This window comes from Garra rufa, chromosome 3 (genome assembly GCF_049309525.1).
Source record: "Garra rufa chromosome 3, GarRuf1.0, whole genome shotgun sequence".
Taxonomy (NCBI): domain Eukaryota; kingdom Metazoa; phylum Chordata; class Actinopteri; order Cypriniformes; family Cyprinidae; genus Garra; species Garra rufa.
This window is the reverse complement of record NC_133363.1, coordinates 57048495-57120583: the sequence shown is the minus strand read 5'-3', so window position 1 is coordinate 57120583 and position 72089 is coordinate 57048495. Positions and strand designations below refer to the sequence as shown.

At 35.0% G+C, this 72089-nt stretch overlaps 3 protein-coding genes across 4 annotated transcripts in view; 1 reads left to right on the top strand and 2 right to left on the bottom strand.

The window, feature by feature from the left end:
- Positions 1–8050, bottom strand: part of rlbp1a (retinaldehyde binding protein 1a) — an 11629-nt gene extending 3579 nt beyond the window's left edge. Inside the window, exons 1-5 of one of the 2 annotated variants that reach the window (XM_073836428.1) lie at positions 7961–8050; positions 5954–5994; positions 5572–5700; positions 5275–5479; positions 2078–2256 (exon numbers count right to left, since the gene is read on the bottom strand). In XM_073836428.1, the coding sequence (XP_073692529.1) occupies positions 2078–2256; positions 5275–5479; positions 5572–5700; positions 5954–5962 (522 nt within the window). In that variant the 5' untranslated portion in view covers positions 5963–5994; positions 7961–8050. Of the gene's footprint in view, positions 1–2077; positions 2257–5274; positions 5480–5571; positions 5701–5953; positions 6021–7960 lie in introns of both variants that reach the window. The other variant, XM_073836427.1, reaches the window with a different exon arrangement.
- Positions 8051–14676: 6626 nt separating this feature from the next.
- LOC141332248 (zinc transporter ZIP1) lies at positions 14677–19155 on the bottom strand. Its single transcript, XM_073837376.1, has 4 exons — positions 18817–19155; positions 17979–18109; positions 17596–17901; positions 14677–15613 (listed from the first exon to the last, which is right to left on the bottom strand). The coding sequence occupies exons 1-4, from the start codon at positions 18938–18940 to the stop codon at positions 15260–15262; spliced, it is 915 nt and encodes a 304-aa protein (XP_073693477.1). The 5' UTR covers positions 18941–19155; the 3' UTR covers positions 14677–15259.
- A 9108-nt stretch (positions 19156–28263) lies between these two features.
- On the top strand, positions 28264–51040 carry LOC141331673 (stereocilin-like). The gene is made up of 29 exons (XM_073836711.1): positions 28264–28327; positions 28418–29551; positions 32082–32106; positions 32206–32689; positions 34722–35600; positions 35711–35773; positions 37616–37741; positions 37815–37981; positions 38061–38247; positions 38326–38441; positions 38519–38651; positions 38727–38909; positions 40879–40917; positions 40998–41168; positions 41255–41404; positions 41844–41902; positions 42077–42200; positions 43264–43346; positions 43426–43561; positions 44842–45038; positions 45172–45262; positions 45340–45499; positions 45590–45759; positions 46959–47114; positions 47188–47330; positions 47416–47564; positions 47671–47768; positions 50659–50806; positions 50938–51040. The coding sequence occupies exons 1-29, from the start codon at positions 28264–28266 to the stop codon at positions 51024–51026; spliced, it is 5724 nt and encodes a 1907-aa protein (XP_073692812.1). The 3' UTR covers positions 51027–51040.
- The last annotated feature ends 21049 nt before the right edge of the window (positions 51041–72089 follow it).

Sequence of the window (72089 nt, the reverse complement as noted above, 5' to 3'; positions counted from 1 at the left end):
AGTTAGCCATATAGACTTTTTTTTTTTTTTTAAAAGCGAAGTAATAAAAATTACAAAACGCACAATAAAATGATTCAAACTTAAAGGGGTCATTGGATGCAAAACTCACTTTTCCAAGTTGTTTGAACATTAATGTGTGTTGGCAGTTTGTGTACACAACCACCCTACAATGATAAAAAAACACCCAGTGGTATTTTTTTATCTTTAAAAGTAATATCCCCTTTTTAAAATCAGGTCATTCTCAGCTTGTTGTTAGTGTGATGACACACAGACAGAGGCCACTCCCACGATAGTTGATTGACATGAGCGCCTTACCTTAGACCCGCCCTCACTGAGCTGACTCCGATCACCATTGTATGACTCAGACAGGAATGTCTCAGATTGAGCGATTGATGTGTTCTGTTGTTGGATGTAATAATGAACAAAGCAGTCATTTACTCCTGAAATCTGAGCCTCTGAAGATGCAAAGGATAAATGTTACTTTCGTTTTTGAAAGGAAAGTGCCGATCCCGATCTACATATGCATCTATGTTCTTGTGAATCGTTCCTGATGCAGCTTCACCCACAGCAGAAGTGAGTATAAGGGTTTTTTAATGCATCTTTGCAAATTTCCTTTCTTAATAATGTGCTTGTTGGCAAGTTTTGCCGCTAAATGCAGCTAAAGTAAACATTACGGCTCATAATCCCACAGCAGAGAAGGGTGGGGCGAGCAGAGCTCATTAGCATTTAAAGGACCATGCAATAAAATGAGTTGCTTTTTTGCAGAGCTGATTTTGACAAGGTAAAAGGGTGGTTTTTACACTACTATTGAGAAGTTTTAACTAAAGTATATTATAGACTTTTCATTAAGACCCTAAAGAATCATATGAACTTGTGGAAAATGGCCATCCGATGACCCCTTTAAATGAAAACTAAAAAGAAAACAAAAAAATAAATGACAACTAATTCAAAATATTAATAAAACTGTAATAGTAAATCAATGATCCTAAGCTAACACTGGTTTGAGGGAAAGCCAGTGTAAAGAAACACATTTCGAATTATTTTTGATCTCTACACAATGCATTCTTTTTAGAAAATGACATTTCATTTTCAGTGATTAATCTGTCACATCATTTAAATTGACATCTGCATAAGGCTTTTAGAAAGTGTCGTTCCTTAAAAGGAAGACTTCTCTTTATTAACTCCGTATTTCTAGATATGCTAAAGAGCCATTACAAACTGACAAGAATGCTCTTTTTTCCCCTATGTATTAAATACAATAATGCACTTTGCAATGGCCCCCAAATATTCTTTTGCTTGTATTTTCATCTTATAAAGAAGTACTCAGGGTGAATTTAAGTAAACTGGGTCACTTTTTGTCACTCATCTCACTTGTAAAATGTGGCCCAGTTTACCTGGATTCACTCTATGCATTTATTAATAATATGGACATTAAACATTAATTTTTAAACATAAAATCCTGTGCAAATGATTCAAATCTGTGACCCTGGACCACAAAGCCAGTCATAAAGGTCAATGTATTTGAAATAAATAAGCTTTCCACTGAAGTATGGTTTGTTAGGATAGGACAACATTTGGTCTAGATACAACTAAAAACAGATCTGGAATCTGAGAGTGCAAAATATAAATAAATATCTAAATATTGAGAAAATCGTCCTTAATGATGTCCAAATGAAGTTCCTAGCAATTCATATTACTAATCAGAAATTAAGTTTTGATTTATGGTAAGAAATTTACAAAATATCTTCATGAAACATGATTTTAATGATAGCTACCTAATTAACTAATGATTTTTGGCATAAAAAAAATTCATCCGTTTTTACCCATACAATTATTGTTGGCTATTGCTACAAATATACCTGTGCTACTTAAGACAGGTGTTGTGGTCCAGGGGCACATATGTTTACTGATTAGTAAATTTACAAAAATATTTCTATTATTTAGTCATGTTCTTTAAAGTAAAGTAGATACGCAGATTATCATAATGCCAGTATAAAAAAAATGTTAGCTATAATTATAAACACCTGTATTTTTGTACAGTGGATGTAACCTAGGCTATAATAAATAGCACACATACTTCATCAAAAGTGACCTCCTCTAGATCCCAGTTGTCGATGTTGAAGAGCAACACTACTCGGCCAAACTTGTCTCTAGTGGAAAGTATTCGTGGGTAACCGGCTTCAATGGTACTGCGCACAGCCTCTGGAGTTAAATTCTCAAACAACTCTGGATAGTCTCGTCTAAAACGCACGTAACCTGTCAAAGGGGGAGAAAAACAAATAGACTATTCAGGATTTGGTCATTTATGGCATTGTAAGTGAATCCCTATTAAGGCCTCAAGAGTATCAGAAAAGATCTCAACAGTGTCTTAAACCTATCTTACATTTGCCAAGATATCAATGTCTTGTCATATTATTCAAAAACCAGATGATATGCTGTTTATTTTATTATGACAATAATTGTCTATGTATATGTAGTGTTTAATCTTGTAAAGCTTTAGAAACTTTAGACAACATTTAAAACTTAAAAAAAAGAATCATAATTGGTAAATCAGACTTCTATGGCTCATATAGTGTGATTATAAAAATGCAATTTGGTGCCGTTTCTGATATTTATATGGCCACAAAGATTCTTATAGCTTGTAATGTAAATCAGTGACTGTTTTATAACACTGTAGAAGACTTCTTGCACAAAATGCAAAAAAATTTAGATGTCACTCTATATCTACCAAAAATACAGTTGAGGTCAAAATTTTACATATACCTTGCAAAATCTGCAAAATGTTTATTATTATACCAAATAAAGGCAATACAAAATGCATGCTATTTTTTTAGTACTGACTTGAATAAGATATTTCACAAGAGAAAATAATAGTTCAATTTATAAAAATGACCCTGTTCAAAAGTTTACATACACTTGATTCCTAATACTGTGTTGTTACCTGAATGACCCACGGCTGTCTTTTTTTTAATTTAGTGATAGTTGTTCATGAGTCCCTTGTTGGTCCTGAACCTGCTGTTCTTCAGAAAAATCCTTCAGGTCCCACAAATTCTTTGGTTTTTCAGCATTTTTGTGTATTTGAACCCTTTCCAGCAATGACTGTATGATTTTGAGATCCATCTTTTCATGCTGAGGACAACTGAGGGACTCATATGCAACTATTACAGAAGGTTCAAACACTCACTGATGCTCCAGAAGGAAACAATAGCTGTGTCTCATTTAGAAGGCTGCGTCCTCCGGAGGTCGAATCCTCTGGAGTTTGCATCCTTTGTAGGATGTGTATACGAAGTGTCCTTAACTTAGAACTAAAACGAGACGGCCTTCGTAGGACGGGTGAAAAAAAAAGTGGAAAAGGAAACAGGATTTATCACGTCGCTATGCCAACAAATTTAGAGCATCGTTGCACTCTCACACTACTTAAATGAAGAAAAATTATTTTTAAATTTGGAAAGTAATTTAAAAAAAAATTGCTTTTACTTGTTTTATTTTATTCAGTGTTTGAAGAGCTGCAGCATATCTGTTAGAGAAAAAAATAGGAGGATATTAAGAACAAAGTTTATCCGTTTTTACCTATTTAAATGGTAAACACCACATCTTCGCTTTCGGCATTTTTTCAAATTAACGATAGTTGTTTACGGCGACGCAAAGAATTGTGGGTTATATGTAGTAGCAAAGGATACACCTCATGCATCCTTCGAATTCCTGTGAAAGAAGGTCGCATTTGAAGTGTCCTGCTTGCTTTTCTGAAATGAGACAGATGATGACGTATGCAGCCTTTGAATGCGACCTCCTGAGGGCACAGCCTTCTAAATGAGACACAGCTTATGTATTAAGAGCTGGGAGTGAAAACTTTTTAGATTTAAAGATCAGTGTAAATGTAATTTTTTTTTTGACTCCTGGGAAACAATCTCGATTCTGTTTAAAAGTTTACACCCCTGTCTCTTAATGGATCATTTTTCCTTCTGGAGCATCAGTGAGCGTTTGAACCTTCTGTAATAGTTGCATATGAGTCTCTCAAAAATGCTGAAAAACCAAAGAATTTGTGGGACCTGAAAGATTTTTCTAAAGAACAGCAGGCAGTTTAACTGTTCAGAACAAACAAAGGACTCATGAACAACTATCACTTAAAAAATCACAGCTGTGGATCATTCAGGTAATATCACAGTATTAAGAATAAAGTGTATGTAAAGATTTGAACAGGGTCATTTAAAAAAAATATTTTCTCTTGTGGATTATATGCAAACATCTTTGATGTGAAATTTCTTATTCACATCAGTACTAAATATAAAAGAACATGCATTTTGTATGATCTCTTTTATTTTGGTAAAATAATTAACATTTTGAAGATGCTGCATGGTGCATATAAGCTTTTTACCTCAGCTGTATTTAATGCTTAGTTGTATACTCGAAAGTTAGTTTTGTAGGACAAAACATATAATGCAAAGCAATAGTGATGATTTGAGAGATTTACAAATAAACGCTCCTTAAAAGCCTGATTATCATATTTGATACTTAAATTTGAACCTGTGTATAGATAATAAAGTAATTGCTTCAGTCCAGAATGTGTTCATTTAAAATATACTTACTTAACAATATAAGACTTAGTTTTTGTTTACTATATAAAACGATTTCTCAAGACGTGAACCATGTTTTTTTTTTTTTTAGAATGATACTAAAATGCCTTTTACTTGCTAAAAAGGCATATAGTAGATTGTGTACAACAGGCTTTTCAGCAAAAAATAATTCAAATATATTTGAAATCTGTGTCAATTATAATTAAGGTAGGTTTATATAGTTAATGTATGTCTCTCTGTTTATGAAACGGCAATCCAAAAAGCATTGGCATTTAAAATGTGACTAATATCAATGTTTCTTGTCATTGTATCTTAGTGTGTTTTGCTCATTTAATGCAGCATCGCTCTTTTGCAGTATTTCGTCCTGGTTCTCATGCATTGAAAGGTTTAGTCATGTGTGCGAGTGCGCTTGCCATGTTTCTGTGGGCCGCGCATGAGTATTAGAAATGTCAGTTTGTGTGAAACACACAGAACATCAAAGCCCAGCCTGTCTGCCTGTTCTCAGAGAACAAGAACCTGCCCTATTTCTGCACAAAGGCTCTCTTTGAACGTTTTGAGAAAGCCCCAATTAAAACAGAATTTCTCCCTGTCCCAGAGCCTGAGGATGCATAGATGGAGACAAAAGCATATTTAGATGGCCACAATGACACAACTTAGATGTAAAACAATAGAGTGTAAATGCATTTAATAAAAGCTTTACCTTTCATAAGCTCATGTGCTCTCGTCACGTCAAACTTTCGGGCACGTATGAATCTCAGAAGAAGGGAATCTGGTTCGTTCTCGAACTTTTCTTCCACAGCCTTGGCTAGATTTTCCCCTTCACTTGCCTTTTCTTTTATCATGGCCCTCAATTCCTTTATAGAAGATACTTTCCTCTCTTCTGTTTCATTCAGTTCATCTTTAGCCTTTAAGAGAGGAAGATGAATTTATGTGCATTTATGTGCAAATAAAATATGATTATAAGCATTATAGCAGGGTATAATATAGTCAGTGATACCTTCTGTTTTGTGTGATCGGGTAGTTTCTTACAAGGTCCGTACACCGGCCCGTGGTCCTTAACGCTCAAATGTTCAAGTTTAGCACGTAACGCCTGCTCCTCCTCAGACACCATGCGAAATGTTCCAGTCTAATGGGATGAAAATGAAAAGAAAGCATTATATTATGTGCCATGCTTGACAGAATCACAGACAAGAGGCTTTAAAGAAAGCTAATCCCATGTGTCTGCTGTGGAGACCCCCAACTCTCAGTAAACCAGTGACTGTTTAATAATCCCCATCACATGACCTCAAGAACACCTTGAAAAACAAGAGATTAGTTCATCCCACAGACTGCATTTAACAATAGAGGTTATTATGGAAGATGAAAGAGAAGTTACTTACAGCAGCCATGATGCTGAGATCCTCCAGTGGCTGAACGGAAACTGAAAAATGTATCATATTTGTGACCCTGGAACAAAAAACCTTAAAAGCCTTAAGTAGCACGGGTATATTTTTTGTAGCAATAGTCAAAAATACATTGTATGGGTCAATGATACATTTTCTTTTATGCCAAAAATCATTAGGATATTAAGTAAAGATCATGTTCCATGAAGATATTTTGTAAATTTTCTACCATAAATGTATCAAAACTTAATTTCTGATTAGTGATATGCATTGGTAAGCACTAAATTTAGACAATTTTAAAGGCCATTTTTTTTACACCCTCAGATTCCTGATTTTCAAATAATGTCCTTAACACACCACACATCAATCAAAAGTGTATTATATATTTATTCAGCTTTTAAATGATGTATAAATCTCAATGTAAGGCGAGACACTGCAGGTCAATAGGGTAAAACAAATAACTAATAATTATCGCTTTACTTCCTCAGTCGATTGATTACATTGATAATTGCTAACAATTTTGGTATTACAAGTTCTCTAAAATGCTATGTTTAAATATGCAAATGAGGCATTATTTCATTAAATATTTGCTTATCTGCATACATTTCTAATACAAAAATCTAAACAGTGGATGAGGACAGTTTTAAAATTCTTAATTTTTTGACATTAGAGTCAAACATTTGTACAGATGGAATTTTGGAATTTCTCATTTTGTCACTCCATAATTCAGATAAAACTTAGAACAGATAGAAAACAATTTTTTTTTTAAAAATTGGGGGAATAAATTGTTGTATAAAATCAAGCTAATTATATATGAACAAATCCCTTCAGGATAAAGTCAGGAATAAAAATGTAAAGTTTTAAGTGCTATTGAAGTGGAGATTTATGGCTCAGTGTAGGAGCAAAAAACTGCCTTTAAAAATATGTATTGCAATTGAATCTATAAACAGATAAAGTGCTATAAAAGAAACACTTAACAGTGTCTTTTGGATGTTTTCTTTCCACTAGTCTGAAAAAACACTTTATGAAAAACCAAAAAGCACAAAATCTCAAACTTGACAGGTGCATAAAAAACTGCATTTTTGCCTGCAGTGTCTGCCCTTAAAAAAAAACACCCTTATGACTGGTTTTGTGGTCCAGGGTCACATTTCACTGTGCATCTTTAGATTTATCATAATATTGGTTGAAATGTAATATTTGAGAGTTGAATACAGTATAAGACAATACGTTTACAACGTTTGCATTTAGATTCTTTTCCTTAAAACTAAATGTTAATGTGAGAAAGGTCACAGGAAAGGTCGTTCTGAGGATTAATTCTCTAAAATAATCTTGTTTCTTAAGGATTTTCTAATCTTTGCTGCAACAATCTTCACTTTATTTGTACAGATTAATTTTTGTATGATTTGTTCAATTTGCATCATGTAGCTACTTTAAAAAAAAAATTAAATTATTTTATTACAATTTTGCAGTTTTAGTCTGTTAAACTTGAACATAAACATAAAAAAGATAATTTCATATATACAGTATGCATATAATTAATTCAGATAAGTTATTATTTAAAAAGATTTACCCACATAAATTAGTCATTAATTAAAACATTTTAATATTTGACATAGGCTTGACGATACCTTAATAGCTTAAAATAGCTTAAAATAGCTTAAAAATCTTTAAAGTTTGAATATTTTTGCCTATAGATAGATAGATAGACACATTACATTTGATGCATTCAGATTATTATTAATATCATCAAGCATTTTGCCTGATTAGAGAGCAACAGTATAAAAACTGTATTTTTTCTGTTAGACAATCATGATCAGCAATACTATTTGATAAAGCTAAAGATCTGTATTCATTCAGCCAATTAATAAATAAATGGTGCAACTAAAAGCTTGTTTTAAGTATCAGCCAGTGCACCCTGAATCCAGTCCCGGCATCCTCTTAACCTGTCAGCTTTAAAACAGAACATGCATGGAGCATTAATAAGCCTCAGAGACTGTGACTTACCTCAGCCGAGGGAGATTGAGAAGTGCAAGCTTGGAGACTGGAGATGAGGGGTGCAGGCGGACACTGCTTACTGTGAGATTAACCTGTCACACCCCATAACTCACAACACATTCATCTCATCTACATGATAAACACTCACGAGGGGAGGGACCGAATGAGCCCAACCACGAAACATCACCAGGTGGATAAAACCATAAAAATAAAAACTTTAGTACATAGTTGTTTATGATTGTGTTGAGGTCAGAAAAATAGTATGCCATAAGTATAATAATAAATGAGAATAGTAAATAAGAAACATTGTGTAATGCAGAACACATCACTAATTCATGTACACAAATAAAATGTTTTTGAACAGTAAGATTTTTTATTTTTATTTTTTAAAGAAGTTTCTTCTGCTCCTAACGCCTGCATTTATTTTATCCAAAGTACAGCAAAAACTGTAAAATGTTTAAATATTTTTACTATTTAAAATAACGGCTTTCTATTTGAACATATTTTAAAATGTAATTTATTCCTTTGATTTTTTTTCAGGATTCTTTGATTATAATTATAAAAACGAAATACTTTTATTTAGCAAGGATGCTTTAAATTGATCAAAAGGGATGAAAATTCTGCTCAGCTGTTTTCAACATAATAATAATAGTTTTGAGCAGCAAATCAGAATATTAGAATGATTTGGATCATGTGACAAGACAAATGATACTCAAAATTCAGCTTTGAAATCACAGGAAATTATTTTTAATTACCTTTTAAATATATTCAAATATAAAGCACTATTTTAAACAGTAAAAATATTTCACAATTTTACTGTTTTTGCTGTACTTGGGGTCAAATAAATGCAGGCTTGGTGATCAGAAGAGACTTCTTTAAAAGAAATAAGTTTTGACTGGTAGTGTAGTCATGTGCATGATTAAAAAAAGTCAATTGAGGTTTTATTTCTAGCTATTTGAATGTATATTTACTAATGAGCTGCTAAGCATTGAATAATTCATTTTCCTAAATTAGTATTTTATCTAGAATATCTAAGCATTCCTAAATCAACATACTGTATTTGAGATGCAAAATGATTAAAGATATTAAGGTTTGTTTACTGAAAAATTTAGTTTATTGAAGAATATTGGAAGTAAAAGAAACAAGACAAGCAGCAGCAGCATTGCTAGGGTGTTATACCTGGTTCTTAGCATGTTCCTATGTGGTTGCTGTCAGTCACATAGGCCTATATTGTGTAGGCCTACCAGTGTTGTGCAAGTTACTTCCAAAATGTAATACATTATATATTATTAGCTACTGTCTTTTAAAAGTAATTAGTTACATTACAATATTACTGTCTAAATTGTAATGCGTTACTCCCAACACTGAGGCCTACAGACCCATCCATCCTTGCCTTCCAGCAATAATAAGAAGATGAAGTCATTTGTTGTGACCTCTAGAATTACATAAGCTCTTTATACAGAGGCGTCTTTCCGCTGAATAAAGATGCACAGAACTACAGAGAACAGCCATGCTGTGCTTGATGAGAAATGAACATACACATTCTGTCACGCTTCATTTGTGATGCCTATACCAATAGCGATGATCATAAAGAATACGTGAATAGATTACATTAGCAGTATAACAAATATTCTACATGCAGTGTGATTAGAGAATGAGATATTTTTGATAAAGATTAAAGCTTTTTTGATATTTGATCATTTCATATGACAGTTTGGAAAATTTAGATTTTTTTGTTTGCTTTTTTTTTTTGTTGAGGTCATAGACCATTAGTGCCTATGGAAAATAGCAGAATATGATAAATAATTGATTAATTATTTTAACAATCTGATATATATATATATATATATATATATACACTAGTATATAAAAATACAGGCTCCTGCATCAGCAGCACCACAGGCAGACTTTGTGGTGCTCTCATGAACCTGCATCAAAGACTGACAAGAAATTGGTGAATAAAGTTGTTGTTTTTTTGCACACAAAGTTATTCTTGTAGCTTCAAAGAATTATGGTTGAATCACTCATGTCACATGGACTATTTTATTCTTATTGTACTTACTACCTTTCTGGGCCTTGAACATGGTAGTACCCTTGCTGTCTATAAAGGGTTGGAGAGCTCTCGGATTTCATCAAAAATATCTTAATTTGTGTTCTGAAGATGAACAAAATGTGTTACAGGTTGGAACGACATGAGGGTGAGTAATTAATGACAGAACTATACCTTTAAGCAGTCAGACTTTTTATTTGGCAGATCATGAAATGGGCAAAAATGCATATTACTAATAAAAAAAATAAGTTTTGATATATTTGCGGTAGTAAATTTACAAAATATCTTCATGGAACATGATCTTTACCTAATACACATGATTTTTGGCATAAAAGAAAAATTGATCATTTTGACCCATGCAATGTATTTTTGGCTATTGCTACAAATATACCCGTGCTACTTAAAGGAGTAGTTCACTTTCAGAACAAAAAAGTACAGATAATGGACTCACCCTCTTGTCATCCAAGATGTTCATGTCTTTCTTTCTTCAGTCGTAAAGGAATGGTGTATTTTGAGGAAAACATTTCAGGATTTCTCTCGAGATAATGGACTTCTAAGGTGCCTCCGAGTTTGAACTTCCAAAATGCAGTTTAAATGAGGCTAAAAAAGGGCTCTAAATGATCACAGCCTATAAGAAGGGCCTTATCTAGCAAAATGATCGGTTATTTTCTAAAAACATTTACAATTTATATACTTTAATCTGAAATGCTCATACTTCTCATATAGAGCTCTTTGAAGCTGCATTTTGGAAGTTCAAACTTTGGGGCACCATAGAAGTCCACTATATGAAAAGAAATCCTGAAATGTTTTCCTCAAAAAACATTCATTTCCTTACGACTGAAGAAAGAAAGACATAGACGTCTTGGATGACAAGGGGGTGAGTACATTATCTGTAAATGTTTGTTGGCAATGTTGCAAAGTTGTTGGCAATGCATATTACTAATCAAGAAATAAGTTTTGATATATTTATGGTAGATATTTACAAAATATCTTCATGGAACATGATTTTTACCTAATACACAAATGATTTTTGGCATAAAAGAAAAATTGATAATTTTGACCCATGCAATGTATTTTTGGCCATTGCTACAAATATACCCGTGCTACTTAAAGGAGTAGTTCACTTTCAGAACAAAAATGTACAGAAAATGTACTCACCTTCTTGTCATCCAAGATGCTCATGTCTTTCTTTCTTCAGTCGTAAAGAAATGGTGTTTTTTTTTTTTTTGGAGGAAAACATTTCAGAATTTCTCTCTTTTAAGGTGCCTCCGAGTTTGAACTTCCAAAATGCAGTTTAAATAAGGCTTCAAAGGGCTCTAAATGATCAAGCCTAAGAAATGATCGGTTATTTTCTAAAAACATTTACAATTTATATAATTTGTAATCTCAAACGCTCGTACTTCTTGTTTAGAGCCCTTTGAAGCTGCATTTTGGAAGTTCAAACTCGGGAGCACCATATGAGTCCATTATATGGAGAGAAATCCTGAAATGTTTTCCTCAAAAAACATAATTTCCTTACGACTGTAGAAAGAAAGACATGAACATCTTGGATGACAAGGGGGTGAGTACATTATCTGTAAATGTTTGTTCTAAAACTGAACTACTCCTTTAAGACCAGTAATACAACTTTGCAATATCAAGCAGCAAAATCGACTGTTTTTGTAGATCGAAAATAACAGTTCTAATGAAACCGGAAATCTCGCACATTCAAGTTTAAAATGGCGTCTGCTCTTACCTGAAAAATAAGGCGGATAAGCAAAAACGAGAGTGTTTTGGGCTACTAGAAGTCGTGAACAGATGCATCCAGTGCTTAAAATGTCAATTTAAAGAGCAAGATGGAAGCCAAATCCTCCCATCCTCACCTCCTCTAGGTAAAGACTTTATTTTGGTGATCTGGATTAAAAAGCCTCAACTCTCCGCTTTGTCATAGACTAGAATACAGCAACAGATGCGAGTTGCAAATACAACAAAATAACAGCTCATTCTTGACAGCCTCAAAGCATCGGCATCAAATCAAGCACACAGACGAACTGCGATCTGAAAAACTAATCCTGCGATTGACTTTGTTTCACAGTTACATTATTAAACGCTTTGTGAACTGCATTGGTTTTACACTTTAATCCTCGTTGAGCAATCCTAATTCCCTCTTTAAACCCTCCGCGGCAAGCACTTTTTGTAATTAAAGTTTTGGGTCTTGCAACCAATAATACATTATAATAAAAAAATAAATGTAATCAACGATTTAGCTGTCATTTGCGAAATGCGCACCTATTCGCACTGGTTTCATTCATAATTACATTGCATGCTAAAGATTCAGGCTGCGGGGTGAATTTAGGACAGGCGACAGACAGGTCTGCAAAGATGCCATCCATTCAGGCATGTGAGCGTAAACCCGATAATGAGCAGTGGAGGAACAGTTCTTGTGCGAGTCCGTCACAAAACCCTGCTGCTCTGCTGCACAGGCACAAATGAACGACCCTCACTGCATAGCATTTCACTCATTAGTGCTGGACTTTGTTACCGTTTTATTTTGTGATTCTTTTCAAAAATACAGTGGCCCCAAAAATGTGTTTGGACACGTACGCCACACTTAATGCAGTTCATTCGAGAAAAAAAAAGTATGTCTGGGTTAAGTGTCCAGATACTTTTTGCTTTTATTTAGTACTGACCTGAATATTCCACATAAAACATTTACATATAGTCCACAAGAGAAAATACAAGAGTTGAATTTATAAAAATGACCCTGTTCAAAAGTTTACATACACTTGATACTTAATACTGTGTTGTTACCTGAATGATCCACAACTGTTTAGTGATGGTTGTTCATGAATCCTTCAAATTCTTTGGTTTTTCAGCATTTTTGTGTATTTGAACCCTTTTCAACAATGACTGTACGATTTTGAGATCCATCTTTTCACACTGAGGATGACTGAGAGTCTCATATGCAACTATTACAGAAGGTTCAAACCTCACTGATGCTTCAGAAGGAAACAATGCATTGAGACTTGTCTTCTGGGAAACATGCAAGTATCTTCTGTAGTTTGTGAAGGGCTGTGCTAAATGAAAATTTAAGATATTTAGGCAAAATAAGAAAAATGTACACATCCTCATTCTGTTCAAATGAGATACTGAAATCTGTGCATATTAACAATTCACTTACTGCAAAAACAGTACTAGTAGTATGCAGTTCTGAACATAGGCAATACTTTACTGACACTCTGTATTGAAGTCTGGCATCTTGAGGCTACACGTGGTATTGCTAGTTCAAGCCAAGTTTAAACCATGTTTCAGATCATACTGTGCTATTTTATCACAAACAGAGCATGTTGAAACAGAAAGCAAACTAAACAAACGCCAGAGATGTCACTTAAACATGAACTTTAAGAGAATTTAGTGCTAGTGTTTAGTAAAGGCATTTACACACTTAAATCAGTAACATGCCATTTGTTAGTTTTCTTACAAATAAAGGCACAAAACACATACGTGACTCTGGACCACAAAACCAGTCATAAGGTTAAATTTGACAAAACTGAGATGTATACATATGAAAGCTCAATAAATAAGCTTTCTATTGATGTATAGTTTGTTTGGATAGGACAATATTTGGCTGAGATACAACTATTTGAAAATCTGGAAGCTAAGGGTGCAAAAAAATCAAAATACTGAGAAAATCACCTTTAAAGTTGTCCAAATTAACAATGCATATTACTATGCATTGTTAAATCTTAACAATGCATATTACTAATCAAAAATTACATTTTGATAGGTTTACAGTAGGAATTTTACAAAAAAAAAACTTTATGGAACATGATCTTTACTTAATTTCCTAATGATTTTTGACATATAAAAGAAAAATCAATAATTTTGACTCATACAATGTATTTTTGGCTATTGCTACAAATATACCCCAGCGACTTAAGACTGGTTTTGTGGTCCAGGGTCACATATACATTTGCTGTACATACACTACCAGTCAAGTTTTTGAACAGTTAGATTTTTTATGTTTTTAAAGAAGTCTCTTCGTTTGATCCAAAGTACAATTTAGAATATTTTTACTATTTAAAACAACTGTTTTCTATTTTAAAATGTTATTTATTCCTGTGCTCAAAGCTACATTTTCAGCATCATTATTCCAGTCCTCAGTATTACATAATCCCTCAGAAATCATTCTAATATGCTGATTTGCTGTTTAAGAAACATTTTTTTTTATTGATAATACGCTTAAAGATGGTTTAAATTGATCAAAAGTGATGATAAAGACATTTATAATGATACAAAAGATTTCTATTTCAGATAAATGCTGTTTTTCTGAACTTTCTGTTCATCAGAGAAGCCTGATTCTACTTAGCTGTGCTGTTTTTGAGCAGCAAATCAGAATATTAGAATGATTTCTGAAGGATCGTGTGATACTGAGGACTGGAATAATGATGCTGAAAATGAAGCTTCGATCACAGGAATAAATAACATTTCAAAATAGAAAACAGTTATTTTAAATAGTAAAAATATTTTAAAATTGTACTGTTTTTACTGTCCTTTGGATCAAATAAATGCAGGTTTGGTGAGCAGAAGAGATTTCTTAAAAAAAAAAAAAACATTAAAAATCTAATTGTTCAAAAACTTTTGACTGGAAGTGTATGTATTCTTAAAAAAAAAAAAAAACACAATACTAGTTACACCATTTTGTCTCAGTTTACTGTGAAATCTCATCAAATGATTTATGATCACGAGTCCAAACTTTTTAGTCAAAACATTTGGCTGAACATTGAATTTACAGGAAATGTGGCATGTAAAGGACAACAAATGTGTATATACTGAATAACTGTATGAAACATACAGAAATACTGCAGTCAGTGTTCATAGTGTATAAAAATGATTTAAAAATTAATTAAAACATTTAAATCAGTCAGTTGGTGGTTTGTGGATAGTGTTATGCAAGTCAGAGGAAACAAGAATGGCATGAAAACAATTTCACTGATAAAATATGTTAAGTTAAACAAAAGGTAAAACAAGTTCAAGTAAAAAAAAAAAAAAATACTTGTAATAGTCTCCATTTGCATGTCAGCAAAATCATTGTCATATTTAAAACTGATAAATGATCTGGTAAAAGTTTTTAAAAACATCAGCAGTTCCTCAAAAAACAAGCAAACTGTGCCTTTCGCTTTCTTAAAATCACATGCAGTTTGTGAAATCTCACTGAGCGTGATTTCCTCGAGGCTCCAGTATTCTGGCTGTAGGGCACAAAAAATGAAAAATATTTTTCAGCCCAGAAAACACAGACCAGCCATTACAGAGAAACCACACAGGAGGAAGAACACTTTGAGTAGAGGCCGCTCAGGGGAGTTGAGTTCATGGGGAAGGATCTCTAGGAAGGTGATGTAGACAAACGTCCCGGCTGCCAGCCCCTCCAGCACCGCCTGGATGAAAGCGCCGGCCTCCAGCTGAGCCTCGATCACCGTGATGCCGATGCCAATGCCGAGAGGAGACATCACAGCGAAGACGGTCACGTAGAGCGCCACCCACAAGGGTCTGACCGCGCTCTGAACAAGCTTCACCGACAGACTGAAGACGATGATGCTCTTGTGGACCAGGATAGCGATGCAGATCTCCAGCACCTGAACAGAAAGAGTGGAGCAAGTCAAACTCACTGCATCTTTAGGTATATTCATCAGAGTACATTATTCCCCCCCAAAAAACCTTCATAATCTTTCATCTTACACCAGTGACCAAAATGTCACCAAGCCCCCTGTTTTTTCCATCACCTGTTATCTAGGTCAGTTCCTGGTTGATAAAATCAGTTGCCAACTAGCTGTTTGTTTTAATTGACTTTAAAGGTCAAGCGTAATTTCTAAACACAAATTACTAGTAACAAAAATTATCATTTTGATATTTATATCTAAACAGATTTAAAAAAAAAAAAGATTTTGACATGTGCTCACTCTGCTCATGGCTTACTTAAAGCCATTTTAGCACATTACACTGAGAAAAAAAAAAGTATTTGAACACTTCCTATTTAAAATGGAACTATTTTGTAGTGACGTTGATAAAATCTTTTCAAATTCTTTGTTTCGTGACCAAAAAAACCCCATTGTGGCAAAAGGAAATAAGCAAATTAAACTATGAGGAACTTAAGCACTCTACATAACTCTGCATCACTTAGTATTGTAAATTTACTGTTTATTATTTTTTATTTCTCTTAGTCTATAATATTTTTTTTTTTACAGTGAACTATTATTTAGTTTAAATTTTGGTATTAATAATTATATCATTCTCAAATGCTTGATTTTTAATTTTACAGTAAATTATTACAATAGTAACATTTCTTATTTTGTTTAAAATTGTTTAGTCATAATATATTATTTTCTTAATCACTTGACTTTTTATTTTGAAGTAAAATATTACAATAGTAAAATTTCTAATTTTTTTAGTAATAAGTATTAATTATTTTATAGCCATGTAGGTATACACTACCAGTCAAAAGTTTTTGAAAAGTAAGATTTTAATTCTTTTTTAAAAAAAAGTCTCTTTTGCTCACCAAGCCTGCATTTATTTGATCCAAAGTACAGCAAAAGCAGTAACATTTTGAAATATTTTTACTATTTAAAATAAATGTATATGTTGTAAAATGTAATTTATTCCTGTGATTTCAAAGCTGAATTTTTAGTATCATTACTCCAGTCACATGATCCTTCAGAAATCAATCAAATATTCAGATTTTCTGCTCAAAAAACATTTATTACTGTGTTGAAAACAACTGAGTAGATTTTATTTTTCAGGTTTCATTGATGAATAGAAAGTTCAGAAGAACAGCATTTATCAAAATAGAAATCTTTTGTAACATTATGTCTTTATCATCACTTTTGATCAATTTAAAGCATTCTTGCTAAATAAAAGTATTAATTTCTCAAATTTCTCCCAGCTTTAGAATGTTGTAATGTATAATGTGAAAAAAACCTTTTATTTCATATAAATACTGATCTTTGTAGAACTTAACCGTTTTAAATATTGATAATAATAATAATAAATGTTTCTTGAGCAGCAAATCAGCATATTAAAATGACTTCTGAAGGATCATGTGACACTGAAAACTGGAGTAATGATGCTGAAAATGTAGCTTTGACCACAGTAATAAATTATATTTTAAAATATATTCAAATAGAAAACAGCTATTTTAAACAGTTAAATTTGACTGTTTTTGCTGTACTTTGACTGGTATTTGGCCAAATACAAACAAGCATAGATTTTTTGTAACTACACTTTAAAATCACATCAAAGATAGAGAATATCAGTAAAATCACAATTTGATGTTTTTGCAAATAGCACAATTCTGTCTTCAGTAATTAAAACTAACTTTACATTTATAAGGTCATTTTAATCGTGTATCTTCAGTTGTGTTTTTGGGTGAACTATCCCTTTAACATTGTTAAAGTGTTTAGTGAATTTAAAGTGTTTTGGCATCACACAAACAGCATGATTTGAAGTCACGATGCTAAACTGCCTGTAAACCTTTGAACCCAAAACATTATCAGGTTTCTGACAAGGTCAGCAAAGTGATTCAACAGAGAGTTGTCAAACAAAGCAAAACTCAATAAAATACCTTAGTGTCTGTGGTCTGCAAGCCAATGGCCAAACCCTCAAACACAGAGTGAAGAGATAGAGACAGGAAGAGCATGAAGGAGCGGAAGGACGAGTGCGCGTGAAAATCTACATGGACGTGATGACCGCTACCCTCCAGATCATTCAGCGACTGACGTCCTTGGGCATGCCCGTGACCGGCGGGAGCTAAAAGAGGAGCTGTCTCCTCATTTCTGTGGCCCTCGGTGCAGCTCAAAACCATTTTTTCCAGGATCAAGACTGTGAAGAAGCCACAAGCAATGATGAACTCCGCAAGCGGGAAGCCCTCCTGGATGATAAGGAGAATTGGTATTAGAAACAAAAAATTGCATTTAACAGAGCAATTTTAATTTCTGGTGAGCTCACATCAAGGCCTTGCTTTTGTAGCTGTTCTTGTATGTCGGAAAGGTAGTCCGGGATGATGTCTAACAAACAGGCCGACAGGAAAACGCCACCCGCGAAGCAGCTCACGAAACTCAGCACGGCCTTGTGAGTTGCTACAGACACAGAAAACCAAATCAAAGTCATGTTGCATTGATTAATGGTGTCATTGATTGATGTCAATAGTATAATCTTCCTCTAATCACTCCTTTTAGCTTATCAGCCAAAGTAAAACAAGTTTCGCCATAGGGGAAATTAATCAGATGCAGAAAAAATGACTAAAAGCACATCATAACTGAGTAATGCATTGGAAGTTTAAGTCACTTGATTAAGGCTTGAAAACGAACAAAAGCTCTGGTGACGTTTAACTGCAAATCTGATGTGAACCGTGTGAAAACCACTTCCTATTCTGGTTTCACAGGCAATTTTTCGTAACTTCGGTGTCTAAGGTAAAGACTGCAATCAAAAGCAAACGTATATTTAATTTTTGTGCATAAAATCCTCAGGCTATTTTTGATCATTATGGACATAATTGATGTTTAGCAAAAGTTTTGCTTGTTTAAGCATTTTCAGACATCAGTTTCACTTCCACCCTGATGTCCATCTGTGATTTCTGTGAAATGTAAGTTATGTTTTAGTAAAAAACCTATCCTTGTCATTTTCACATAAATGCACATACATGAACAGATGCACAACACACATAATGTGTATATATATATATACAGTACATAAGTATGTTTATGCTTGGAGGAGACTAATGTATAGTACAATAAAATGTATGTCAACAACACCACTAACATAAAAGACGTAAATGACAACTTACCTGTTCCACTAGAATCTCGAAACCATTTCATCCGCGCTGGGATAAAACCAAAAAACAGAGTTAGGAACAGCAGTCCAACCAGGGCTCCAACTTTTACCTGTAGCAGGTAATCCATCGCGACCATAAATTATTAAAAAAAATGAAACTAGATGTAAACAAACAAGAGAGAGAGAGGACATACGCCTCTATTAAACACTGTTAATAAAATATACATAAATGTTTTCATATAGAGCGCTGTCGTTGAATAATAAACCCCATGATTTGAAGTTTATGACAGTTTAGCGTTTCATTCTGATTAGGTTTAACATCTGACGACTCGCTACTACATGTTTGTCAGTCGTTCGCTCCGCCCCTTGCGCTATGACGTCTACTTCCGGTTTGATTTACTCGCTGGACGCCCAAAGTTGTGGAATATCACAATTTCCTTAGTTATATCTACTATTTTTGAATCAAAGTGTGATTATTAATAAATATAGATTACTATTGTCTATAATATAATATCTGAAGGTATTTAAACAGTCTATTTTGTATTTTTGAGCCACCAAGCGCCCCCTGTAGGAATCATATGTTACTTCAACGACGGAGTGTTTATTAGTTCTTCTTCATCCAGGTCTGTGGTTGAACTGCATGGCATAGAGCTGTGGTTCCCGGTATGACTAAACCGCACATGACTGCCTTGTGACTGAAAAAAAAAGTCATATCAGCATTGATGTAAAGCAGGGCCGGAGTGGGACTCCTTTTCAGCCCTGGAGTTTCAAGCCTTAGACCGGCCCACTTTAGTTCACGACTGACTATATTAAAATGACGTCATTTCCAATTCAGTGCAAATACAGTAGCCTAAGTGTTGCTTCACAGTGAAGATTTATTTGAACAGTTAACACAATATAATGTTTAACAGTATCAGTATCTATTTTCTGTTAGAATTAGTGCTCATAAATATCCAAACCTTGAAATGAAAAAATATCAAATAAATACAAATGTATATTAAGCTATATGTATAAAATAAAGATTAAAATAAAATGTATTAAACTTTCTAATGACACTATCATGTCTTTTTCAAGTAAACAGCTGCTTTATAAGTTCAAATATTTTTCATAAATGAGAACATTAAAGGGTAAATGTCTAACACTATTCTTTTAAACATCACAATGTCCTTTTCCGCAATATCTGAATATATATTCTGTGCAAAATTGTTCAGTCCTTAAACACAAATAAAGAATAGAACAAGTATTGCACTGTCCTACCTGCCCATTCTAGTGTGTTGGGCTCATGACTGGTGCTTGTTAATGTTACGGGGCCTGGCTTTTCACTCTTAGCAGCAAACTGGACTAGAGGCTGCTGCTGCTGAAGAGCAACAGTACAAGAAAAGGTTTGATACATAAACATGAACGGTGATTTGCAGACATCGTTGTTTTGCACTGCTCCTAGCTTGACGTTAACCAGGGGCGGACTGAGACAAAATTTCAGGCCGGGAAATCTCACACTTATCCAGGCCATCCCACACCAAAATTTGAAACCCTGGACAACAATATTTTTCATCATCACATAAAGAAAAGTTGAAATCAACTGGGTAAAATAATTAAATGCTATCTCATGAACTTCCAATTTGCCTTTTAATCTCTTTTAATCTCTCTGTCTCTCATGTGTGTTTACTTTTTAAACAAATTTTCTTGTATCTTGTGTCACTTTTTTCATAAACACATCTCGACCTTTACAACCACCTATACAGTACAGATCTAAGGTTGGTCTTTTTTAAAGAAGACAATCAGCAGATTATTGCAGAAATACTGAGACCTTTTTAAAGACATGTTTTTGTCAAGATTGTAAAAAGTTGTGATTTTGTAAAATGACACTTGACATTGCTGCTAAGGGGGAGGAGACAGCCACCAGGATGGTTCTTGAGCTTCTAAGCTTTCAAAATTATATATAATTTATGATTAGTACTAAAACATTTGATAGAAAAAAGGGCAACAGAAAAAAGAGGGCCACTACATTAGGACCATGTGTTATTGTCGTAATGTTAAAATTAAAACAACAAAAATTAGCTACATCTTGAATATATCTTTATTAAAAAATCTTAAAACTAAACATGTTTTGCATTATCATGGGTCATGTTTGGCCCTAAGGAAAATTAACCATGATATTATTGAGCCTATGGTAAACATAGTAACCATGTTTTTTTGGGTTTTTTTTAGGATTGATTCCCATTAGTATAATCATAATTTTATACCATGGACGAAACGCGTGCCAGTCAAGACTAACCGATTTATGATTTATTAGAGTTTTACTATTGAATGGCTAATTCTGAAATAACCACTTTAGTACATTAGGCCGGCAACAAAAACAACAACAACAATATTAAATAGCCTAATAATAATAAAAATTGGAGGGTAGCGGGCCAAAAATTCTCCCGATGGACAGTCCGCCCCTGGCGACTGCTGTGAGTGCAGGCAGCTAGGGACACCGGCCCTCGCGGCCAAAAAAACGGACCGGCCCACCGGGAATTCTCCCGGTCCTCCCGATTAGCCAATCCGGGCCTGATGTAAAGTGTAGCAAGATAGCTTGGTTTCTGTTTTATCTGTATTTGTTTTAGAGAGGGAACTATAGAGTTTCTATGAAGCCTGATTGAGTTGCAGTGATCTTTTAGAAGTAGACATCTTTTAATATTTTATTCCTTATTCTTACTTTTACTCCTGACAAATGGGACTTACTAGTTTGTTTTCCCACCCAGCACTAGACGTCATTTGGACGTCGTTTTTGGGCTAAATCAAGTCGGCTTGTCATCTTTTAGCCCAAAAATCGAAGTTGAAAATGAATCGTTGTTTGGTCCGTCGGATTTTGTCCAAATTTTGCCTAAACATCGACGTTGAAAATTGCCTTTGTTTGCTCCGTCTGATTTGGTCCAAATTTACTTCAAAAATCAACTTTTAAAATTGGGTTTTGTTTGGTCCATCCAATTCACATGGCAATAATATAAATCTGTTTATTTTTTATAGCGTTTCAACAGAGACTTATCACCAATCAGACGGTAAGGTGTACAATGGTTAAAACAAGTAGTAAATGACCTTTTTACAACATCAACTCACCAGTAGGTGGCGACAGGAGACTGTTTTCTCAGCCGATTTTACCGATTTGTTCAGACACCCCTGCAAAAAAAAAAAACAGCTAATACCGGCCTAGGCTGGTTGGCTGGTCTTAGCTGGTTTAAGCTGGTCTCCCAGCCTGGCCAGGCTGGTTTTAGCTGGTGGTCTCGCAGCCTGGCCAAAACCCCTCTAAAACCAGCCTGCTGACCAGCTATGGCCAGCGAAAACTAGCCTGGTTGACCAGGTTGACCAGTTGCAGTGATCTTTTAGAAGTAGACAACTTTTAATATTTTATTCGTTATTCTTTTTCTTTTACTCCTGACAAATGGGACAGACTAGTTTGTTTTCCCACCCAGCACTAGACGTCATTTGGACGTCGGTTTTTTTGGGCGGGGGGCCTTTTAGCCTTCTTTTAGCCTAAAAATCGAAGTTGAAAATTAATTGTTGTTTGGGCCATCGGATTTAGTCCAAATTTTGCCTAAATATAGACGTTGAAAATTGGCCTTTGTTTGCTCCGTCTGATTTGGTCCAAATTTAACCCAAAAATCAACGTTTAAAATTGGGTTTTGTTTGGTCCATCCAACTCACATGGCAATAATATAAATCTGTTTATTTTTTATAGCGTTTCAACAGCTGTGAGACTTATCACCAATCAGACTGTAAGGTGTACAATGGTTAAAAAAACAAGTAGTAAATGACCTTTTTACAACATCAACACACCAGTAGGTGGCGACAGGAGACTGTTTTCTCAACCGATTTTACCGATTTGTTCAGACACCCCTGCAAAAAAAACAGCTAATACCGGCCTAGGCTGGTTGGCTGATCTTAGCTGGTTTAAGCTGGTCTCCCAGCCTGGCCAGGCTGGTTTTAGCTGGTGGTCTCGCAGCCTGGCCAAAACTCCTCTAAAACCAGCCTGCTGACCAGCTATGGCCAGCGAAAACTAGCCTGGTTGACCAGCTAAGTCCAGCCAACCAGCCTCGGCTGGTTTTAGCTGTTTTTTCATCAGTGATGCTGATTGATTCATTTAGGAATGAAACTTTATGAGTGAGTCATTGAATAATTATTTAAACGGTTCATTAATGTTATTGTTTTAGATTAAATCAATGAATCATTCCTTCAATCGAATTGTTCAAAGATAATGAATCATTTAGAAACGAAATATCACTATTATTGTTGTAATGATTCTCTGTGGCTTTGTTTGCAACTATCACCTTTTTCTTTTCGTAAGAGTGGCTGCGGCCATTTGTAAATTATATGGGTCTGACTTCTGGTGTCATCTGCATCCAGCTATTTTTAGCTGTACAAAACAGTTCGTTTTGCTGTTTAATATTGCAAATTGGTGTGTCCTATCATTTTCATGTATAATCTTAATTATGAGCACACTGGTTTGTAGTCCCAACTGTTTTACCATATACTGCATGTTGTTATTCTTGAACCGGAAGTCTCACCATAGGCTTACTTCCGCATTTAGGGTTTTCGACAGAAAACAGATAAAGAAACTGGCTATATTGTGTTTAAAATGTAAGTTGCTTTACATTAACTTGTTGTTTATGGAGCTGTTGGATAAAAGCAATAGAGTGTTTTCATTCATCGGCCATATTGGCAGCACTGAATGTAAACATGCCACTGAACCAAACATAACTCGCATATTTTGCTAATGATTGCTGCTGAAAATGGTCAATTTTGTCATGATTTGAGATTTAGCAGCTTCCACATGTTGTTTCTGTGGTTTTCACAGCATAAATAAGCAGAACAACATTATCAGTAGTACATTAACCGTCCGTGCAATCCATGCTATTGCTTACATCCAAGAAGTTATTTGTGATATTTTAGGAATTTGAATTCTTAAGTTTTGCATTAACAGTCTTAAAAAACATAAACTATTCTTGAGGCCTAATACACTCTTGCTTTTTTTTTCATTTCTTGTATTATTTATGTATTTTCTGGAATTATTTTTTGATTGCTCTCTGGGTGTCTCTGATTTGACCGTACAAGTGCATGAAACCACACAAACAAAACGTATGGAACTTAAATACTATATATAGGCTACTATAGACATGTGAATTGCAAGTCTTTTTCCCACTGGAACAAATGGTTCTTAAAATAGGCTTTTTCATAGCATTTTTTTTTTTTTGGGTACGCAGGAATTAATTGTCCCAACCAGACAGAGAAGAATGATTCAGAGGTTTGAATATAATGGCCTGACATGTTTGGTGAGTCTAAAGTAGCAGTTATATTTGTAGCAATAGCCAAAAATACATTGTATTGGTCAATATAATTTCTTTTTCATTTATGCCACAAATCATTAAGTAAAGATCATGTTCTATAAAGATATTTTGTAAATAGCTGACTTAAAGTTACTTTTATTTAACCATAAAGTTTTTTTTGACCGGAAATGGCACAGGCTTCTCCCAAAAGATAAGATGATGTACAAAAGGCATCATTGTGGAAAAAAAATATTTCTCAGCTTTTATTTACATTTGAACAAAAAGTGGCATATCTAAAATTATTCATACCCTTTGCAAACTGTCACAGTCTATGGGGAAATCTAAAGTTCTATACCATTCCAAATAGTCCAAGCTGTTAGAGCATCCTAATTACCCTGATTCATTGGGAACAGCTGTTTTAATCAACTCAACAGGAGAAAAACAGAAGCTCTCTGCTGTTGGTTTGTGGACAGTCATGTCTAAGACAAAGGAGCTCCCTGGACCTGCAGCTGCACATTGTGGCTGCTCACAAGTCAGGAAAGGGCTATAGGACCATATCTAAATGTTTTGAAGTTCCAGTGGCTACAGTGCAAAGTATTATTAGAAAATACAAGACATTCCGCACTCTGTGAAAAATTTCAGAATTTCAGGCCATATCTGGAGTTTGTCTGCATTGGATATGAGCTTCTTTGACTGTTTACAGTGCACAGTCATCCAGTCAAACAGCTCCTAAGATGTTTTTCCTTAGCTATATTTTTGAGCATAGTTTAGTCATATGCACGTCAGAGCAAACAAACAAGCTCACCGCTGTGTGCGATCTGAGCAAAGTTAGTCAGAGGCATGAGGAGTAAAGTTTCTCATTTAATATTCCCGCAGCCAACTGAGCTCCATGCCGCCGAGTGACCGCCGCTCCCTCAGGCATCAATAATACAAGAGGAAGTTATTGTTCCGCTGCAGGCAACAGCAACACAGAATTAAAAGGCTTGTGGGGAGGCTGTGCTGGGCCTTTCACTCAATCCACTCGGGTTTCAGCTGCTGTAGACAGGCCTCAGACAAGAGCGAGATGATTTTGAACATCAGTGAAGGGCCTGATTGTGTGCTGACGGTGGCTAAGGGACACTTTTGTTTTATGACAGCTGTAGGCGACCTGCTGGCTGCCACATGAGTAAAACAATACCCACCAGGACAAGGGTAGTGTTTTATGTCAGTGTTGGCACAGGTGAAAATTACCTCTTGAGATGTCAGATTGAAGAATAAAATAGGACTCAAAGTGATTAAATTCTGATTAAGTGTTTTATGTAAGATTTTGAGGGAAAACAATGCTGACTTTTTTTGTTTAACTGAAATATAATACAAAAATAGATGAAAAAGGAAAAGGAAAAAGGAAAGGTAAAGGAGTTTTCCCCAAAAGCGTCTTTCAGACACAGTACGAGTAAAGTATCGAAAGGGAGCTTAAAAGTTAGAAATGTTGCTTTGGCACGAAATGAATTAAGTTTAAGCTAAAGTACTAAAATGACTTAAACTGAAATAAAAATTACAAAAATGCAACAAATGTACACAAATTAAGTTAAAAAAAAAGGTTAATCAAAATTAAAATAAAATAAGAAACTAATTCAGAACTAATAAATAAGTAATAAATTAAAACTAATAAAGAATGAATAAAGTAAAGTAAAATAACTAATAATTTTCAAAATTAAAGCTTCAAAATTCAAAGCAATAAAACATACTACAATACTATATAAATAATACTGAAATAACACTGGTCAGTTAGTGCCGTTAAATAAAAATATTAAATGAATAAATATTCTAATTAACTAAAGTAAATATAAAAATTACAAAGAAGCAGATAACAAACCAATTAAAAGTTAAAATAAAATGAAAACTAATAATTAAAAAAATAAAAGCTAATACAAAACATTAATAAAAGCACATAACAAATGTACAAAAACCTGTACTAAAATCAAAATAACGATTAAAATTAAAGAATTAATAAATTAAAATAAGAACTAATAATTAAAAAATTAAAGCATCAAAATTCAAAGCTAAAAATTCAAAACAATAATACGTACTACAATACTAAATAAATAATACTAAAATAACACTGGTCAGTTAGTGCCATTAAATAAAAATAATAAATAAATAAATATTAATTAAAACGCATAACAAATGTACAAAAACCTGTGCTAAAATTAAAATAAGGTAATTAAAATAAAGTAATTAATAACTAAAAAATTACTAATAAGTTATTAATAAATTAAAACGACTAAAAGAATTAGTAAATTAAAATGAGAACTAATAATTTAAAAATGAAAGCTAATTCAAAATAATAATATGTACTACAATACTATATAAATAATACTAAACACTGGTCAGTAAGTACTGTTAAATAAAAATATAAAATGAATAAATATTAAGTAAAAAAACCTGAAATTAGAAATGTTGCCTTGGCCACTATGTGAATTAAAATATATTTAAATTGATATAATTTTACAAATTTAAATAAATAAAAAGCTAAGTAGAAATATTTTTTAAAAACGAATAAAATATTGAAAGCAGATAACAAAACAAATAAACGCACATAACAAATAACTGTTTTAAAATAAAATAAAAATCTATTAAAATTCTATTAAAATAAACTAATTAAGAATTAATAAATTAAAACTAATAAAGAACTAATAAACTAAAATAAGAACTAATAATTTAAAAATTAAAGCTAATTCAAAACAGTAATAAGTACAACAATACTGTATAAATAATACTAAAAAACACTGGTCAGTAAAAAATATTAAATTAATAAATCTTAAATAAAAATATAAATGAAACTAGAAATGTTGCCTTGGCAACTATGTGAATTAACATAAGTTTAAGTTTAAACACGTTTATAAATTAAATGAATAAAAAATTTAATAATAATAAAGTTACTTTATAAAAAAAACTAATAAAAACTATTAAAAGTTAAAATAAAATAAAATATTTTACATATATTAAAATATATTACAAAACATTAAATACTGTAATATTATATTCAATAAATACTAAAATAACACTGGTGGTGTTATTATAAAGCGGAAAAATATTTGATTAAAAAAGTTCTAACATTACTACCACTGAAACCTGAAAAGCATTTAAAGTTAAATAGAAACACTAAACAACAAACATAAATGACAAAAGCACATAACAATGACTAAAATTTAACCTAAAAAAACTAATATAAAAATGAAAGCTTGTTCAAAATGTTATTATATATTTTCATGCATAGTAAATAAATAAAACATTATCACCACAAATATTGGATTTTATAAATTTTTTTGGAACTTTCCATCAGAAGACTTTGAAAGAACCGTAATTCAGTTGACTATTTATTATGCAGCACATGTACATTATCTATTGCATATCTACAGTGGCCTGTTTTAGCCTCAGTCGAAAGTAGTGACCTACCTGTGCAACTCCTTTAATCTTAATTACTATGAAATTGCCTTGTGATACAAGAGTATACCCTCTTAAAGTTCCTTGGACATTTCTCTTTTCTCATATTACATCCCTGAGCCTCTGGCCTCTCACTCCAGCACACAGTCAGCTGGCACATGACGGGACGATGTCGCTGAAACATGAAGCTGTGGCTTTCGAGGATCCAGTTGAATCTCAAAGTCTGGGAGGGGGAGCGGATCAAAAAGTGACAAATGCTGAGAGAGGAGGATGTAGAGAGTAGGACGGAGAAATAATTGGCTCACACTTGGCTCAGTCCTATTCACACGGATACAACTGCTTGTAAGTACTAAAAATTCTTTAGTTTCAAGTAGTGTGTTAATGTCTGGATTTTGTTTTATTTTTTAAGACGATGCATATAGGCAAGTTTTTTTTACAGATGTTGTTTTTTTAATGAATGCATGAAATATTCTAATTTAGTTGCTATTGCTATTTTTAATGTATTTCAGTAACTCAAAAAACCCTATTGTTTAGTTTAGAAAGCACCAAACTTTTCTTTGTGAAAGTTTAGCCAAGTGACAGTGGATAGTCATTAAGATTTCATGTGCACGCCACAGTGTGACACTTTACGCTCTGAATGTCTCCGTCAGCTCCTAAAGGAGGACAAATGCAGTCTTACAAAGACAACAAAATGACTTTGACCATTCTACCTTGAGGCAATGGAACTAAGGATGGCCAAGTTGGGAATTGTAGTGATTTTGCTTATTCTGGAACAAGTGTCAGCCACTGCTGGAGGTAAGACAATACTGGCTGTTCCTGTTGTTTGTTTGTGCAACGACTCAATTTGTTTCACACTCTAACTTCTACCAATGTTTCTGATGTTAGCAAGCAAAAAGGAGGACCAGAAGGAGGCGATTTTAAAAGAGCTTGTTGAGATATGGAGGAAAGGTGGAGGATGGAATCCAAACAGAGTACAACCACCAGACGAAAGACAGAAAGATCAACCAATTCATTCCATAGTGAGAAGCATCGTGGGAGGCCTCAAATCTCTAGGTGTCCTGCCAAAGAAAAACAAGAGTTTCCCATCTTTAAGCAAAGCCTTTGATCGAAACCGTCTCTCAGGATTCCTGTATAACATCTCCATGTATCTGCAAGAGATGAGTGCTGAGTTAGATGATCATGAGCAACCTTTTGGTGAAGAGCAGTTTTGGGAGAACCTGCTTTACTCTCTTCTTCAGACCGGAAGGGAAACGTCGCTCGGATTATGGGATGGGAAAAGCCCTCCGCGACCCACTTTCAGGCTTCAGGATTTGTTTCTGTCTCTTCGGGGGAGCCCACATTGGAATGGACTTCTGGGCTTGGTGCAGAGCATTTTAACCCTCAGTGAACGGCAGCCCCAAAAGCCCATCTTGACTTTCATTTCCCAGAACTGGAAGACCATCAGTGCTTTGCTCGAAACTGTTTTTCAAGCTCTAGTCAGCGGGACGTACGGCCAGGCCATCGCAGGTCTTCAGGGTTTCATCTGCGTCCTGAAAGGACGAAATGATTGTGCCGTCAACCTGAGCTGGCTTGAGCAGCTCATCAGCTTCATGGAGACCAGGAACTGGAAACCCGTTGTCAGTCTGCACCCTGTGAGTGTGGAAAGCAATCAGAGAGAGGCAGCAGTCTCTACGGGACGTTTTAAACCATTTCTCGTGCCACCTGAGGTGCTTCATGAGGAGCAGCTCTTGTTGAACCAGTCAGGCGCTGATTCGGATAGTTTGGCTTCCATGCAGGCTCTGCTTCTTCAGGCTTTGTCAAGGTCAAGCGCAGGAGAAAGGGCAGTACAGTTCGCGGAGCGCAATCCTGGCCTCCTGCAGGGCTTGGATAACCTCAGACATGGGTTTCTGCACAATGTCGGACGCAGCGTGTATGGTAATCTGAGAAGAAAAGTGTCGCATATGACCAAGGCACTGCTGGATGATGTCAGCAGCGTGGTGGGGGAACCGCAGTATAGTCACCATGGACGATGTTCTGTAGGCAAGTATAGTACTGCTACTTTAACAGACTCCATCATGCATATTATGGGAAAAAATTACTTAATTGCAATTAAAATAATACATAATTTTTTTCTTCATTTTATAGTTCTAGTATCTATCTATCTATCTATCTATCTATCTATCTATCTATCTATCTATCTATCTATCTATCTATCTATCTATCTATCTATCTATCTATCTATCTATCTATCTATCTATCTATCTATCTATCATTTTTAATCCTTTTTATATTGTTCTAATTATTGTTCTATCGTTCTGTCATTCTATCTATCTATCTATCTATCTATCTATCTATCTATCTATCTATCTATCTATCTATCTATCTATCTATCTATCTATCTATCTATCTATCTATCTATCTATCTATCTATCGTTTGTTTTACTGTTCTATCTATCTATCGCTCTATCGTTTGTTTTACTGTTCTATCTATCTATCTATCTATCTATCTATCTATCTATCTATCTATCTATCTATCTATCTATCTATCTATCTATCTATCTATCTATCTATCTATCTATCTATCTATCTATCTATCTATCTATCTATCTATTTATCTATCTATCATTTTTAATCCTTTTTATATTGTTCTAATTATCGTTCTATCGTTCTATCTATCTATCTATCTATCTATCTATCTATCTATCTATCTATCTATCTATCTATCTATCTATCTATCTATCTATCTATCTATCTATCTATCTATCTATCTATCTATCTATCTATCTATCTATCTATCGTTTGTTTTACTGTTCTATCTATCTATCGCTCTATCGTTTGTTTTACTGTTCTATCTATCTATCTATCTATCTATCTATCTATCTATCTATCTATCTATCTATCTATCTATCTATCTATCTATCTATCTATCTATCTATCTATCTATCTATCTATTTATCTATCTATCATTTTTAATCCTTTTTATATTGTTCTAATTATCGTTCTATCGTTCTGTCATTCTATCTATCTATCTATCTATCTATCTATCTATCTATCTATCTATCTATCTATCTATCTATCTATCTATCTATCTATCTATCTATCTATCTATCTATCTATCTATCTATCTATCGCTCTATCGTTTGTTTTACTGTTCTATCTATCGCTCTATCGTTTGTTTTACTGTTCTATCTATCTATCTATCTATCTATCTATCTATCTATCTATCTATCTATCTATCTATCTATCTATCTATCTATCTATCTATCTATCGTTCTATCTATCTATCTATCGTTCTATCTATCATTCTATTGAATTTATCGTTCTATCGTTTTACTGTTCTATCTATCCTTCTATCTATCTATCTATCTATCTATCTATCTATCTATCTATCTATCTATCTATCTATCTATCTATCTATCTATCTATCTATCTATCTATCTATCTATCTATCTATCTATCTATCGTTTTATTGTTCTATCGTTCTATCTATCATTCTATCTTTCTGTAGTTCTATCATTCTATCTATTGTTCTATCTATCCTTCTATCTATCATTCTATCTATTGTTCTATCTATACTTCTATCTATTGTTCTATCATTGTATTTATTGTTCTATTGCTCTATCATTTACTGTTCTATCTATTGTTCTATCGTTCTATCTATCTGTTATTCTGTTGTTCCATTTATGTATCGTTCTATCGTTCTATCGTTCTATCGTTCTATCATTCTATCTATCTTTCTGTCTATCGTTCTATCTCATTCTATTGTATTTATCGTTCTATCGCTCTATCATTTACTGTTCTATCTATTGTTCTATCATTCTATCGATCTGTCATTCTGTTGTTGTATCTATCTATCTATCTATCTATCTATCTATCTATCTATCTATCTATCTATCTATCTATCGTTCTATCTATCGTTCTATCATTCTATCTGTCTGTCTGTCTGTCTGTCTGTCTATCTGTCTGTCTGTTATTCAGTTATTTTGTTATTTGTTATTCAGTTATTATAAGTCTGCTATCTGTTATTTTGGTGTTCTATCCATCTATCCATCCATCTTGTTCTGTCTGTAAGGCACATAAGCCTTCAAAATGTAAAACCTCAGAGACTTTAATAAATCAACATTTAAACCTCTTGACAAACTTTGCTTATCCATAGTTAAAAATGTACAGCCGCCTTTTAATTCCCTTTTAATTTTTCCATTCACATTTGAATCCTGTTCTGCAAATTGTTTTCTACTTCAGTTCAAATGAAAAAAAATACTTTTGATTTTAAAAGGCATCTACTTGCGCAAACCCTGACTGAAATCACAATGCCATTGCTAGTCATTAACCAGATCTTTGTTACTCTAAATCCTATAGCCTGGATAATCTCCTGTTTCTTTTATGTGTTGGTAACCATATACCACTGGTATTATGTGCACAGCTATGCTGTTACATCAAGGCCAATTGTATAATACAGGACCCGGCTCTCCACTTTCCTCAATTAATCAACAGTGCTTTGCTATCATCTGTGATTTGTATATAACTATTCACCCAGAACTTTTCCATTCACTCTTGTTTCTTTGTAAAGGTGACCTCAGGCAGTTAATATTGTGGTAAGTGTCATGAGAATTAGCAAGACTTTAAATTATTAAACTATAAGTGTATATTAAAGATTATCGTAAATTAACACATTTGTTGTCCTCTGTGTACAGGGGAATTAAACATAACTTGACATGGAACGCTCAAGCGATGGGTTTCAGGTCAGATGGTTTACCCAGCAGGCCCTCTTTAATGACCTGCCCCTCTACAGAGGAGGAAACAAGGACTTTCTCATCTAGAAGAGCTAAACTTTACCAATCCCAGCCAAAAGTCCATGAGCAGAGTGATTCAGACCCCTCACCCTCAGCAGATATTCTAGAAGCTGCCTGTAATGCCTCTATCCCTGGTCTCACTGGTGTCTCGAATTTTACTGTATTCCTCTACTGTAATCTTTTTGATGGAGAGGGTGGCTCACCGGACCCTGAAGTCAACCAGTTTGGGGTAGACTTACACGCAACTTGCTCTGATGCTGCTTGGTATCTCTCAGCAGCTGAGGAAGATTTTCTTTGGGTTCACGTTTGCAGCGAATTCTTCGCCCACGAGTTTAACAGAACAGTGTGTGCCAACTCTACATTCTGGCTGCAACATGCACATCAGGTACATTGGGTTACTTTTAGTTTGTTTCTATGAATGATATTACAGTTTTTCTCAGTCGCTTTGGTACATTTCTCGGATTATCCTTGACATTTGTAAAACATTAAGTGCATTTCTCAAAACAATACAAATAGCAAAAGTGTACTCTGGAGGGATTCTCTGATGTAAACTATGGCTAAAGTTTGGATGACAATTATTGTAAATTGTAGGTTACACCTTGGTGTATGTAGGAGTTTCATTGCAAGACACTGGACAAGATTCACATTTACACTTTTACTGTTTGTACTGTAATTGGTTGACAGACCATGTCATTGCTGTACAGAAAGGAAAAGACAGCACTGCACAGTAGAGAAAAAAATAAAACAAAAAAAAAATAGTAGAAATGTGAACTCAGGACAATCTCCTTAGAAAAACTGTACATGCAGTGCTGTAGGAATTACAGTGCAGTCTTCCTACACCTCCTGACATTCCTGTCTGTTGGGCCACAAACTCTTCTCCACATCACAACAAATATCTTCTCTTGTGATGCAGCATGGAAAGAATCTCATGGACAGATTTAGAAAAAAAGTCTAATGGAAATGTATAGAAATATGCTTGACATATTATGACAACTTGTTCAAATTTTTCATGTAAAGACTTATGCTATGCCTATGAACTAATGCCTAAATGTTGTGGGGGGTAAGACTATTTAACAGAGACCCATTATAATACATTTTGATCAACATGACATAAGCATTTGATAATGTAGGAAACAGCAGAGAATTGTACATAATCATTTGCATGGATGTACCAAAGCATTTGCAACTCCTTTTTTGATGTGCACAAGTGACACAATGATGTGAAGATTGAACAGGTAGTTTTGAGAATTTCAATTCTGATCTGAGAAATGTACCAAAGCGACTGAGAAAAACTGTAAAGGGATAGTTCACCCCAAAATGAAAATTCTGTCATAAATCGCTCACTCTTTTGTCATTCCAAACCTGTAAGACGTTCGTTCATCTTTGTAACACAAATTAAGATATTTTTGATGAAATCTGAGAACTTTCTGACCCTGCATAGACTGCAATGCAACTGACACCTTCAAGGACATCGTTAGTCCATACATAGTCCATGTGACAACAGTGGTTCAACGGTAATTTTATGAAGCTATGAGAATACTGTGCAATGTGTGCAGAGAAAACAAGTCTTTATTCTACAATTCCTTCTCTTCCATCAACTAATTTTTTCAGAAGCAGAACATTTACATTTTTTTTCTAATGTGTGATGCATGCACAGCCTTCCATATTTACCATATGTGATCCGCTCTATGTATGCGTTACCCTGTTGAAAAAAACAGCATATGCCGGTTAGGAATGTTTTGAAGCATGGCAGCTGGTTTGAGCTGGTTTAAGTGGGTCCGTAGTTGGTCATGGGCTGGTTTAAACTGGTGCATCTTAGGACCAGCACATGACCAGCTTAAACCAGCTCATGACCAACTAAGGACCATCTTAAACCAGCTGCCCTGCTTCAAAACATACCTAACCAGTATATGCTGTTTTTTTTTTCAACATTTTACATGTGAATTAAAGCTAAATTAAAACTGTTACTTATATAGTGTATTTCCTCACTAGACTAGGATTAACCGCTCAATGATTTGTTAATAAACCCCTTTATGAACTTTTTGGGACTTCTAAGTTTTAGAGTTTTAATCTAGGGACAGAAACCTGCAGGTTTCATTAAAAATATCCTAGTCAAAAGTCTTGTGGTTTGGGTTGAGGAGGATGAGTAAACTATGACAGAATTGTAATTTTTTGAGTAAACTATCCACCTTACGCGGCTATTTGTAAATTGTATGTGTCTGGCTTTCGGTCTCATCCACATCCAACTATTTTTAACTGTCCAAAACAGCTTGATATTGCAAATTGGTGTGTCTTACCATATTTTAATGTATTATTTTAATTATGAACACACTTGTTTGTAGTTTGTAGTGTTTATTGCATGCTGTTATTCTTCTAGTTGTTCTATTAGTAATCGCCTTGCTGTTACATTTTCTCAGGCAGAAAGGGAATACCAGTACCTCAACCAGTCAAGTATTGATGACCTCTGTCTTCAACTCTCCAACGATGTTTCTGTGGGATCTCCTCCAGACGCCACTGAGGATTGCTTAACACTGCTAAGCAGCAAAACTCTAACCGCCCAGGATTTTAGAAGGTGTTTTCTTCCCAATAACACAGCTCTTATTGCCTCTTTGTGTGGAAATGGGTCATCTCAAATACCTCAAGATGGGAGCTGGGCGGCAGAGTACTGCTCCAAAGTCGTCCCTAATCACTCTTATAATGCCCTCAAAGACAACTGTGATTACTTGAACTGGAAGGAAGAACATTTTATGAACACCAACATCCTTGAGATTTGCAGCAGCAAAGCTGGTTTAAAAGATTACATTTGCAAAAACGCCACACTGTATCTTACTTTGGTTCAAAAGCAACCTTCACTTTTATACTATTGTTTGAATTCTGAAGACAAGCAGGGCACCAAGTGTGTCCTCCAGAAGCTGTTTGACATGCTGCCAGCACCATATGACTTCGACACCTCTCAACTTTGTGTGAACCCATTGCCCATTCTACAAGACACCATTCATAAGCTCACTCTGTGTGAGGGAGCAGTGGATGAACGCACAGGTTGGTTAGCTACAGTGAGCTATGTGCTTCGAGTGTTGGACTTTGTGGTGGGGCTCTCAGCGGGTTTGGATGAAGGGGAACGAGAGGTGCGTCAAAGCCTGGGTCAGGCCATACTTCTGTCCAGCCTTCAGGACAACGCTTCCTTCTGGGCTACTCTACGACCTGATGCATCAATAAGTGTACTTCACACTGTTGGCGTCTTCTTGAAAAGAGAGCAGAACTACACCCTAAAAGAAGATCTTTTAAGCTGTTTCAGTGTATGTCATGCATTTAAAAGTTACATAGTTTTTCATGCTATTATTTTATTGTTATATTACCATGCATTGAGTTAAATGCATTCAGTTTCAAAGGCTTTTCTCCCCAGCAGCCTGTCCTGTGGGATCTCATTCAGAGGGAGGGCAACTCTTCTGCTTTAAGATTTTTAATGCAGGTATAACTCATTCTCTCTTATGATAAATTATCTAGACAGTTAAACCCAGGGGTTTTCAAGCTTTTTGAAGCCAAGGGGTCCTAAATGGATCCCTTTGCAAGGGATACTATTTTTAAAATACACTCTTAAAAATAAAGGCTCTTTATTGGCATCTGTGGTTCCATAAAGAACCTTTAACTTCCATGGAAACTTTACATTACACAAAACGTTATTTGTAGTGGATAGGGGGTTTTGTGGTAAGTCATAGAGACTTGGAGGAATGGTAGTACTCACACCGTCTACAACGTCATCAAGGCTTGCCCCAATTGGCCTGATGGATTTTCTGGATTATTTTGGATTTTTTGAAAAGCTTACTTTTGTTAACTAGTCCTAGGTTTTTCACCCGATTTGAACCAAACTAGTGCAGTAATATTCTCTGGAGAGTGAATATCAAGATTTTTCCCCAACAAAAAAATTGAACTTCACTTAAATGGCTATGACTTTTGAATGGAATGATATCTTTGAAAAACTCACAACGCATATTAAAAGCATATTAAAATCCGAGGTCACGTGGCAAGTTGTGGACCTTGGCTATATGGTGGCGCTGTAAGAGGCTATAAAATGGCCAAAACTACACACCCATTTGTCCTATTGACATAAGTGTTGGCAAGTCTGCGCTTTTCCCGCAGAATTGGGCTACTTTCATACTGTTGCTGCGAGTTGGTTTTAATGTCAGCGCATTGGAGCTACCCCAATATTGTAATATTTAGCCCCTGGAATGATAATTTTACCAAAGGCACCCCACCACAAAATGTGTTTTTTACCCCCTGGAACTTTTGGGCTGCTTTTGAGTAACAATTGGGCGGGTTTTGTTAAAGTTAGGGTTAGGGTTAGGGTTAGGCAACCCTGATCGACATGAAAATCGGTATGCACGGTCTTGGTCCAAAGTGCCATACATGGATATGAGGATATTTGTGTACCTTAAAAAACATGCCAAATTTGAGCAGCTATTAGAGAAGCTCAGTGGAGGTTGGTCGGAGCAAAACTTGGTGGGCTTGTTTGACTCACGGCCCTAAAGGTATCTAAGAAATTTGAAAGAAATCGGTCATTGGGGACGATATCGCATTTTTGTATATTGCACGGTTATTCACACATACGCACAATATTCATATTATACCATGGACCTCCTCTTTCCGAACGACTTTACCACTAGAACCACTCCTGTCAATCAAACCCTTTGTTAAATGATTGAGAAAATGTAAAAAACCTACTTTTGCGAACTAGTCCTAGGTTTTTCGTTTAATGTTGAAAATTACCCTTTGGGAAGCCATAACGGAGTCATTTAGAATAGGGGCCTGTCCAAATATACCCAAAAGCCTATAAAGCCTGAAGGAAAACTCAAAACTTCACAAAACCTGCTCAGCACATGCGACAGGTGATTCTAAACAAGCACGCAAAGTTTTAGGGAGATCCGACCACAGTTGCCGCTAATGGTTAAACCCAATGGTTACAGGCTTGCTAAATAATATGTAATATCTTTTTCATATGTGCTTTAATGCCTTAAAGTGCTTGAACCCCGGCAATTACTTCTTGCAGCTATATTTATTGTTATGATTATATAATTTTTGTAGTCATTATCTTAATTTTCTGCATACCCTCTAGCACCGTTTTGCAAAACCGAGTTTGAAAACCCTTGAGTTAAATCCATTACTGTATCCGTTTCCATTACTGTAGTTTCCTAAAGTTATTAAGCACAAAGTTGATGAGTTAAGCCCTTTCACCCACAGGCATTCCTCGCAAAACTGCACTATTTTGTCAGCACATATTTGTCAATGTCTAATTCTGACATTTTTACACTCCAAGGAGTACCTACAGATGCCTAGAGAGAGTATTCGAAGTGTGGTTATGTCGGCGGAAAAAGATGCTGTGAAAAGATTCCTTTCCCATGTTCATCAGAGTTGGGATCAACTTCATGTGGAAACTATACAGGTAAATAAAAAAATGCTTGTATGTTGAATATACTTAGAAGTACATATACGTGTATAACTGGTGTCATTCGCAGGTCTCTCCAAAGGAACAAGAGGCCATGGAAACCATGACAGCTGCTTTCATTCACAAGTTTCCTCGCGTAACACCTGAGCTTTTCATCGACCTCTCCCAGTTTATACCGTACATGTCTGTCTCAGACATTATGACCTTCCCTGCTTCTCTCATGGTCAATGAAAGTGTGTAAGTGGATCATATCGAAACTATATTTCATGATTTAGCCCAGTGTCCTCCTAATTTAATTATGTTCACTTCACTTCAGACTAATGGCCATTAGTGATCACAGCTCTGAGATGAAGTCTCCACAAAAACAAGCCTTTGTAAAACGCCTGTTGCAGTCCAGCATAGCTGGAGATGTGCCTTTGTGGCCTCCATACTTCATCAGCTCCATTCTGCCTCTACTTCCACATCTCCCAGTCAGTCACTTTCAGCAGCTCACATCTCAACAAGTGAGTATGTCTCCATCAAAAGATCATGCTTTTTACTTTTCACATTCTGAAAGTAAAATCTGAATGTTTGACCTGCAGCTCACGCCCTTAATGGAGATGTTGGGGAACAGCAGTCTGGATGCCACAAGGGGGCGCCATGTACTTCGTACTGTCTTCGGAAAGGGGAAGAACCTGACAAGTGACAACATAATGAGGTACAAATTCAATTTAAATACCATTTGACACTTTGCAATTTATGAACAAATAGAAGACACCATGTTTCTCGCAACAGGTTAGGAGTTCTCATATGTTACCTGAACTCTGATGACTTACAACAGTTATTGTCTTCATCGAATCTCTCACCCGTCCTGTGGCAGCAGCTGGCACAATGTGTGTCAGAGGGACACGTCAGTGCAAGTGGCAGAGTGAGTCTTGATTTTCTGGATATCATTGTGTGCGTTGTGGAATAATATTTGAAGTGTTTCTTCTTTTATCCAAAGCTGTCGCATTGGCTTGGGACGGCCCTTAAATCTTTAAATGCCAGTATCTTATCAGCTTCTGCAATGGCCTCGTTACAAGGTATGCTGCCACAAATGGGAGCTTCATTTTTGGAGCCGCTGTCCTTAAATGAGTTGTTGGAACTGGTAACTCTGGCGGGTATGCCAACTTTTCCACCTGCACAGGTAAGTGCAGTAGAATTTAAGTCTTTTTAAATTCCAATTCAGCTTTTGCATTTAAATAGGATGCACAATTGAAATTTGAATTTGAATGTAAATATGTAGAATTAAACAAATTTTTTTTAACTTTTCAAGACAAACATTGAGCATTGGCTTAATAAAGGCTGGAATGTTATAAGCCTTAAAGGATTAGTTCACTTTCATAACAATAACGCACAGATAATGTACTCACCCCCTTGTCATCCAAGATGTTCATGTCTTTCTTTCCTCAGTCGTAAAGAAATTATGTTTTTTAGAGGAAAACATTTCAGGATTTCTCTCTTTATAATGGATATGGATGGCGCCCCGAAGTTTGAACTTCCGAAATGCAGTTCAAATGCACATTAGTTATTCGTTTTACCCCATTCACCTGCAGTGTCTCACCTTAAAGAATGAAATAAACATAAATGAACATCAGAATGTATTTTAATTCAACCACGAAAAGATGTCAATACACACAATTTTTCAAGTTTAAGTCCACCAAAGTTGATTTAATCTCTTGTCTGAATTGTTTGTCGGACAAAATGGCGGATTTAGTGTTTTGATTGTTCAGATTGCCTGTAAATCAAGCTGTTTGCGAAGGTCAATTGGGGTTGGAGCTAAACTTTGCAAGACAGTGGCCCTTCAGGAGCAGGATTGATGGATAGACAGACAGACAGATGAAAGATTGATTGCTTAATTGATTCTTATATATAAAACTTACAAAAAGGGTGTTTCGTAGCAATGCCGTTAAAGTACTATTTTGGGTTCCCCAAAGAACCTTTCATGAAAAAGTTAATGTGTAGAACTATTAATAATCTAAAGGACCCTTTTCTGCTATGAACACTCAAACATAAAGGTTTTATTGATATCTGTGGTTCCCTAAAGAACCTGTAACATCCACTGATCTTTTTCATTGATTTTTAAAGATCTTAGATTTGAAATTTTAATTTCTACTTCAAACTAAAAAACAACAACATTCTTTTGATGAAGACTAATGAGACTGAAAGGTTCTTTAGGGAGCCAAAAATGGTATCATAGTGAAAACCCCCTTTTAGAACCTTTATTTTTAAAAGTATGAAGAACATTTGTGAGCCAGGACCACAAAACCAGTCATAAGGGTTGATTTTTTGAATTTGACATTTATATATCATCTGAAAATGTGTGGTTTGTTAGGATAGGACGATATTTGGCCGAGATACAACTAAAAATAAAGATGTTTTAAAAGGTTCTTAACAGCAAAGCCATAGAAAAACCATTTTTGGTTTCACAGTCACAGTCATTTTTGGTTCCATCCAGTCAAAGGTTCTTTAAATAACCATCTCTTTCTTACTTTTTTATAATCTGAAGAACCTTCTTTCACCACAAAGAACCTTTTGCAGAACAGAAAGGTTCTTCAGATGTTAAAGGTTCTTTATGGAACCATTTGGCATCATGAAGCACCTTTATTTTTTGTGTATTTGAAAATCTGGAATCTGAGGGTGCAAAAAAATTAAAAAGTTGAGAAAATTGCCTAAAGTTGTCCAAATGAAGTCCTTAGCAATGCATATTACTAATCATAAATTAAGTTTAGCTATATTGAAATGTGCAAAAATCTTCATGGAACATGATCTTTACTTAATGTCCTAATGATTTTTGTCATAAACGTAAAATCGTTGGCTGTTGCTACAAATAAACCCATGCTACTTATGACTGCTTCTGCGGTCTCACATTTGTGGAATGGAATGATAGTTGGAATAGTTCCATGGATGTTAAAAGTTCTTATTGGAACCAAAGATGCCAATGAAGAAACATTATTTTTAGGAGTGTAGAGAGATAGATATATTGATAGATAGATTCCTCTAACTGTCATTCCACTTTAACTTTCTATGGGGTGTGGACAATTCAATTCAAATTCCTGCTTTTGAATTTGACGCCAAATTATTAATTTTCTGCTTATCTATTTCTTCTAATGCAGGCATTCCAGATACTGAACAAAATAGCACAAGAAACAAATGTAAGCTATGTACTAGTCTAGTTATGATGCTTACCTTGAGTGAGTCTTGTGTTTACAATCCTGCTCTCAATCCTGTTTAGTTCAGTGCCAACACGCTCTGCAGACTGAAGCCATTGTTTCCAGGTCTGGGGCCTTCTTTCTTAAGAAAGCTAGTTGTTCCTGAGTCCACACCTGATTGTCTGTGTTGGAGTTTAATGCTGGCTGACCTGCAACCTGCTCATCGAGCGATGGTCCATTTTGCACTCCAACAGGTTTGAACTTCTAGTTTCCACATTTGTACTAATGTATTAGATTTAGTTCGGTCTGTTAGTGTGTAACACATGCTGTTTGTTTGAAGGCTCTGGAACGGACATTTGCAAATATAAAACAGCAGTTGCAATGTCTTCTACCATTCGTCTCCTTGAAGAAATTAATGTCAGATTTAGATGGAGAGACGATCCTTCGTGACTTATCTGTGTATAAGCATCTGCCATGGTCTCACCAACAGGTACAAGTCAAATTTCATACTTTTGGTTTTGGGAAAGTTGCCTTTTGCAAAAACAGACTTCAGCTAACACTGTCCAGGAACAGTACGCCTTTCTAATGTGAAATGCGTCTTTTCACTCAGACGCATTTTAAAGAAACTATAGAAGCTCTAGTAAATTACATTCAGTGCCCTGTACTGCTCTTGCCAGACAAAGCAGATCTCAAGTTCTTTGGTGGATAATTTGTCATGCTTCAAAGGAGCCTTTCAGTAAATTAATAATCTGAGCCCCTCAACTGCCATCAAGCAAATTGATCTTAATGTGGTACAATATCCTCCACCAGGGAAAATGAATTAATAATCACCCACATTAAAGAGACCTTGTCTCAGCCAAAAGTGTATCAGATACAACCTCGAGGGCGATCCAGTTTCTCAGACTCACTTGTTGTATTTGACACAACAGGCTCAAATGCTGTTCAAAATGATTCAGCGGACCGTAAACATCACAGGAGAGTCAATACTGTAAGTGATATCTAGCATTACTGTACTTTATGATTGTCGCCCGCTCGGCTAGCCTCTTTGGAAATTCATGCCGGGCTTAGTTGCATCTCTAGCACAAATATTGTGTGTTATTATTATATATGTGTTGGTTAAAATGTAATAATATTCATACAAAAATGTTTCTTTCCACTAAAGTGATTTAGGTCGAATTGCTGGTGGCGTGAGCTGTGAATGGCTGAAGCTTTGGGTAAATGAGTCAGGCTTTTCTGAATTGTTGCAGTTCATCACTAAGTTGCCTGGAGGACTTAGACCTGGTTTGGTAAGAATATGAGAAATCTTATTAATATACACAATGCCTTAAAAGCCTATATATCTGTCCAAAGGCAAAATGCAGAGATTATAATATTTTGATTAAGTGACATGATTTAACATAGCTCATGGCACTTGTTTCTCACCAAGAGTATGACATACTTTTTAACTTTTTAATGTTTTCTAAAGAAGTCTCATCTGCTCACCAAGCTTGCATTTATTTGATCTGAAGTACAGCAAAAACAGTAAAAATATTTGAAATATTTTTACTATTTAAAATGACTATTTTCTACTTGAATATATTTTAAAAATGTAATTTATTCTTGTGATTAAAGCAGATTTTTTTAGCATCATTACTCCAGTGACAGTCTTAATCGTTCTAATATGCTAATTTGCTGTTCAAGAAACAATTATTATTATTATTATCAATATTTAAAACAGTTGGAGTCAGTATGTGTGTGTGTATATATATATATATATATATATATATATATATATATATATATATATATATATATATATTTTATAAAGAAAATAAAAGAAATTAATACTTTTATTGAGCAAGGATGCTTTAAATTGATCAGAAGTGATAATAAAGACATTTATAATGCTCCAGAAGATTTCTGTTTCAGATAAATGCTGTTTTTCTAAACTTTCTATCCATCAAAGAAACCTGAAAAAATCTACTTAGCTGTTTTGAACCATAAGAGTGACATGTCTTGGGTATTCTATAGTCTTTGTTTGAACATAGTAACAATAATACATGTTTTTGAGCAGCAAATAAGAAAATTAGAATGATTTCTGAAGGATCATGTGACTGGAGTAATGATGCTGAAAATTCAGCTTTGAAATCACAGGAATAAATTATATTTTAAAATAATTTCAAATAGAAATTATTTTAAATAGTACAAATATTTCAAAACTGTACTGTTTTGCTGTATTTTGAATCAAATAAATGCAAAAAAAAACCAACAACATCATTTTCCTGTCCAAAAACTTTTGAAGTGTAACGGTTTATGAAAGGGATGTTTATGTCCGTGGGAAATGAACAACACTGTTGTTATGTTTAACAGAGGAAATGTATTGTGGTGGAGCTATGGAAATGGCCTGATGTTGATCTGAATGACTTGGACCCTTCATTTTCTGCAAGATTACCGTAAGATCAGCGGTTGACCCAGATTCTCATTTGTTGTTTTTTTACTTTCATGATCCCACTGTTGTATTTTGTCTCTCAGACTGACCATGATGGAGCACCTGTCTAATGCCTCACTCTTAAGTGTACTGGACTATGTTCGACAACACTTTATTGACTTTCTCCAGCTACCACGACACAAGCAAACGGCCCTAGCAGAGAAAGCTATCGATGTACTCGTAAGCACAAAATCATCGCCGGTTTTCAACATTTCATGATTGTAGTCAATGCAGTAACAGATTTATTACAAGCTTCACAACAACCGAGATGAACTGTGTAGCTCACCTCATCCAGTAGCAGTTTACTGTTTCAGAATGTAGAAATGCATTTCCAAAAATGTGGATTATACAGATGTGGTTTGGATCAGTTTTTGAAGTCATATTTAGTGCCATTCAAAAGTTTGGGTTCAGTATTTTTTTTATAGAAGTTTATGCTTACCAAGGCTGTATTTATTTGATTAAAAAAACGTAGTAACAGTAATATTATTACAATTTAAAATAACTGTTTACTATTTTAAATACACTACCAGTCAAAAGTTTTTTATTGTTTTTTAAAAATTATCTTTTATTTGATCCAAAGTACTATACTATGTACTATTTAAAATATTATATGTTTACTATTTAAAATAACTATTTTCTGTTTGAATATATTCTAAAATATAATTTTTAGCATCATTACTCGGTCACATGACCCTTCAGAAATCATTCTAATATTCAGATTTGCCGCTTAAAACATTTTGTTGTTGTTATTATTATGTTGAAAACAGTACAGAGTAGATTTCAGAGTAGAATTCTGAAAAAAAATGTACTCAGCAGTTTTAAATATTGTTAATAAGAATAAATCAGCATATTTTCATGATTTCTTAATGATCATGTGACTGGAGTAATGACCAGCTTTGAAATCACAGGAATGAATTATATTTTATATATTCAAATAGAAAACAGTTATTTTAAATAGTAAAAATATTTCACAATATTACTGTATTTTGGATCAAATAAATGCAGGCTTGTTGAGCAGAAGAGAATTAAAAAGAAAAACTTAAAAATCTTACTATTCAAAAACGTTTGACTGGTAGTGTGATGTTTCTCTTTTTATAAAATGCCCTTTCTATTTCATTGTTTTTTAATTTCATAATTTAGCTAGTCTTTAGCTTCACAGGATCCTTCAGAAATCATTCTAAAATGCTGATTTGGCACTTAAGAAACGTTTATTTATTATCATCAACGTTAAAAACACTTCTACTTAATATTTTTGTGGAAACCATGATACTGTTTTTTGGGATTCTTTCATGAATAGAAAGTTTTAAATAAAAAGATTCATTTGAAATTATAAATGTGTTTACATTCAGCTTTGATCAATGTAATGCATCTTTGCCAAATAAAAGTATCAATTTCTTTCAAAAAAGGAGGTTTATTACTTATAAAATACAGATTGTTCGAAATTCTTTTTCTATTGATAGGGCATCCCTGAAAATGGCCTCACTGGAGCCTCCATGGACATGCTCGGCCCTTTTTTGCCTTTCCTGGACAGGGATGTGTTATCTCACATGGACCGAGAGGCTCTGAAACTGCGACTGGAAGAACTGAAACAATATTGCCTGCCTTCTGACACTTTTAGACAAATAGCAGCTTTGCTCACAGAGAGAACCATGATGGGGTGAGACAAGGCCATTCCATTTTTATATTGTTGACAACCTCTTTGTTCTGACAGCAAACTGTTCCTCACTGCAAGCAGAGTACATATTGCTTCTGTACTGAGAATTTGACAAAGCCCCTGTTGTTTGCAACAGAGATCCGAAAACGTGGACGGTTGGGGATGTTGAGCATGTGGGTAGACTTCTGTTCACCCTTTCACTGCAGCAGATAAGATCCCTACCACTGGTAAGGAAAACACAGGCCTTTCCATTCAACTAAAACTCAGGATATCATCACATTGAACTTTACCTGTGTCCTTCAAGGGTGATTTAGGTAAAGACACAGTTGAGCAGATCCTGATGAGCCAGTGGCTTTGGAAAAACAGCGAAGTGGGAAAGGCTTGTTTGGACCTGAAAGGACTACGAGAAAAGATGAAGGCCCTCACCCACGGGATCGTTAAAGGTCGATGGTGGATGAGAAGGGGTGAGTTGTGTGCTGGGTTCATTTACAGAATCCATCAGTTATTATTTATGGCTTCTACAGAAAGGTAAATCACATGTTGTTGCTTACTAGGGCCCATTCCAAGCTGTGCAGACATTAAAGGGACGTTTCCATCGGCCTGGAGGTCTTATCAGCTGAATCGGATGAAGAAGAGAGAGCTGAAGTCGTGCGTTGAGTTCATCGGTCAAGATGACGAACTAGCTGTTGAGCAACGTGAAGCACTTTGGATGGAACTCAGACCAGTTAAGCTACTTCTGCTTGTCCAAATGTTGTTCATTGATTATCAAATGCTTTATCTCATATACAGTTGAGATCAAAAGTTTACAGAATCTGCAAATTGTTAATTATTTAACCAAAATAAGAGGGTTCATACGAAATGCATGTTATTGTTTATTTAGTACTGAACTGGAAAATATATTTAATATAATAGATGTTTACATATAGTCCACAAGAGAAAATAATAGTTTACATCCTATTAATTCTTAATACTGTGTTCTTATCTGAATGATCCACAGCTGTTTTTTTTTGTTTAGTGATAGTTCTTTATGAGTCCCTTGTTTGTCCTGAACAGCTGCTCTTCAGAAAAATCCTTCAGGTACTACAAATTCTTTGGTTTTCCAGCATTTTTTATGTATTTGAACCCTTTCCAACAAAGACTGTATGATTTTGAGATCTATCTTTTCACACTGAGGACAACTGAGGGACTCATATGCAAAAGGTTCAAATGCTCACTGATGCTTTAGAAGGAAAAAAAATGCATTAAGAGCTGGAGGGTGAAAACTTTTGAACAGAATGGAGTATGTTCCTTTTTTCTTATTTTGCACAAATATCACATTTTTTTTATTTAGTACTGCCCTTCAGAGGCTACAGAAGATATGTATATGTTTCCCAGAGGACAAAATAAGTTAAATTGACCCTGATTGATCTTCAAATTCTTAATGCATGGTTTTTCCTTCTGGAGCATCAGTGAGTGTTTGAACCTTCTGTAATAGTTGCATATGAATCCCTCAGTTGTCCTCAGTGTGAAAAGATGGATCTCACAATCATACAGGCATTGTTGGAAAGGGTTCAAAACACAAAAATGCTGGAAAACCAAAGAATTTGTGGGACTCAAAGGATTTTTCTTAAGAGCAACTGTTTAGGACAAAAAATGGACTCGTGAAGAATTATCACTAAACATAAAAACAGCTGTGGATCATTCAGGTAAAAACACAGTATTAAGAATCAAGCGGATGTAAACGTTTGAACTTGGTCATTTTTATAAATTCAACTATTGTTTTCTCTTGTGGACTATATGTAAACATATTTTATGTGAAATATCTTATTCAGGTCAGTACTAAATAAACAACAACATGCATTTTTGGTAAAATAATGACCATTTTGCAGATTCTAAAAGGGGGGTGTAAACTTTTGACCTCAACTGTAACAACCATTATTTTAGGTGTATAAACCAGTGAGGCAGCTTAAACCAGAACAGGTGTTGGAACTGGGATGTATAGTCACAGAGATGGGCGAAAGAGAGCTACAGGCTGTCAACTTCTCCAATCTGGCTGTGGTGGCCCATCTTGGGGATCTCAATGGGTGGAGCGCAAAGAAAGTATGTTTTCAGTTATTCGGATTGGACTGAAGTCCTAAACAGAAATAGTACATGTATTTTTATTTTTAAACAGATGAGAGCAGTTGTCCTTGGTATAATGAAGCGACTTAAACAAAAGCCTGAAGAACTTGGTGTGGTTGAGCTTGTTTCCTTCGGACATCTGCTTTGTGGCTTCAGCTCCTCTGAAATATCCCGTCTAGACCCGTTCAACTTGAGGTCAGTGGGGAAATCAGTTTACAGAAATCATATACTAAACGATTCACCTCAGAAACTTTGAATGCATTGTGTTTGTGTCCATTAGCGTGGCCGCTTTGTTTCTGGGGGAGATGGTACTGCCGTGTTCTGAGCAGCAGACCGAGGCGCTGACGTCACGCCTTTCCAATCCTCTGGGCTTTGGTCCAGTCAGCAGCTGGGGCTCTGAGGTCTTCACCGAGATTGGGACTTTGGCAGGTACTGACAGTGGATTCCATTACAATCAGTTCAGTGGACAATATGCACATGGCAAAAATGGGCAGGCTTATAAAAAGAATAAGACAAACAAATTCTGTGTTCTCAGCTGGGCTGGAGGATATGGTGTTGTCTGCACTAATAAAAGAGCAAGTGGAAGGACTTACGCCAGCGGCAATAACCCTGATATCTCCAAGAAAATTCGCTGTGAGTTATTGATGTCTGTTTTATTTGTTTTCTTTCACTTTGTAACTCCTGTTCATCGTACAGCTTCAGTATTTGATGAATTGTCTAAAGGCGCAATCACATGCACAGCTCTCAACTCAACCAGTGTATTAGTTTAAAAGTGACTTCTGTTTAAGAAGTGCTTCATAGGTCTCTATGCTATTGACAAAAAATATTTATTGTTAACCATTGTCTTACTTTCTTTAGTCAAAAAGGAATGAAAGTTTTTGAGGAAAACCAGGATTTTTCTCCATATAGTGGACTTTAATGGGGATCAGTGGGTTAAAGGTCCAAATTGTAGTTTCAGTGCAGTTTTAAAGGGCTCTACACAATCCCAGCCAAGGAATAAGAGCCTTATCTAGCAAAACAATTGGTCATTTTCTAAAAAAGTTAAACATTTCTGTCATTTTTAAACCACTATCTCTGTTATGCACACCCTCAACTTCACACATTATATAATCATGTTGGTTAATTTTTTGTTTGTGCAGTTCAGTTAAAAAACTGTAAGGTAGAGTGAAAACTCCTCCATCTTCAAAATTGTCCGACATTGTTGTTTTAATATTTTTTGTAATGGGCGTTTGACTTTCTTTGCATGTTCGCTTTGTAAACACTGGGTTATGGACGCAAACCTAGCAAGATGAGCACTTGTTTCACTATGTAAGACCCTTATTCCTCGGCTAGGATCATGTAGAGCCCTTTGAAGCTTCACTGAAACTACAATACGGACCTTCAACCCGTTGGCCACCATTGAAGTCCACTATATGGAGAAAAATCCTATAATGTTTTCCTCAAAAACCTTCATTTCTTTTTGACTGAAGGAAGAAAGACAAACGTCTTGGATGACATAGGGGTGATTAAATTATCAGGAAATTTTATTTCTGGATTTAACTAATACTTTAAGTGAAATTCTCAATCATTCCTATTGAAAAGGCTGGATTTCACCCATGAAATTTGCTGAACAGTAAACACGACCAAACCAAACCAAAAACAGTTTAACAGTCTCAGAAAACTTGTGCCTTTCAATTCCTCTTCTCTACAAAACCCCTGCTACATCCATATACATATAGAAAAACACTTTGGTTGTGTTTTCACTTCATTATGCAAAAAACATGCATTTTTGTTGTTAACAAATGCAGTAATACTTCTTATGTAAATACGACCCCAGAAAAGCATTTGAGCAAGATCGTGTGAACCCTAAACCAGCATAATATTGCAGGTCCAGTTTAAGTCAGTTACTTGATTGGTGGGTTGTTTAAACAATCCACTGACTAAATGATTTTGAAAATATGCCGTTCTGAACATCTTTAGAATATACAGTGTTTTTATGTCAGAATTTTATGTTGGTGCCTTATGTTAAAGTGCTTTAAATTTCTTTTTTTCCACGTCAATCTATACTCTATACACCATAATAGCAAAGCAAAAAACAGGTTTTTAACTTTTTATTACAATTTATTAAAAATAAAAAACTCAAATGATTCCATTGCATAAGTATTCATACCCTTCTTTGGGACAGTTGAAATTGAGCTCAGGAGCATTCGTATTGCTTTGGATTGTAGATGTTGCTACACTTTGAGTGAAGTTAACCTGTGGCAAATTCAATTAAATGGGTATGATTTGGAAAGGCACACACATCCTAATAAAAGGTCTAACAGCTGCAAATGCATATCAGAGCAAAAACCAAGCCCTGAAGTAAAAAAAACTGCCTGTAGAGCTCAGAGACAGGATTGCATCAAACCATACATCTAGGGAAGAGTTCAGCTGCATTGAAGGTTCACAGAAGCATGTATTCTCTGTTTCCCTTGATGGAAGAAGTTTGAAACAACCACAACTCTTCCTAGAGCTGAGAAATCGATGGTGACCAAGAAGCTGATGGTCACTCTAGTTGAGCTCCATGATCATATACTGTATGTAGATGGTAGAAACTTACAGAAGGACAAACATTGCAACACTAAACCGATCTGGGCTTTATAGCGGTGTGGCCAGACTCAATCCTCTCCTCAGTTAAGACACATGAAAACACACTTGGAATTTGTAAAGGATGCTCAGATTGTGAGAAACAAGATTCTCTGGTCTGATTAACCTTGATTCCAAGCATCATGTTTGAAGGAAACCAGGCACTGCTCAACACCTGCAGAGTACCATCCCAAAAGCAAAGTGTGCTGGTAGCAGCCTCATGCTGTGTGGCTGTTTTTCAGCAGCAGGGATTGAGGGACTCGTCAAAGTAGAAGAAAAGCTCAATGCACCAAAATATTGAGATATCCTTAATGAAACCCAGTTCAGAGCATTCAGAACATCAGACTGGGCAGAAGGTTCACCTTCCAACAGGACAATGACCCTAAGCACACAGCAAGAGTGGCTTATAGACAACTCTATGAATGTCCCTGAGTGGCCCAGCCACAGTCTGGGCTTGAACCCAGTCAAACATTTCTGGAAAAACCTGAAAATGTCTTCCAGACCCCATCCAAGCGGAATGAGCTTGAGAGGTGAAGAGGTGAGATGAAGAATTGCCAAATGTTGATGTGCAAATCTTGTTGCATCATACACAAAAAGTCTTGAGGCTGTAAAGGTGCTTCAACTAAGTAATGAGTTAAGGGTGTGAATACTTATGCAATGTACTTATTTCAGGTTTTTTTTTTAAATAAATTTATGTAGTTGTGATAATTCTGTTTTTGCTTTGTCATTATGGTGCATAGAGTGTAGATTGATGTGGAAAAAAGTAATTTAAAACTGTTTAACATAAAGCAGCAACATGATAAAAACTTTCTATAGATGGCTTATCTTTAACTAAGAGCTTCTAACCAACAATCAGTGCAAGGAAGACCCCAGTTTGATGCCAGCATTTATTCATCAGGCATGTCTCTCATTATTCCAGGTGGTATTCAGTGCCACACAGCTGTCTTGGCTGAGCTCTGAACAAGCGTGTGCCGTGACAGAGGAGCAGTGGGCGGAATTAGACAGTGAACAAAGACAAGCACTTGGCATGGCCCAATATGAAGGCGAACTCATGCTTGAGCACAGAGGTGAGCAGTACCGCTCCAGATCAAACAATGTTGTTATTTGCATTCTTAACTAAATATGCTTTGATAGATGAAAAGAATGAATCAGTCATTTTACTACAAAAAAAAATAAAAATAAATATTTGTCTCCGCAGGCAGGAACCAGGCTACATCGTTATGGTTTGCCAGCAGCTTCAGAAAATGTTTATTACTTTTTGTCTGTACATTGTGGATGCTACTATAAAGATTATACCTTAAGGCTTTTGTTTGTTCCTCTTTATTGAATTTGTACGTTTATTATTAAATGCCAACTTAAATGCAAAACTATTGATTTGCATCTTTTAAATTACAACAAGGATCCCATCAGAGTAATGCTGAGGATACACTGGGCAATTTTTTGAGCAATGTTGCCAGGCAATTTTGGCAAATGTTGCCGTCAGTGGGCAGCCAGGTGTGATACAGGGCCCACAACTGAACTAAATTATCCAGATAGAAATTTGTTACCCATTTACATGGGAAAGTGCCCAAGCAACATTGCTCAAAAAAAGTTGCCCATCAAAATTGCTCAAAAAGTTGCCCAGTGTATCATCAGCCTAAGAGTCACAAACATCAAACATCACAATAATCCACAAGTAACCACTACAATCCATGGGTTTACATCTTGTAAAGTAAAAAGTTAGCAGAAGAAGAGAAATATACACTGATTAAGGACTAAGCAAAAAACAGTCCAAAAACAATTCTAAACAAATATGTTGGTGGATTTTGATGTGAGAGGACAACATGGGATGGACTTTTTGACTAGAGGAAGCATTATTATGGCCAGAAGCAATGGTTTAAAGTTAAAACGCCATAATAATGGATGACTGGAGTGGTTTGGATTACTTGTGGATTATTGTGATGTATTTATCAGATGTTTGGAGTCTCATTCTGACGGCACCCATTCACTGCAGAGGATCAAAATCTGTTCAAGTGTAGAAACAAACAAATGATTAGTTTTGGATGAACTATTCCTTTAAGTAAGTTAAATGCATTTCCCCAATAAAAAAAAGATATCAAGCAGTGTTTTTGCAGACAACTGTAGCTTTTCATTTGGGTTAGGTGGCAAAAGATTTTCAGAAAGTTTCTAATGCATTAATACTCCAATATAGTTAGCTAACAAACTGTCCGTCTACATAATGAATTATCAGTCCATTGCATTGCCTTTCACAAACACTACTGACAAATAAAACATAGCTTGACCTTTGGTCATCAAACCAACGATGCTTGAATATTACCATCATGACAAGCAAGCGGGGAAATATGAAATCTACACTTTGAAACGTGATCCCGTTTGACATGACCATAATGAGTTTGGGCTTCGGGAGCTTCATTAGCTGGATCATTAAGTCAGCTGTGGGTAGATGCTCTCAATCTAATTGATGGGCGCTCGAGAGAGAAAACGCACTTACCCGTCTAATTTGCATTCCAAGTTGAAGGGCTGCTTTGCTTCTTTGTAGTACTCGAGGAGTGGTAAGAAGACGGCTGTTGTGCCTAGGCCTAATATTAAAATTAACATATTTCAATTTTCTAAAATACTCAGAGAGTTTCATGATCACGTTCATTATAAAATAAAGACGAATGGTCAAATAGGCCTACCAGTGGTAAGATTCAATGCAGTCTGTAGTAGTCAACATTTGAAGTGGATCAAAACCTAATCAAAGCTGTCCTACAACCAAAACAATACCTGTTCTTGTCTTAGGACAACTTTGAACTTTTTTGATCATTGACTACTGTATTCTGTGAACAAAAAAACCAACACACATTTTTTGGCTTAAATGTGAACTATGCATGCAGTTTGCAAAAGTTGTAGCAAAACAATGCATAATACAGAATACAGCAACATATTATTGAAGCATCTATATATATACAAAACAAAACCGCTTAATATTGCAGATTGGTGTGTCTTAGCATATTATTTAAATGTGTTATCTTAATTATGAACACACTAGTTGGTTGTGCAAACAGTTTTGCCATTTACTGCACGTTGTTATTCTTCTCATTATTTCCCTATTGCGGCTTATGAACCAGAAGTCTCGCCCATAGGCTTTTGCTTTGAAGAATAGGGAAGAAGGTGCAGGGAACATGACACTGTAGTACTTTGAAAGATATTTAGATTTCGTACTTAATTTAATTTATTTTATTTTTTTATTTTTTTGAATGTCTGTAAGGTTGGAGAAACTCTAAAAGAAGAATATAAAGTGGAAAAATGCATATGATTTTAAAAATAGACAAAACAAACAAACCAGTCTTAATTACGTCAATACTTTATTACTATATATTACTATATTTTTATGTTAAATTGACAGATCATATATATATAAAATGTATTGCATGGGTCATTTTTCATGTTCTCATTTGCATATTTTAAATTTATTGGACAAAATCTTAAAATCACCATTTTAAAGCCAGATATCATAGTTGTTTTTTTTTTTTATTGAAACAAATTACCACAATGAAGTGAGCACTATTTTGGTTTAAACAGATGCTTCATTTGGCCAAGATGGTTAAAAATATGAAAGTTAACTTTAATTTGAATGGACACTAGCCTGCAAACTTTTAATAAAATATAAAAAATCACCCCTATACAATATTTACACTACCAGTCAAAGGTTTTTGAACAGTAGGATTTAAATTTTTTTTAATAAAGTCTCTTCTGCTCACCAAGCCTGCATTTATTTGATCCAAAGTACAGCAAAATAAAAATAATAATATTTTTACTATTTAAAATAGCTGTTTTCTATTTTAATATGTTGTAAAATGTAATTTATTCCTGTGATTTCAAAGCTGCATTTTTATCATCATTACTCCAGTCACACGATCATTCAGAAATCATTCCAATATTCTGATTTGCTGCTTAAAAAATATTATTAATATTATTATGTTGAAACCATAAGTAGAAATTTTTCAGGTGTTTTTGATGTATAGAAAGTTCAGAAGAACAGCATTTATCTGAAATAGAAATCGTTTGTAATATTGTAAATGTCTTTATCATCACTTTTGATCAATTTAAAGCACCTTGCTAAATAAAAGTATACATTTCTATAATTTCTTTCCTCCAAGCTTTTGAATGGTATTGCGTATAATGTTACAAAGGCTTTTTATTTCAGATAAATGATGATCTTTGGATCTTTCTATTCATCAAAGAATCCTGAAAAAAGTTTCTCAACTGTTTTAAATATTGATAATAGTAATAATAATCAGAAATGTTTCTTGAGCATCAAATCAGCGTATTATTGAGTTCTGAAGGATCATGTGACACTGAAGACTGGAGTAATGATGCTGAAGATTTAGCTTTGATCATTTTAAAATATATTCAAATAGAAAACAGTCGTTTTAAATAGTAAAAATGTTTCAAGCTTGTCTTTTAAGCAAATAAATGCAGGCTTGGTGAGTAGAGAAAAGAGAATTCTTTAAAAAAAAAAAACATTAAAACCTTCTGACTGGTAGTTTATGCTGATGATGCATTATATCTGTTTCTAATTTCCTAACTAATCTAAAAAAATAGTTTTTCTCTGAAGTGAACTGTGCATGTGTATCCAGCAGATGGCGCACGCAAATCATACACCGCATCACGCGCTCAAGTAGACGCGTCCTGACGTCGCTTCTCGTTGCGTATATCTCTGACGTATTTCCTGAGAAGCAGTGCGTAGACTGCCTCTCCAGTCCAGTCCCTGGATAGAGGTGTAATTTTTTTTTTTTTACTATTTTGTTTGTTTACTTGATTCCGCCGTTTTGAAACGTTCTAGCATGCGTCCGTAACTATGCTGGCGTGTCGGTCCAAAGGTGGCTCAGACGAACCGGGTCTCAGTGATGTCTTAGCGTCGCGTTACGTGCGACAGAGCAAGCAAACCTATCGCAAAGTTTCCCTATTGTACAGTAGATGAGTGCGCGTGGACTTTAGGACAGTCCAGTACGTCAGGACATTTGAGTCTGTCCTCTTGACAACACTACTTCGTCGGCGTCTAGAGTTTAGCTTTGTTTTCGGGTCACTCAAACACGGAGGACTTTTCGTCGTGTCCGTGGACAGGTTTAGTGGATTTACGTCGTGTCCAAGGAAACGGAAGATTAGACGCTGATGCTGTTGAGGTAAGAAATTCATTTAGCACTTAGGAAGTACTGTGAGGATTGTTGTGTCTTGTATTGAAATGGCTAATGACTTGTTCCGTAACGTTACAAATGCTAGTCTACAAACTTAAGAGTGTTTTATCTTTTTGAATACACCTTTCTGATAACACTATCATTTTCTATAGACTAGACTTATTTGAAAAGACACAGCTGTTACAGCACGATAAATAACGTTACAGATACAAAACATGTAACGTTAGTTTTCCCTGAAAGTATTTAGATACCAATTGGTTTCATATTTTGTTATTAATTTTTAAGACAGACAACACAGACACGTTTTTAAAGCAAAACAAATGTCATAGTAACCCCCCTCTCCTCCCTTTTTATTGTAGTTTTTAAATAACATCAAGACATTGGACACTTGTACGTTAATTGGGCACTTTTAACTTTTAATACAATTTGATGTATTTGTTATATTTTGGACCACAAAACCAGTCATACGTGTCAATTTTTGAAATTGAGATTTCTACATCATACGAAAGCTGAATAAATAAGCTTTCCATTGATGTATGGGTTGTATTACTATTTAAAAATGTGCAATCTGAGGATGCAAAAAAATCAAAATATTGAGAAAATCGCCTTTAAAGTTGTCCAAATGAAGTTCTTAGTAATGCATATTACTAATTTAAAAAAGTTTTGATATATTTATGGTAGGAAATTTACAAGAACATGATCCTTACTTAACATCCTAATGAGTTTTGGCATAAAAGAAAAATCGATAATTTTGACCCATGCAATGTATGCTCCTTAACAGCTGGTTTTGTGTTCCAGGGTATCACATATAGTAGTGTGTGTAATTTGTAAAATTAATAATTTATTTGTCTTGCTGCGTTATTTAATTTTATTATTGTGTGTTATATCATTTTCAAAAAGTACAGCTTTTCTCGCACATTTAAGTCTAGCTGTTTAAAAGTGATCACTAAAAGTTAGTTCTATGAAAAGTTTTTGGTTGTTGTCTATTATAAGTTTGTGCTGGCTGTTGTGTTCTGTTGTATGTAAAGTGTGAACTTTACGCACAAAGTGCATGGATCCCGACGTCAAAATAAATTTCCTTTTTCTGCTGTTTTTCTTACCCTCGAAGTAGTTAAATTGCTCGTGTTTTCATTCCTTTCCCTCATGAGACTAATGTTTCAGACATTACCAATTCCAGTGTAATGCATGCTTGCCAGGAAACAAACTTTGTCTCTTTGGAACAAGCATCCGCTTGTGTTTTGAAAACTAGAATGGATTGCATGTATAAAGCAGACTGAGAAAATTTAGCTTCCCTTCAACATTTTTGGAAAGCAGTTCCACATTTTACATCCTGTCTTAAGGTTTTTATTTAATTTTTTTCCAAGTGGTCGACAATTACCGTCAAACATCTCTGTGCCTGTTTCCTTTCCCTGTTAAGTGTTAACCGTGTTGTGATGTCATGAGTGGGTGTACTTTGAAATCAGGGCTGCCACAGCTTTAAATTGCTGTCAGGAAAGTTACGCTTCTCGCTTAGTCCTTAGCCTGCTTGATCTGGGTTAGACACACGTTCATTGCTCCAGTGAGTATCATGTTTTATTCTCTTCTCTCGACCTGATAAAAACAATGTGTAGGGGGTTAGGTGACCTGTAGTCTATTACCAAGTTAAAGTAAATTGCTGTGTGTGAGAAAAAGCATGTCAACAGATGTTTAGTTTCATGTTTGCTGTTAGTGTTGTTATTTTACTTTAGTTTTTTTATTTTACTTTATTTGATTTTTGCAAAATGCTTGTTAAATTCTTTGAAAATTATGTTATTATGAATATGTAGTCTAGATTTGTTCATGCATGTGTAGAATGTGTTGGCTTGGTTGTCAAAGCTTTGTAACAATATATTTGTGTTGTCATAAACAGTGTTTACTAATTCGTGTTGATCAAAACTGCTGTAAGCAGTTTGCTATACAGTAAAGCAGAATTAGTGTACTAAACTTGTAATACAATTACAGACTTCATGCCTGCATTTTTGTTTTTTACTGTTGTGCGCGTTCAAAGCTGAAATTTTAAATGCAGGTTGATTTCCTTGTATACCTTTTATTGTAAACATCATTAATTTTGTTTGTTTGTTAAAAGTTGACTTTTAGATGCATATGTGGCCCTGGACCACATATTGAAAAACATATCACATATTGAGACAATCACCTTTTAAAGTTGTCCAAATTAAGTTCTAATATAAGTACTAATCAAAAATAATTAAAATATTTACGATAGGAGATTTACAAAATATTTTCATGCAACATGATCTTTACTTATCCTAATGGTTTTGGCATAAAAGAAAAGGCATATTGTTTGAAAATGGAAAAGTGTTTATGTGAAATGTTACAGAAAGCACAGTATATTTTCTTCCTGATGGTAATTGTGGTAGAACAGGTAGTGCATCTTGGTTTCAAAGAAGTGCAGTTTAACACATCTGACTGCATTCTTTTGACGTTGTTATTGTGGTAATGACCTTAATTATCTAAGAGCATGTGAAAGAGGACATGTCATTTAAACCAACCCGGAAATAATAGAATAAAAAGCTCTGTCCTGAAGGAAATGCCAGCAGTTATTTTTTGTCAAATGTGAGCCAAAGATGAGTTGTCTTATCAGATCGTGAGACATAATTTTGATTGCCTTTCTTGTTTACACTGAAACGAAGCCATTTTGTCCACTAACGAGCATTTATGTGATTACGAAACGGGCCATTAAGAGTGTAGACAGGTCAACCGGACTTGGCATGAATCGTTCCACCTATCGTACGTGCATTTAATCATCAGATAGTTCTGCTGAAGCATTCCAGACTTGTTTAGGATAAGCAATGTTATTTTTCTTTTTTCTATAAAATCAAATAAGCCAACCCATCCCAGCAGTAATGAAAGTGGTTTCTGAAAATGGACGAAACGGAGGGTCAATTGAATATGCAGCTTTATTCAATAATCACCAGCTTAAGTTTATGGCAAGTTGAGCCTGAAATCAACAAGAATCTTGCATCAGCATTTGCTTAGTCATAAGAGAGGAGAAGTGATGGCCGTTGGGATGGTTTTGCACAGAGACTACAGTCTGTCATAACTGAGCATGGAAGTTGATGAATGTTTCTGTACAAGAGTAAGTCAGCTGTCCTCCCTCCCATCTTCGGTTTACTGGTGGCTTACCAGCAAAGTTGATGACTTGGCACATCACTTATAGAAGTCAGAAAGCATCCGTTCCTTTTCATTTGTGAAATTGAAACTTCGTCTGTTTGTTTGGGCTGTCGGGTCTAAGCTAGTAGTATTTGGCTCTGCATGGTTTTTAGATGGTGCATCTAAAGAAGCGTTTACATTTATAGCAATTAAATTGCTAGAGGTTGCAGAGTATATGAACTGTTGCATTCATACTCAGCTAGAATATGCAGCTGTATCTGGCAGCAGATCATGTGAACGTCATGATGCTGCACAGTTGCGTAAATTTGCTGTTGCTCAAGTCACCTCAACTTGTCAAGTCTACTTGAAAACAAATGACTTCTGATTCCCGAAAATCTTTAAGGTGCACACCCTTTATTATTCACAGCTCATGTATCCTGGAAAGATTTTAGATTTTTATTTTTTTAAAGAAGTCTCTTCTGCTCACCAGCCCTGCATTTATTTGATCCAAAGTACAGCATAAATGTTACAATTTTGAAATATTTTTACTATTTAAAATAACTTTTTTATTTTAAGATATTTTAAAATGTAATTTTTTCATGTGATTTTTAAAGCTGAATTTTTAGCATCGTTACTCCGGTCACATGATCCTACAGAAATAAATCTAATATTCTGATTTGCTGCTCAAAAACATTTGGGTCAAAGACATTAAGATGTCCATGTGAAAAGCAATTTAAAAAAGTGATTTTGTGTCCATAGTAAGCACATTGAATGTAAGTGAAGTGTCTACTTTTAAGGTTTCAGATACATTTTTGGAGAATAAAATGTCAAAATTTGGTTGAAATAATGTTACATTGTCATTCAGTGTAACACAATATTTATGTAAAAATTCAAACAACATGCTTATTCTGATTTGTACATATTAAAATATATAAAAGAATACAGAAGCATATAAAATTTTATTGTGTTTTAAATTAGTAAAATATTCGTACCGACAAATGGGCAAAACCTAGGATAGTGGCAAATTTTAAAAATGTAGAATTACAACTAATTAGTATTTGGGGTGAAAGAAAGTCATCTTTTAATGTCATAAATTGATTTTTGTTGTGAATATGCCTGACAAGATTAGATTTAGTGGGTGTCTTCTGTAAATTAGGGAAAATGTATGATATTTATTTTTGCTCAGAAAAACAAAAACAAAAATGCAATTAAATTAAAGAACTTTTTTCATTTTTTTTTTTGGAAAAACAACAACCATTTTAAACAGTATTACACTTATTGTTTTTATGCTTAAACCCTAGACCCTGAGACCCTGGGTCTTTGACCCATTTATTATACTACTACTACTACTACTAATAATAATATAGTATTATTATTATTATGTTGAAAACAGCTGAGTAGAGTTTTTTTGAATGGGTAAATAAAAATATTAATTTCTATAATTTCACCTCTCTTCTACTATAATGGTATAGTGTATAATGTTACAAAAGGTTTTTTTTTTATTTCTGATAAATGCTGATCTTTCTTTTCATCAAATAATCCTAATAAAAAAAATACTCAGCTGTTTAAAATATTGATAATTATAATTAAAAATGTTTCTTGATCAATGTTTTTATGGTCCAAAAACTCTTAACTAGTAGTTTATTATTTTGTGATCCCAGATAGACGTCTGGGAAATTGCGTTACTCTCCACCAAGGGTCTGAGAGTAGCGCAATTTCAATTCTCTGTGTCCTGTACATGTGGCAGAATTGACAATAAAGCTGACTTTGACTTGACGTTAAATGAAATGTACTTCCTCCTCACAGCCTTACATTTGCCTCAAATAAAATGTGACTAAGGTCCTGCAAATGATTGGAATTGAACCCCTGCATTTAGCTCTCACCAGCAAAATGAAACTTTGTTTGTTTGGGTGTGCAGTTAATTTTTAATCAGTTAGTCAATTCAGTGGTATTAAAGCTCATCTGTGATTCATATCCTCAACTGACTCATTTTGCAATCCTCCGTCTGTTTCCCTTCCCTCCCCAGGTGATTCCTGAACCCTTGTGAGTCCATCTCTCTTCCTCGGCTCTGTCTTTACTTGTGCCCAGGACAGCACGGATATAGCAGAGGGCCGCTGTGTTGACGGACTTGGTGACATCAGGAACTCCTGCCTTGGTTCCCTCCATTGTGTCTGATGGATCTCAGGCTTGCCTCATTGACGCTCGGTACACTACTGATTCTTGTGACCTCTGGGCCACGGCCATCCATTGGACAGAAGGTTTACACTAACACATGGGCCGTCCACATCACCGGGGGAGAGCAGGAAGCTAGCCGGATCGCTGAAAAGCATGGCTTTGTAAACCAAGGGAAGGTGAGTGATCTGTTCAGACGAGTAATTCCTGTATGTTTGGAAAGCTCGCTGTGGTTGTGCATCCGTGTTTCATTCAAAATGAAAGTTGTTGGCTTAATGAGATGCCTGTTGTCAAAGACTGTTCAAAGAATAATAGTGGGTCATGTTTCGCCTCAAAAAATGAAAGTGAAAGAAAATAGTTTGAAGGCTATTAAAGGGTTAGTTCACCTGAAAATGAAAATTCTGTCATTAATTATTCACCCTCATGTTGTTCAAAATCCGTAAGACCTTTGTTTGTCTTTGGAACACAAATTAAGGAAATCCCAGAGCTCTCTGACCCTGCATAGACGGCAATGCAACTAAATTGTTCCCAGGTCCAGAAATGTAGCAAGGACATCGATGAAATAGTCCGTGTGACATCAGTGGTTTTCATTTTTCATTTCAGTTGCATTGCTGTTTATGCCAGAGAGCTCTTGGATTGCATCCAAAATAGTTTAATTTGTGTTCCCAAGACTAACGAAGGTCTTACAGGTTTGGAACATCATGAGGGTAAGGAATTAATGACAGAATTTTCATTTTTGGGTGAACTATCCCTTTAGGGTTTATTTGCACTGTGACATTATTTTTTTTAATTTTAACTTTTTTATAAATGGCAGCAAAAAGTAGATTCAACACAAACAACGTAAATACTTTATAAATGTAATTTACAATTTAAATGTCAGTTATGGCCAAGCATTGTGTGACCCAAAATAATTTTTTGTTTTATAGTGGGGGAAAAAAGGATTTTTTTTTTCTCATAATAGGAATTTGGGTGGAATATGTGCAATCACTCAATCAATCAATTTTCTGGAAAATATATTTAATAAAATGATTTATTATTATTAAAAAATAAATGTTTTTTTCTTTTCTTTTAATTTTGGGGACAAACATGACCTGGGCATTTTTTTTTTTTTTTCATCATAAGATCCATCACCTTAGGCTGAATTCAGGGTTGTCAGTCATGGTTAAGTACAGGGTACGTTCACTGTTTGCTTCTTTGGTTTTGGTGACTTTACGAAGCTGTTGTCAGTTAAAGGAGAAGTTCTTTTTTCTTTTTTCAGTCTTTCTTTTTTCAGTCGAAAAGAAAATACAGTGGACTTCAATGGTGGCCAAGGGGTTAAAGGTCCAAATTGTAGTTTCAATGCTGCTTCAAAGGGTTCTACATGATCCTAGCCAAGGAATAAGGGTCTTATCTAGCGAAACGATGGGCCATTTTTTTTAAGAAAAATACAAATTTCTGTGCTTTTTAACCACAAATGCACATTTTGCACTAGCTTGACCTCACGCATTACGTGATTACGCACATGTGATGTTGGCAAAAGTACCGACCCAGTGTTTACAAAGCAAACGCCCTTTACAAAAAAGGTAAAACAACGATATTGGATGATTTTTAAGTTGCAGGAAAAAATGAGATGCAGTTTTTCACTCTTCCCTACCTTTTAAATCGGAGTATTTGTGGCTAAAAACTTTATAAATGTTTATTTTTTTAAGAAAATAACCGATCGCTTAGCTAGATAAGACCCATATTCCTCGCCTGGGATTGTGTAGAGCCCTTTGAAGCTTAATTGAAACCGCAATTTGGACCTTCACCCTATTGGCCACCATTGCAGTCCACTATTATGGAGAAAAATCCTGGAATGTTTTCCTCAAAAAACTTAATTTCTTTGTGACTGAAGAATAAAGGCACAAACAACTTGGATGACATGGAGGTGAATAAATTATCAGGAAAATAAGTAAGAATTGACAGATTAAATTGAACTCTCAAAAGAAAATAGAATTGACATTGGTTATTCAATTATAACGTGTAGCTGTTGCATAAACATGACAATTTGTTAGTACTGTTAACAAATATGGTTGTGAGTCTGTATCATGTGACTTTGAAGTGAACTTTTAAAGCAAATATCTCAAAATGCATCGCTGCACGGTGAGATTCTAATTATTAAATATGCATATTTGTCCTTTTCTTTCTCTCATTACCCCATTCTAAGGAAATTCATGCATTTTGAACATTTCCTGCAAGTTACATCTGAATGCTCTGTCTCTCTCTGATGGAATGCATAAAACATCTTCCTCTTTCTCTGGTTGTCATTTGATATTTTCAGCTTGTAACAGGCCCTTGACTGTAAGCTTGAGCGGAATGAGCCGCGACCTCACTTCCTGACCAATATACGCTGTTTTAACACATGCGAAGCCTGGATTTGTTCCGATCAGACCGTTTTGTAACATCCTACTTTTGAACGGCACTAATTAGATTTTTCAATCCCCTTATGTAATTGAAAGCACATTATATGAGTCGATCACCAATTCATTAGGTTAGATGATTAATTTAGATGTATATTACAGCTCATCCTTCCAGTAATGGCTTCACTTTAAAAGACAAACAGCCCAGTGTCCAGATGGCACAGTAAAGCCAGGTGATAAATGGATCCCTGCGCACTTTGTAGGGAGCACTGAATATGCTGCGGTTAGTAATTGCTGAAAATGAATGCCTCGGGGGTCTGCGCTGGCATTCAGTCCTGTATCTCTTGAGAGATGAACTAATAACGCTGCCATTTTTAGTGTTGCGAGGCACGATTTTTTAAAATGCAGCTTCTGTGCTCAGGTTCATGGCTTATTCATGAAGACTTGCATCACTGACTGATGGTTTCACAGCTGACCAAAGTTCATTACGACAGATATGTTTCTGCTTTTATCATTGGTGAAACTAGCATCAGTTTTGTGGGACCAGCCAAATGACAAGTGGTACATTATTACTGTGTGTCCATAAATGGGTTAAAAATTCCATAAATATCATAGCATAACTGCTGTTTCTGGTGGGAGTTAATTAATGGTCTTCATAAATTATTGGCACTTTACCAGAACCCTTTAATTCATGTTAAAGAACTAAACGTGTAATTTCGATTTGCATTATAATTCAATTTGGCAGATTGATGCTGTGAGCTTTCTTTGAAACTGTTGCTCAAGTAGGGGAAGAAACTTGAAGCCACAAGATACATTTGGGAGTGTTTTGTTGGACTGTCGAGCTGCTATGGATCGCTGTAAATCACCTGTGATCTTTTGTAAAAAGATTGAAGCGTGGTTTTTCTCGCTGCGGCTCCGGCGCACAGAAATCGCACCTGGCCGAGCCCCAGACCCACATTGTGTGATGAGACATGCTGACAGCGCTGTTGGCCGAGTTTGAAAAGCGTATCGTTTGGTTACACCAGTGCCGCGGGCTTAACGTTTTTAACATGTCTCATTTGTGTTCCAAGTGGAGGATTTCTTCTGCAGACTGAGGAAAGCTTCTGATTTATCCAAACAGTGCCTGCTCTTTTTCTTGAGCAGCTGAAGATGCTTTTGTGTAGTTTTTTCCTTCACTCTCGTGTTTTTCTTAGGTGATGTAATGAGAGGCATGAATAAGTCGTTGATGTGCTCTCGAGCGTGGCAACTTTTAAGTCATAGGTGAAGCAAGTTCAAAAGTTTTTAAAATATATTTCTTATTGTTTAAATATTACCCTTAAGAGTTTGTCACTGGGTTTATATGGGCCATTCTATAGAATTGGTCCAAACTGCTGTCCCACAATCAAAAAACACATTTGAAAAGCATTTAAGTATTCAAATTTTAGATGTTTACTAAGATCCTTCTATTATGTATTGAAACTAACTCACAATAATACTTTAAATATCAATAAGCTTAATATATAAAACAATAATTTATTGGCTGTCCTGAACCCTAATCCTTAAATATTAATTTATGAAAATGATATTAAATTTTTTTTGTTGCAGTTATTCCATTGTTGTTTTTTAAAAACAACTTTTTGATTAGGTTTTTAAGTGAAGTTCACAAAAAAAATTAAATTTCTTTGTAAAATATGAAAGTTTGTAATGCCAGGGCTCTACAGTGCGACCATTTCACTCACATTTGCGACTGAAAATTACTACATTCGACTGTGAAAAAATATTTAGGAGTACCATGTGCGACTGACCCGAGCAGCATATTTGTGTTTGCGCTGAGGTGAGCTTCAAAGGTTTCTACATGTTTATGTAATTTATCACAGGCATATCTCACGAATCCTTTCATAAACAAAGTGTAGACAGAGTGTAAATAAGAGATTGTGCAGTATAGAGAGCGTTGCAGATTATAATAGAGTTTTGTGATATCACAAATTAAGATGACTGATAGCTTTTAAAATTTGTTAAGGGAGTTTGTAAAAGAGATATTGATTTAATGCAGCAGTTTAATAAACAAGAAGGTATTATTAAGTGACTTACATTGTCTGACTATAACACTATTGCCTTATTTTGCTCTATTTCGTGGTCAAAAGTAGTCTGAAACAAGTCACAACTGAGTCGCTGCACATCTCCATTCAAACATAGCGGTGTTTCGTTTATGAATGAATGTGCATTTTTAAATGAATCTAGTGAAATGGTTCAATTTCCCATTCATAAAGACAGTCACTTGCTTTGTTCTGAATGAACCAGCCATTCGAAGAATCAAATTAATGAAGTGATTCAGTAGTTAAATCAGTGTCTTGCCGCCACCTGCTGGCAGACCTTTTCAGTTATTTAAATCTTTAATATTTCTCTATTCAAAATGTTATATTTAAAAGCTTAATCTCAACATGAATTCATGAATTTGATTGCACTCATGTCGCCTCTGAGCCTCATTAAACGTATGAAAAGGTAAAAACAAAATTCCCCTGTAAATCCCTTTTTAGGAGTCAAATATCATCTCGTAATGGAAAGGCAAATTTTTTTTTATCCGAAGTGCTCCTAACAAAAAAAGTAAGCGTAGAGCCCTGCATGCATTTTCATGTCCCTACTAAAACAACTGATTTTAACTACACCCCTACATTTTGATCAGGAAATATGTGTCTCTCTCTCATAGCTACATGGTGAGTAGATGGGCCCCTTCATTTTGAGGTAAATGTGTTCAAAAGTATGAAAAATTTGTGTGTAACTTTAAAGAATGTCACTACCGAACATAATTTTTCTATTATTAAGCACACTTATTTGCAAGTTTTTCCTTAACATTTAGTTTATATATGTGTACAACTGTTCAGAACTGTGCTTAGATAACCGTGTGCTGATTAGCATCTTTGAGCTAGGTTCAATAGTATCTAAAATTGTCACTACCGAAACATCATGACCGAAACATCTAGTGAAGTTTCGGTAGTGACAATTTTAGATATTGTACCTTGGATATTATGCAATTTGCATACATACAAAATGTGTGAAAAATGACGTTTCCAACTCTTTAAACCAATTCTGTATGTTTTAAGCACTGTTATTTCTGTTGTTTTTAGTGGTTCCTGCGGCAAACCTCTATAAGAAAGCTTTAAACATTTAAAACAATAAAACAAGAACTCAAAAGACTTGCACTGAAGAGATCAGAATGTCATAGTATTTTTTTTAAGTTAAAGGATTTGCCTAAAAATGCCCTCCAATCTCATTAGACTACATCGATGACTTGATGTGTATGTTAAACTGAATCCGTAAGCTTCACAGCTTCACTGATAATTAAGTAATGTTATTAAAAAACATTTAAAGTTGTTCTGTTAAGGCCAAGGGAATGAAGTGAATTAATAAATGAGGTGACATGGTGATGTTATTGAGGTGTGCATTATTAGATTTATGAAGATAGGCTGTGAGTACAGTGAAGTCTGCAAAGAAAATATGGGTTAGAGGTGGATGCCTTCAAGTCCTGGACACCATCCAGATACCTCATCTCATTATTTTCCTGCTTGCTTGGTCAGGATTCAGTTTGTTAACTCCCTCTGGGTTTGGAGTTTAGGCAGCCGTTGTGACTCGATGGTTTTACGGTGAAGTCTTTAGGACTGCATGAGACTGTATAAGACAGAGCCATCTGTTTTATTGTAGTTATCTTTGCTTTCATTCCCTTACGATCATAATTTACAGACGCTCTAGGGCCACGTCATGGTGGAAAGGTTGTTTGTTGTTTTTTTGCTTTGTACACTTAATGCATTATATTGTACATGGCGTCTATCCCACACCGGCCAATTATGAATCCCACCCAAAAGTCCTTGTTTCATTTATTTGATTATTATTTTGATGGAAAACAAGAGCTTGGATTACCAGAAATGAAACCGTTTGAAGCATTTCACAGCTGTGAAACCAGACGGTTACTTGCAGGTGTTTGCGCTGAAGTCGAGGGAAAGCAAGATCCTGGGCTGCAGCTGACGCTTTATGGCACGTAATTGTGCCAGGACTACACAGCAGAATACATTCGCTCCAAGGCACGAGTTGAATTATAGGGGTTTGCGTGATATCATAATGAGCCACCAGAGTTGACTGAAGCAAAGTGCAGAGGAGTTCAGAAATGCAGTTTAAAAATACTGGTAGTGGCTTTAAGATGATGTCTGATTAAAGAAAGAATGTATGGTATGAAATGCACAGTCAGAAAAGTTTTCATTTGTGAGTTTATGAGATCCGTGCAGTTCCCTACTAACCTACATCCAGCTATGCTTATAAATTAAAGTTCAAAGCCACATTCACTAATTCATACGGTTCTGCTGTTTGCTTTTTTCTTCTCCGTGTTGTGCTTTTTTTATTTTCATTTTTTTCCATGACTAAGAGACTCGTTTAGCAGTTCCTGTTACTGAGGCCGTGTTGCTTTTCCAGAAGTGGACAGTTGATAATTCTAATGTTTTATTCGCACAGAAGCTTGCTTTTTAGTCAAGCTCATGAGAGAGCTTTTGAGTTTCATCATTTGTTTCCTGTGGAGCAAACGGCAGAAAGGCTACAAGCTTCTTTCTTGACTCAGGCGTTCTGCTGTGAGATTTTAACTTTTGATGAGATTGAACTCCGTTCAGTTGGAATTATCAAAGCTTTACAAGGAGGATTTTCAATGAGAATTACTGTGTGTAGGAGTTTTGCAGTTTTAATATTGGTTCAGCATATTAACATGCTTGCATCAGCATCTCAAATTTAAACGTATGCCTCATTCACACATGAATTTATCAGTGTTGTTGGGTTGAGGTGGTCGCTACTGTTGCTGGATGCCCCAGCATTAATGCTGGGCTTGGTTTGTGGTCATAGCTTTTAAAAATCTGATTACAAATTGGATGTATTACTGTTCTTTTTTGACAGAGAATACAGTTTTAGCTAAAAATAGACAGTAGGGATGCATGATATTGGATTTTTGCCAATAAATGCAGATTTTTTTCAGTTTTCAACTGATTTTGGATATATAGTTCAAGGGATATAGAAGTCAAAGGTTTACATACACCTTGCAGAATCTGTAAAATGTTAATTATTTTACTAAAATAAGAGGGATCATACAAAATGCATGTCAAATATTTATTTAGCACTGACCTGAATAAGATTTTTCACATAAAAGATATTTACATAAGAGAAAATAATAGTTGAATATAAAAAATGGCCCTGTTCAAAAGTTTACATACACTTGATTCTTAATACTGTCTTGTTACCTGAATGATCCACAGCTGTATTTTTGTTCATGAGTCCCTTGTTTGTCCTGAACAGTTAAACTGCCTGCTATTCTTCAGAAAAATCCTTCAAGTCCCACAAATTCTTTGGTTTTTCAGCATTTTTGTGTATTTCAACCCTTTCCAACCATAACTGTATGATTTCGAGATCAATCTTTTCACACTGAGGACAACTGAGGGACTCATATGCAACTATTACAGAAGGTTCAAACACTTACTGATGCTTAAAAAGAAAGCACAATGCATTAAGAGCCGGGGGTGAAAACTTTTGAGCAGAATGAAGATATGTACATTTTTCTTACTTTTTTCATCTACAGAAGATACTTACATGTTTCCCAGAACAAAAAATAAGTTAAATTTACCCTGAGCTCTAATTTCAAAAAGTTTTCACCCCCGGCTTTTAATGCATCATGTTTCCTTCTAAAGCATCAGTGAGCGTTTAAATGATAATGTACGATAATATTGTGCATCTCTAATAGACAGGAAAATGTTTAAGTAAAAATAATTTCAGTAATGCAAAATGCGTAACTTTGTGAACAAGATGAACTATTATCAGTGAATGAAATGCCCTCAATTTCACTTTTTCTTTTCATTCACTTTCACTTATTCTTTTGTTTTTAATAATTGTGCATCAGTGTCATTGATCCAATTGGTAGACACCCTGCTCATTTGCATAAGGTTAAACTTTGCATAGTTACTTCAGTGCATTATTTTCCTACACTACACTGTGACCTACCAGGCATGACGTGATAAAGTTACAAGGGATGAAGATTTTGTCAGTGTTTGTACTAACCAGACACATCTGTTTGAGTAACAAGCAATAGGACTCATTGCTTGAAAAGCACACTCCATCAACTGTTTATTAAGCATCAAATATGTTCATATTGGCTGCTGTTGTATTAAGTCACACAGTGTTTTCACTTTCAGTTTGAAATATTAGCTGTTGCCAAATTGTCTGATTTAGTTGTAAAATCTTACTGTTTGCTTTAACCTAGTTTCTGTACCTACAACACAAGATGCATGTTATATTGGATCTGGATGCAAAGGTTATTTTACCCCATCTCTCTGTTTACCTTCCTTGAAGCAATACCTCTTTATGAGAAGAGGATTGCGGAAGATCAAAAACAAAGCTCGTCTGCGTCGTCAAACAACCATAATACTGTTTTGCGAAAGAATGTTTACGTGCCTTCTCAATGATTTATGGCTTTTGATGGGTTCCCATGACTCTCTTTGAAACTGTGGGGATTGTGAGTCGGAAAACAGTGCCACATTCATGGGAACCGCAAACATGTATCAAACTCGCCATTTTTTTCCCAGTAGCTGTCACGTTGTGTGTCTGTGGTTCACGCGTCTTGTTTAACCCTTTTTAGCTCGCTCGAATTCCATTCGCTCCCTCAAAAATGTTGCAGTGAAAGATAATATGAAAGCTTAAGGCTAAAAATGACCCAGAAGGAAAGAGGAAGGAAAAAAAAAAAGCATGTAATTGGCCCCCGGAGAGTTTCAGCTGTTGAGTGGAAATGGCTCATCGTAGTATATGATAGTCCAGTCTGACCCTCTTCATTGAGTTGCTCAGGTACTTCCTTTCCTATTCTCCATTCGATCTAAACCGTTTATAAAGTGAAATGTTTTATTCATAGAAACTAGGCTGCTTTTTTTTTAAAAAAAAAATGCATTTTCTCAAAAAATCCATTATCTGTTTCATCACATTGGTTCAAAGAGGTGTTCCTACAAGATAAATATTGCATCACAGTTCACTGTTTTGTAACTCTGCGTGTTGGTGCAAGCGTGTTGTTCATCAGTTTTTAACTGTCAACTTGTCTTCTCCGCAAAGCACGGCACAAAAAATGAACTCAATGCTTTGAGTTAAATCTTTGTTTTTCAAGTATAGTGCAGTGTATTGTACCGTTCCATTGATTCAGGAGACTTAATCAGCTTCATTGTCTTTATTCCTGCTTGCCCTATGATTCCCCACTGCTCCTTGTAGACAATTACAGCGCAGTTGGATATTTCTAGTGAAAGCTAATGAGCTTTGAACACGGACTTGTCTTTTGTGATCTAGGGAAAGTACGATTTGAGAGTGAAGATACTGTAAAAAGCATCAGGGAGGGCAGTCGTCCAACTGCAAGCTTCATTCGTACTTGTGTCTTAGATCTTAAACTCCTTGGGTCGATAGACATTGACATATCGATCTACATGCATGTGACTAGTTGTATTCATTTGTTGTGCTTGTAGACAACAAGCAAACTCTCTTTCTCTGCTGCTTTACTCCTTATTTAGAAATTAGGATTATTGTTTTGAAAACCGAAAATTGCATGTTCTTGAATGATTACCCATTGTTAATGTGGTTTAATAAAGTTTAATTGCATAAATAAGCTTGCATTTCATTGAAAGCTTACAATGATTTAATAATTTTGTCTGGTGGGTGGTAAAACATGCTTAGAAAACAATGAAAGAAGCATTATAGAGATTTGAGGCTTGGCTTTTATGACTTCCCTAGAGAAAAATAAATACTAAAATGTATTTAAAGGTTTAGTTCACACAAAAATTTAAATTAGCCCATTATTTACAAAATATCAAGCCATCCTAGGTGTATTTGACTTCCTTCTTTCAGACGAATCCAATTAGAGTTGTTTAAAAATGTCCTGGCTCTTTCAAGCTTTATCATTGCAAAAGGTGGGTGTTTCTATTCATCAGTCCAAAACAAGTCCAATAAAGTGCATAACATCCATAATGAAAATATCCATATTTAAGACACATCTAGCTTACACTCACTGTTATACACAGAAGCAGCTCTGGGTGGATAATGTATGACGTTAAGCGATTTGTCAGTAATTATGTTAATAGACTTTGTATAAAATAAATGCATTTTTAATCTTTTACTTTTTTACTAGGGTAGTTATAGGGCCCTATGAAAGCAGTTTTAATTTTTCCCAAATTCGGTTTAACTTTTTTTCCCAAATTTAGATTTTTTTTCTTTCTGTTTTAATATTTTTTTTTTTCCGTTTACATTTTTGTAGACTGTTTTAATGGTGAAATTAAATTTTATTGATCAAAAAGCTTGTCTAAATAATTAAAATCATGACAAATTACACAATTCAACAGCTATTTATTAAAAGTTGAAAGTTTTTAAGTTTTTTTTTTTCTTTCTTAAATATATTTTGACCCAATTCTTTGTTTTCCATTAATTTTCTGTTTCCATTTTAATGGTTTCATTAAATTTTAATAATCAAACGTGTCTTTAAACAATTGATTTTTTTATAAAAAGCTAATTTATTATTTTGTATTTGCATTTTTCTGGTAAATCATTTTTCTGTTAAATATTTCTTAAAGTAATATTTAATAATTGTATTACTAGTGGTAGTACTACTATTGACTTCCTTCTTTCAGATGAATCCAATCGGAGTTGTATAAAAATGTCCTGGCTCTTTCAAACTTTATCATGGCAATAGGTAGGTGTTTTTCTTTATCAGTCCAAAACAAGTCAAATAAAGTGCATCCATAATGAAAATATACAAATTTTAATAATCAAGAGTATTTAAACAATAGATTTTTATTATTAGATTATTTTATTTCTGTTTGTTTTTTCAGAAATGCTGTCATGTATTTACATTTTTCTGGTAAACAAATTCTGGTAAATAAATTTTCTAGTAAATATTCCTTAAAAGTAATGTTTTAATAACTTTATTACTAGTGGTAGTACTATCATTACATTAGGTAATACATGTCTGTCACAGTTTCTTCAAGTTAAACCAAACTTTTATTTTGACGGGTTCCTGTGAATTCATATTTAAGTAGTATTTTGCATCTTAATATTGACAGACACTAGTCCATATTGCATTTTGATTTAAATGTACTGACCTACGTTTGATTTATGAATACAAAATTGGGCAAATTCCCAATGGATTCCGCTATTCTGTTTGCGTTTTCCACATTCCAGAAATCCTAGGGCCTTATAGTTAGCAAGTACCTAGAAGTGCTGTAGTCCCCATTCAGAACTACTGTCTGAAAGCTGTCTGGTGTGTCAACTTGAACCCTTCTCGGCCATTGAGATGTAGATGTGTCCTGGCTTTGATCATATGCTATTATTGTAAGCAAGCAATCGTGGGCCATTGCCCGTCCTGACATCAGCTGCTTCAATCATATAGCAGTGTGGAAAGCAGTCCACTTTGAAGTGCTCCTAGTGCTACCTGCGCAGTTCAAGCTGAAGCAGCCGTAAAAGCCGCA

Excerpts from the sequence above, each read along its gene's own strand:
- LOC141332248 (XM_073837376.1), bottom strand. The coding sequence starts at position 18,940 with ATGGTCGCGATGGATTACCTGCTACAGGTAAAAGTTGGAGCCCTGGTT. Across the intron at positions 17,902-17,978 it reads TACAAAAGCAAGGCCTTGAT|GAGGGCTTCCCGCTTGCGGA; the intron begins GTGAGCTCACCA and ends CTTATCATCCAG. Across the intron at positions 15,614-17,595 it reads TGCAGACCACAGACACTAAG|GTGCTGGAGATCTGCATCGC; the intron begins GTATTTTATTGA and ends CTTTCTGTTCAG.
- LOC141331673 (XM_073836711.1), top strand. The coding sequence starts at position 28,264 with ATGGCCAAGTTGGGAATTGTAGTGATTTTGCTTATTCTGGAACAAGTG. Across the intron at positions 42,201-43,263 it reads GAGGACTTAGACCTGGTTTG|AGGAAATGTATTGTGGTGGA; the intron begins GTAAGAATATGA and ends TATGTTTAACAG. Across the intron at positions 47,331-47,415 it reads CTAGACCCGTTCAACTTGAG|CGTGGCCGCTTTGTTTCTGG; the intron begins GTCAGTGGGGAA and ends TGTGTCCATTAG.